This window comes from Coenobita brevimanus, chromosome 26, assembly GCF_032717465.1.
Source record: "Coenobita brevimanus isolate Jiangsu-jjx chromosome 26, ASM3271746v2, whole genome shotgun sequence".
Classification (NCBI taxonomy): Eukaryota; Metazoa; Arthropoda; class Malacostraca; order Decapoda; family Coenobitidae; genus Coenobita; species Coenobita brevimanus.
Genome location: NC_136979.1, coordinates 5,573,432 through 5,645,520, shown reverse-complemented (window position 1 = coordinate 5,645,520; position 72,089 = coordinate 5,573,432). Strand labels below are relative to the sequence as shown.

Below are 72,089 nucleotides of genomic sequence, written 5' to 3'. Positions count from 1 at the left end.
AAATCCATACACCAGATTACTGGTGTCCTCTGTTCATAAAATATCTGTAACAGTTAGACTTCAACAGTTGTAGGTTGAAATTTGGAGGAAAACAACTCTGGGGAAGCGAGTTCCAGAGAGATGCAGTTCGGGGAATGAAAGAATTCTGATAGGCAGAAGTTCTGCAATATGACTGAGTGACATTCCAGTCATGAGCGCTACCAGATGCCCGTGTAGCACGAGGGAAGGCATGGAGAGGTGGCGCCATGGACGCAACTTCGTCTGAGCATTTGCCAAAAAAATATCTGTAAAATAATGCAAGGTGTGTGTGTTTATGTGTATGTATGTATGTGTGTGTGTTTATGTGTATGTATGTATGTACTCGTATTTGTATGTATGTGTATCACCCACAGGCGTCACTGGACTCAAAAGGTCAACGCGACAAATCAGAGTCGGGTGAATGAGGTGGTAATGAATAGCGGCAAGTGTTGTGAATAATTCCTGGACTACAACACAACGAAAGGTCAGTGAAGAAATATACGTAGCCCTGTATTTATGAAGGGAGTGGCAGTCTACAGATGTGAAGTCATTATACAAGCCATAAAAAAGTACTACACTGTGGGCTTGTTAATGAGAGAATCTACAGACCGCATTTCAATTATGAGCATCTGTAGAAAACTGCACCAACAACAATAGACGTATCGATCTTTGCAAGGCTGTTTGTTTGCAAGGTTAGCAACAACAGTGGTAACTATGACAACAGCAAAGGAAGTCAAGGTTACAAGGGTTAACGGTAGTCGAAAAATGAGTAAGGAAAATGTGTAAACGAAGCACTGAAGGAAAGTGCACAGAAAAAATGATAAAGATTGAAGCAAAAATGGACCAGGACAAGTATAATAACAGGAAAAGGCAAATACGCACCCCTCCCATACGCCTGGTGTTTTGTTGCACAGGTAAAAAAATATAAGTTTAACCCTTTCACAACTATGACATCTTGCCGTAGTGTATTCCTGATTCCTCATACTATTCATATTTTCATCTCTGAGAAATCTATTGTGGTGATGGTGACTGATAAAAACCTCATCTAATCCCTCTACTTCGAAAGCTTCTACTCCCATACTTAATAAAATGCTCTTGAGATAGAGAGAAGTGAATGCAAAAGAAGTAACATGCGCAAGAGGCTAACCACTTCAGTCCAATAGCGTCGTTGCTGTTGTGTTACTGCTTTTTCTGAACGATTTTTATTTAACCTAGGAAAGATCGCATGTAGATGTGTGGTTGATAAGGGACAAAGTTAACCCGTCTGGAGATTTTAAAAAGGCCATCATACTAAACGAGCTAGAGTATGAAAGCCAAGAACAACACAAGTGAGTTAATACTCGATGGCACAGGGGTCTTCGCAGCAACTTATCCCTAGCGATTTGTTTTGCATATGACGCTATATTCTCATGGGTTATACCTTTTCGGCATCGACATAGCCTGCAAAAGTTTATTAAGTGTATCAGGCAAAATAAATCGCTAAGGAGGGGGTGCTACTGAGTCTCCTGTGGCATCTAGGTCACGAACATTCATACTTATTCAGGAAAGACAGAGAGAGAAATATAATCCATCATAACAAGACTTATCAGGAGAGACAGACGTGCGTGACATGAAGTTGGGAGATTGGCCTGTGAGTACGAGTGGTATTCTCGCTGCATAGAATACTTCGTAACACAACTTACTTAGTGATATAGTTAGCATGTACACATTATTCTCTAGCTTGTTATTTCTCTCGTTTAAATATCGACATAGTTTTCATTAATAACATTTTAGATGATATTGGGGTTTAAAGTGCAAAATACAGGGTCGTCCGTAAATAGCACGCCAATAAAAACTCAACTGGGGACATGCTATATGTTGCGAGGACGGCTTATTCTGCTGGTGTGGGCGTAGGTGAGGCAAGGGGAGCAGGAGGTGAATAGATGATGTTCACTGAGCCGTCCCCACAACACAAGAAATCGTCCAGCGGAGTGGCAGAGGAGCGTTATATGTGGACCACCCTGTATATCGCCGAGAATGAAGAGGTACAAATTCTCCCAAGGCAACGTAAACATGGTGCCGAGGTTGATTACATAGCCGAGATCACTATGTGGCGCGATGTTGAATTATCTTTATTTTTATCAATTTAGAATCAAAGATTTTTTCTTCTGATGTTCTAGATAGTAAGTGCGATTATTTAAAGAACTTGTAAAAATGATTATATAAAATACTAGGATTCTTTTGGCTATTCTGATATATAGTAATTATGAGCATGATTCTTCCACAGTTTTTTTTTTTTTTTTTTTGTTATATTTAAGTACAACTTCTCACAAAATTTACAGCGAGAAAAACCAAGAACTGTCAACTTTTTCAAATCAATCAACTACCACACTAATAAATATAAAGGTATCGACATGGCACAGAGAGGTAGTTAGGTGTAAACATCAAGTCCGTCGCTTAGTTACCGAATCGATTCATGACGGTTTCTCCTGCTACTTTATGCTATCGTCCTTCATTCTCCCTTCTTGCACAACATCCTCTCTCTCTCTCTCTCTCTCTCTCTTCAACTCTTTCTCCTCCCCTCCCCCCTCTCTCCCCTCCCCTTTCCTCTCTCTTTTCCCCCCTTCCCATCTCTTTCTCCTTCCCTCCCCCCTCTCTCTCTCGTCTCCCCTCCCTTTTTCTCTTCTCCCCTCCCCCTCATTCTCCTTCATACCTTCCTTTGCGCTTACTTTCTTACCATCCTTCTCTCCCTGTTTCATACCCTATTTCACCTTTTCCTTTTCTTTCTCTGTTACTTCCCGTTCCTAATCGTCCCTCCAAGCTTTCATTCCTCCCTCATTCTCTCCCTATCTCTCATATTTTCACTTTAATTTCTCGTTTCATTCTCTCTCTCTCTCTCTCTCTCTCTCTCTCTCTCTCTCTCTCTCTCTCTCTCTCGTTTTATTATTCCATTGTCCAGTACTTCATTCCAATCTTTTCCGTTTTCTTTCATTTCTTCCTTAGCATTTATCCTTTTATCCTCTTCTGCTTCTCCCTCAGTCTCTCTGTCTCTGTCAGTCAGTCTGTCTGTCTGTCTATCTGTTTGTTTGTCTGTCTGTCTGTTTGTCTGTCTGTCTGTCTGTCTGTCTGTCCCTGTCTCTCTCTCCCCCCCTCTCTCTCTCTTTCTCTCTCCTTTGCTTTCTTCACTTCTTCCTGTCCTTCTTCCACTCTTCTTCCTCCACATCTCCCCTTCTCTCTCTTCCATATTTTCCCCCTCTTCTATATTTACCCACTTTTCCTTCCTTGTCTGATTTCTCTCTTGCCTCCTTTTCTCCCTTCTGTTTCCTGCCTTTTTATCCTCTGTCCTTGCTTTTCATTCCCTCCCTCCCTTCCTCCCTTTCCCCCCGTCTCTCTCTCTCTCTCTAACCTTCCGTTCACCAAGTAGTCACGTACATCAAAAACAAATGTACAACAAACGCTTATGTACACCAAACACTTCCTGTATGTGCACCAAACATGAACACACAAACACTGAACATTGAAGCACCACGTACACATAACACGATGTACACCAAAAATTATGTACACCTCTGGCTACGTGTCGGAAAATGAAATGAATTATTTATTAAGAGACAGGTATTCAGTCTCTCTCTCTCTCTCTCTCTCTCTCTCTCTCAGTGGAGTAGGCACATCCATCATTTAGTAGGCACACAGTACCTACATTCCTACCAATTATCCCCCACCAAGTTGACTTACCTACTTGCCAACTTTCCTATCTACATAGTTACCTAATTATCACTCATATAACCTGTCTATCATGTACCTAACTACCCAATGTACCTACAGTACTTACGTATGCCCAACTCACCTACCTGTCTCCCTGCTTAACCCCCACCTACCTACCCACCTACTTACCTACTTTTCCCTCACTTAAACTACCTGTCTACCTATAGCCCACCTAACCTACTTACCTACCTGCCTGCATATTGATCCCCTAACCTACCCACCTGCCTTCGTATCTAATTCATACCTACTTATCTCACACCTAACGTACCCACTTACATACTTATTTATCCACCCAAAGCAGCGTACTAAAACATCACACAACATACTCAGAGACTTAATACACAACATACAGTATGTATACACACATACATACACACGAACAAACGAAGACAAGTAACTAAGAAACTGGCCACATCCACATCCACCATCCAATCCCACCCTGCCCCATGAGGAGCGTAAGAGCCCGGGGCTAAGCATGTTGGTCCTGACATTTAAGATGAGAGTGACTAGCCTCACTCATCCCTGAGTGGCATTACGTGGGGTTTAACCCTAACCACCCCTTGGATATAAACCTTCACCGGCTCAATTCGATTGGAGAGCCGCAGTTACCCACTAAACCACCAGGCGCCATAATTTGGTTATATTGTTATCACCCAGCGTAGTAAATGGTTTCCTGGTGTACAGGAAACCATTTGGCATGTCACTCAGTGTAGAGTCACCCATGGGCAGAAAAAGGAAAGAATGAAGGAAGGAGAGACAAAAGAGGGAGTGTAATGTCATCCGCAGGCAGAAGTACGAGGAAAGAATGAAGTAAAGAAGGACAGAAGAGGAAGGAAGGAAAGGATGGAGGAGAGGAAAGGGCAGACACCCAGGGGCAGCACTACATCAAGTGAATGGGTGGTGAGCGCCCCCACCTACCACTAGATTGGCCTCTTCAGAAAAAAGACTTCTTTTATTAGTTTATTTTTTTTTTATTTTTATTTTTTTCTTGTCAGACGATTTTATCACACTTAGATCCATCATAGTGGGAAAAGTATGAAAGACTCACTAAACTGAATCAACCCGTCTAGCTGTAGCAAGAATATAATAAAAATGACCACCCCAATAAGAGGGCTAATCGAAAAAAAGAAAGAAAGAAAGAAAACCTGAGCACAAAATTCTAATAAGGGCATCGCAGTCATCTTTTGTTTTGACGTTGGAGGTTTTGTTTACGTGTGCTTCACAGTCGTCTTTTCTTTCATGACGTCACATTGTTTACATTTTGCTCGTGTATGTATCTGTCCATCACTTTCTCATCGCGGCTTGCTCTACGTTCCCTCCGTGCTGTGAGTATTAATGAGCCGTATACATATTTAAACAGACATGAAGAAGTGTTGGAGGGAGGGGGGAGCTTCCTAGGTAATGACAATACGACCAGTAGGGCCTTAAAAGTTATACGCCATAGTCCAGTAGGATTGTGGTATTCTCTGGAAATTTTGCAACATCTTTTTCGACGCTACCACAAGACAATTTTGTTATGCAGAGAGAAAATCTGTTAGTTAAAAGACTGAAAGTTGTCTCGATTAACTGTTCCAGTGTTTGATCTTCACTCCCATGAATGAAACAGCCTGAATGACAACCGCTGATATTCAGTAGGTGAAAACTGTGTGGACATTCAAAAAAGAAATATAATTTTTTTTTTAAGTATCGTAGAATAATATAAAAGGAGTATATTAACACTCCCTCTCAAAACTTGCTTATGTCCAAAGAATATTAACAAATGAGCTCTATGGACGCAGTAACTTAAAAAAAGATCATGCTACCACAAGACAAGTATGTTAGAGAAAATGTGTTAGTTATCAGATTGAAAACTATCTCGATTAACTCTTGCAGTGCTTGATCTTCACTCACATGGGTCAAATAGCCTGAATAAAATACCAAATGCATCCACGGCCGCGAAGGGGTAAAGTTAAGGTATGCAATATAAATCAGTGAAGACGAGGTACCGTGAAGGCTCCTACGGCAACGAGATAAACAGACCCAAGGCAGAAGAGCAAACCGCATGTTTCTGTCGGTCTGTCTATCTCTCGATCTATTCTTACGCTCGCAAGAGTGGGTATTAGGTTTGCCCGCGTGTTTGTTTATTTGAACAGAACTAAAAAAATAAATAAACAAATAAATAAATAATCAGATTTCATGTAAAGGAAAACTTCAGGGTTGGACACTGGGAAGACCTATTTTTTTTTTTTTTTTTTAAATAGAAAATGATGTCAAAGTTCAAGCTCATAGAACTACGACAAACGTTAACCTAACAAAGTCACCTTACACAGTTTTTGTTTTATATACACCAAACTTAGTGAAATGGTTCAAGCTAACGTAAAAAGGAAGTGAGTCAGTCTTGAAAACAGTTAGTCAGAGGTCAGCGTCGCAGGGAAAGGTCAGAGTTCAACCGCGTGAGTGGTTTAACAAAATAACTCATGTTTTGATCTGGTTTTAGTCAGACTTGTTGGAAGGGTTGAAGACATGGCAAGAATAAAATGATTCCAGTTTGGGTAAACTCAGGTCAAAGTCACTGGAAAAAGGTCAAGGTCACAGGGCAAGGCCAAATTTCGACCCGCAAGTCTGTGAACGATATAGTTAAAACACGTTTGAGCTGATTTGGACCGATGTTCCTGGAAGGGTTGAGGATCAACCAAAGGGTTGACTTATGTTTTTCAGAACAAAAGGTCAAACGTTAAGGTCATTTGGCAAGGTCGATATAAGTTTAGTTTATGTCCGATTTAAACCAAACTTAGTAGAAGGGTTCGGGAAAGGCGAGAATAAACGATGTAAAATATTAAATCAGTCTATTAAATGTGAGAGGGTCACACGGCAAGGTCAGCATTAACAGATGAAGTCGCCACCATTTCACTAACCCTTCGCTACGATGACGCATTTTGGCTTTATTCTAGCCACCAAACACGATTTTATGCAACCTGGGATAGACCCCTCCAATACCAAATAGGTTAACGAAAGCTATACTTAATACTTTCCCTTTGTGCTGAATTAAGTAAAATCGTCTGGAATGGTTAGAAGATATCAAGAACAGAAAACGCCATTGCAGTAAAATGGTTAAGTAGCCAGACAAACAATAAATTAATAAATAAAAACTCGAGTGACAACCCTGTGAGTCTGGTGAGCTTTAATTTTATTTTCGCAACCCCCTGACGACTTTAGTGATCTTAGGACAAACTTCGAACTGGACGGGTTAGATATATATAGCCTTCATTAACTCCTTTATTGGAGATGGAATGAATTAAACTAGAAATACGCCATCGGATTCAGTAGGTTAATTCCAATACATGCTTAAAACCTGGAACGTATTTCAGTGAACAGTGAACTGCAGCTCTTTTGCAGGTGAAGTTTGTATTGTATATGAATAATTTCGCAATTCTTGTAAAGGAGCTAACGTGTCTCGTGCAATAGTGAATTTCTTTGGATGAATTACAGCTTCTGAGAAACAAAAGGTTATTATTATTATTATTATTATTATTATTATTATTATTATTATTATTATTATTACCACCGGTATTATTATTATTATTATTATTATTATTTTTATTATTACGGTATTATTATTATTATTATTATTATTGCTGTTGTTGTTGTTGTTGTTGTTATTATCAATTGTGAAGCAGGATTGTATCATTTTCGGCACCTCACCCGACACCATTGAGCGAGATTCAGCGTGTGTGTGTGTGTGTGTGTGTGTGTGTGTGTGTGTGTGTAACTCCTAGGCAATTTGATGGATTTGAATAAGGTTCCCAGGTGAGTTCGTCAGATTTCTGGGAAGGTCTTCCATTATATCACGGTTTTCCCTCACCCAATAAAAACGTTTCAGAAATAGTGAAACGAGGCCAGATGTGACTTTGATATCTTAGAACATATTATACAGTGGACTTTCCTCTCTAATGCGATATTTGGGGAGAATGATCCCCCATTGGTTCCTGAGTAGTCTACTCCCTCCAAAACAAAGAAAAGAAAAAAGATTAGAGATAGGGGAGACTGAGCTCATGGATTTCAACGAAACTTCTCAGGCCAGGTCGTCTGTTTCTTTATAAAATCATTCACTATACTGTATAAAAATGCCCATTATTTTTAATGGGGACAACTCTCCCTCAGTAAACTATAAAGGATACGAAAAAGGGTAAGGAGGATAGATACCGGTATCTCTGATATCTTAGTACATGTACAGTGACCAATCCTTTGCAGAGTGTGACTCCTCGATTCCTGGGGGGTCAACCCCCCTTGCAAAAATAAAAACGACGAGAAACAGGAGACAGATTTGAATGATACTAAGATTTTCAACTATGTACAGGTTTCCAAAAAATATTTTTAGGGGGTCAGCCTCCTTACTAAATAAAAAAAATTTCAGAAATAGTGAAAATATGGTAGGTAATGTATTTTACATCTTAGTAAATGTTGTACAATGGACTTTCATACATAATCCGATGTTTGGGGGGCGTGACCCCCCCTCCAGTGATTCATGGGGGTGGGAAATTTAGCTCCCCTCCGAAAATTAAAAACGATAAGAAATAAGGGATAGTGGGAACATGGATTTTTTACGAAGTCAGCATATCACAGCATTTGGTATGCAGTGTCCATATTTTTTCGAATGTACATGAAGAAACTGGACCACTTTATTATTATTATTATTATTATTGTTGTTGTTGTTGTTGTTGTTGTTGTTTATAATACTAGGTAATATTATTGCAGTGTTGTTTATAAGGTGCAGCCACACATTTTTTTTTCTGTCAGTTTTCCCTGGCAACTTATCTTGGTGACACTGTCCTGCAGTTTATACCTAAATACTGTCACACGTGCCTACACTGTCGCAGTTGCCAGTAAAGGTCCCCAGCAACCCCAATTTGTCGCCACCAAAATCGAGTTGCCTGTGAAAAGTTGCCAGAAAACCGCTCGAGTGACGCTGCCTCTTTGTTACAGCACTAAGAATAATAACAGTTCCTTATTTACGTAGCAATTTGTCCATTTGTCCTAGTAGGAGAGACCAAGTGGTTACGGTAATGGGAAATAAACATCATTGGCGGTCTGACATTCCCGCAGTGACAAACTACGTACACACATGCTCATATTACATTCTTACTGCCTTCTGCGTCACTGTTTTATGCTATAATGACAGGCACGTATATTAGGAACGAAGTAAACTGTTACACAATATCTAACTTTAACAAAGCAAAGTGTTTAGTTTCTTTTTTGCAAACATTGCTGAAGATGAATTTCCTAGATTTTTTTTTTTTTTTTTTTTATTGTCAACATATCGAAGTATTTTTATGTGCTGTGCCACAAGACAAATATCATTATTCATATGGAAGCAGCCTACGGCGAGGCGACGGCCATACCAGTGATATGAAATATGTAAGTACAGTAAATACGCAAAGACGTGTTCACGTTCCAGCAAGTCGATATATACCGCCAGTTGGTAGGCTACTCACACAAAACCTAGCTTATTCAATACTTTGCCTTACCTATTTACCAAAAGATTAACTAGAAACTCAAAATTTCCAGTGTGATAGATAGGTTTTAAGCTGAAGGGCACAAATATCCGGATAAAGGCTTAAAAATGGGTCAAACTCACCTCTTCTAGTTAGAGAAAGGGTAAGGTTCCTGCACTCTCGGCACCCGTGCTGGAATGATGTCGTGGTCGCTCAGTTGCCGATTTGTTCTTTATTTTTCCCCTCACTTTTTTCGTGTTCTGAGAAGGTGTAGAGGATAAAAGTGGCACAAAATATATAACGATTCGGTTAAGTTACTTGTAAATTGGATTGTTTGGTTGGTAAATTGGTTTGGGGCGAGACAGAACGGTTTTCGCTGTGAATCTGTGTGGTGTTGCTTCTGACCCGTGCGTATTAATCAAGTCTCGCAACATGATTACTCGACAACCCCCGCCAGCCGAGCGCTCGCCTCCCTCCTTCCCTCCCACCTCTCTCCCCTCACTCCCCTCTTCCTCCTCCCCTACCCTTCCTTACCTCACCTCTTCCTTGAAATCTTGGTGAACATTCCGACAAAACTTCTTGTTGCGTTATTTTGCCCAGTATTAGAAAAACATACTGCAAGAAAATTGTTTTTAGAGTTCAGAAATTAATAATGGTATCGATCAAAGTTCACGAATTCCTCAAGTCGACAGTAAGACTTTAGTTGTGACACTGAATTTAGATGCACCTGGAGTTTAATGTTAGTGAAGACTTTTAATATGAGCGTAGTTAAGAATATGTTTATGCCTATTTTTATTCGTATTTTAATTCTCGAAATGGAAAACGGAACCAAAATTCTTTTAGTGGACAATCCATTAACCTGTTTTCTCTGATAAAGCAGAGATAGAAAACGGATTTTTGTGGATGTCTAAAACATTAATTAAGGGCTGTCGCGTCGAGAAACTTAGCTAAAAATTACAGATCCCACTTCATTTGCAACTCATTTAGGACAGTTGTCAGATATAAAATGAGGAGAATCTGAAAATATAGACGTAAGGGAAAATAATTTTGTTAGTGCACTGGAGAGCTTTCAGTACCTATAGGAGGCTAGCGTTCAGTGACTGGGAAGGAGGGTCAATAGAGTTTTAATAATCCAGCAAGTGTGGTGATGGGTTGTTATTACTCACGCAGTCCCCACGAGCCACTTACACACTTTATACCTACTTTGTCCTCTCTTCCTCTCTCTCTCTCTCTCTCTCACACACACACACACACACACACACACACACACACACACACACACTGTCCCTCACATACTACGCACTTCAGTGACGAATCAAGAAAGGGGTCCAGCCCCCCCCTCCTTTTTTTTTTTTTTTTAATGTGCCGACAGCCTACTTTCTCAAACGGCCAGGGAAAAAAAAAACTTTGCTTTTGATAGAAGGCTTTAGAGAGCTAGCCCACAATAAGTAGGCAGAAGATGCTGAATGGAGAAGAGCATCGAATGTTTTCCAGCTCTTTTTGTATTAACCATTTCACTCCGAATGTTATATCCCATTCTTGCTACCTACAGACGATTTTATTTGGCTTAGGGCAGACTGAAAAACACCCATGGACCCCCTTCACTTTCCCCCATAGAACTTACTCGTGAAAATGAAACATACGAACATCAATCCTGCTTTCACAATGTTGTTATCACTGTGACTGACAATTACTGGCCGTGGTAACATTGAGTTTTTTTTTTTTTTTTTTTCTCACCAAATCAGAGGATATTACTTGTTCTTGAGTTACATTGCCAGGATCCAGTTTCAACTTCTGGTGTTCAGGAGGAAAGACTGACAACCAATGTATTATTCAGTGTTAATGGTCACTAAGATATCGAAGTATATTATAAATTCATGTTTTTTTACCTTGGTTTTCACGCTAACCTGATTTTTTCATCCAGCAGTATTCCGTCGAGAATCCCTGAATTTTTCTCCATGCATTTCTGACACGTCCACGGACCCATGATAAAAAAAAAAAGATCATAAGTCAAGGCTGTACTCAAAATCAGTGTGTGTGTGTGTGTGTGTGTGTGTGTGTGTGTGTGTGTGTGTGTGTGTGTGTGTGTGTGTTTATAGCTGTATGTTTGGATGAGTTCGACTGTGCCTCATTATGCTGCATATGACTGATCCAGTGCAATAACTAATGAGCATTAACGATCAGTGGGTGGTTAATTCATGGCAGCGAGTGTGGCAGACCAGTGGCAGTGACCGTGAACAGGAGAGAGCTCACCTTTCTCACCTATTAAGGACGCACCAACCAGGCACCTTAACCCCTGCACTCCATTGACATCTAACTAGTACTTCCAGACGCCTTTATTAAGCCTAGGAGTTAGATTCAGGCTTTATTAACTCCTTTACTATTATGGCCTATCATAAATTAAGTAAAATCGTCCAATACTATACTCCGTTCCCTTATTTTGGCCTCAGGTTGCCATCCCACGTACTTAAAAGCTGAGTCATAGCAATGGAATAACACTAGAATTTGATGCTAGTCACGAGGGAGTGCTGCAGAGAAGATGTAGGGCCACACTGCTGTCCTTTCGTGCCACTGAACTACATGAAATATGCTGCTAGAGGATGAAAATTTGGGCCAAGTTTTAGTAATAATAATTAAAATGTGAAATACGTCATTGAAGTGAAGGGGTTAATATGCCCAAGCTCACACTCTGCCAACTTACCGTAGTCATAGTGTAGATTCGTGTGTGTGTGTGTGTGTGTGTGTGTGTGTGTGTGTGTGTGTGTGTGTGTGTGTGTGTGTGTGTGTTTTACGGAGTGGGGATTTCGCCCACAAATGCATGTTTTAATCACGGACATCACGCACACTCAAGTCACGTCCACATGATTTTACACACACACACACACACACACACACACACACACACACACACACACACACACACACACACACACACACACACACACACACACACACACACACAAGAATATCCACACCCATTCCAGTACCCTCCTGGACATACTGACAAATCTATCTTCTCTTATATACACTCATAATAAGCACACACCGGTATCAGTTCCTTAATTCCTCCCTCACACACAAATCTTAGAACACACATACACACATTGTACACGCACCTACACCTCCGTCCATCCACTACAGTATGGTATGCATGATTTACCAGCACAGTACCTTCATGTGTGTACAGTACTCTACTGTACATACCACGTTTGTGTACTCTGACGGCCTGACTTCCTCCTTTCTTTTGTTTCCATTATTTCTTTTCAGATGTTCAGCACAATGCTTAACCTTTTTTTAATTATTATTTTTATTAGAGCAAATAGGGGAAGTTTACTCGAAAAACGCAATTCTTCTTTCTTTACACAGGACGATGTGATAATATACAATCTATCTATCTATCTATAGCCCGACGCCCTAATCCCGCAAAGGGTGGCCGCAGACAAAACGCCTCCAAGTCACTCTGTCACCCACCATTTGACTCCCCTCCCCCCAACTCACCCCCCCCTCCCTCATATACCTCTCAACTCCATCCCTCCACCTCATCCTCGGTCTACCCCTCCCTCTCCCTCCCTCCACCTCACCTACATACACCCTCTTAGTCAGTCTTTCATTCTCCATTCTCTCCACATGTCCAAACCACCTCAGTGTATTTCTCCTAATCTTTTCAACCACATCCACATCTACACACAAGAATTATACATATACTGTATATATATATATATATATATATATATATATATATATATGAACTCTAAAATTTTGTACAAAACGGTCAAAGTTCTGACAAGAGAATAAAGAGGGCATGACCACTTTCAAAAATTTTCACTTGGGAAAAGGAAGTGTCATCGCAAAATGAATTCCTCAGTTGACAAGAGCGTCACACACAACTGGAAACACGTTAAATACTATTATCTGATATTAGAAAGCAACTCTACATCAAAGATAAGAAAGGAGGCTGGCAGGATGGGGTTACAAAGGCGTTACTGCTGACAGGAGGAAAGGGTGGTGGAATGGACGTGAAATTTACCCACCGAATGCTAGACACAAGAGAGCAGCCAGAGTCGTTTATGATTGCTTCGCGGCACATTTTCTTTAGCTATTAAATTTTCGTTATTACACTATCATTATCTTACTAATTAGTGGACAGGGCGGGGTCGGGTGGTGGTGGGTGTTTGTAGGTGATGGAATGAGTATACATTGCAGATCGATCAGTATTAAGTCAAGGTTAGCTTCTCATAATTTAATAGGGGAGGGAGTAAGGCATTAGGTAGATTGGAAGGAGGGGAGATATTGAGGCAGTCCTGAATGGTAATGGGCAGAGCGGGAGAAGATGGTAATTATTTCTTCTGGGAAATCAAAGAGGAAAGGGGCAGAAATGGTAAGGTGTGGGAAGGGAGGGGAGCAAGAGGAGGAAAGAGGGAGATGAGAGGGGGAGAGGGAGAAATAAGAAAGGGGAGACAAAAGGAAAAGAAAGAGAGAAGAAAGAGGGAAGCGAGGGGTAAGAGAGAGAGGAGAGAAGAGGGGGAAGAGAGAGGGAAGAAGAAGGGGATGAGGAGGAGGGAAGAAATGGGAGAAATGGAATTCCCCCGAGCTAAGCCCTGTATTGGACTATATAGCCCCGCTAGGGTTACAGGAGGGAGCTACCCCTCCCGGCACGGCAGCCCGGACGAGGCTCGAACTTGCAATCCCCCGATCACAAGTCCAGCGCGCTACCACTGTGCTACCGCGCCCCCAGGAGGAGAGAAGAGAGGGTCAAAAATAGGAGGGGTGGAAGGAACTGGCTGGAATGATGGTGTGTGGGCAGCAGATGAGGGCAGGATACATTGAAACATGGACGTTTTTGGTTCGCTTGTAAGGGTATAAATGAAGTAGTTCCGTGGAGGCAAGAAAGAAAAATCATACAGCCAGTCAAACAAATAAATCACCACCACCATCACCACCACCACCACCACCACCACCACCACCATCATCATCATTGTCATCACTATCATAAACATTTTTTCCATTCTAATGATGGAGTGAAGAACTTTATGAGATCAATCTAGCGCATCGCCTTTGTGACTTTAGGCACCTCACACCACACCCTTCTAGCAAACACTAACATAAACAGACTAAAAGAGAGGAGTGGGCGGGGTGGGCGTGAAGGGTGACTAGGGTTGGGCAGGGTGGAAGCACACCCTGGGGTCGTATTCTCGTCGGGTAAGAAGACTCCTTAACACCTCTTCCTTCGAGATTTATTTTTGCAAATGGCTGGTTAATATCCTTTTGTACGATATTTTTGCAGAGTATGGCAATGTTAGAAGGATGTATATAACACAGAATAGGACAGAAAGATGTAATAAACAAAATAAATCGCCTAGGAAAAGGTGTTAGGGAGCTTCCTTAACTGACGAGAATACGAGCCCCTGTTATAACCTCTTTAATACTGAGACGTCTTGATTTATGCATTATTCTTGTTATAATTGGCTTCCGGGAGACGTTTCGAACTGGAAATGAAAAATATATCCTTCATTCACCCCTCTACTACAAGACCTCCCCAAGATCAAGTAAATATGTCATTGGATTAAAGCAGTAAAGTCAAAAATTTCTCCCCCAAAATCGATGTGGGTGTTAGAAAAAATGCGATATGGGTGGTGACTAGGAGGGACGGTTTGGTGTGTGGTGGGGAGGCAAAGCGGAGTAACGCGCCTGTTAAAGTTGGGTGTTGTAAGCTGGCGAGTATATGCTTGGGGAGAGTTTAAATCAATACACTCCCTTGAGGAAGAAAAATGAAAAAGTAAACGCAGACACTCCCTAAACCGTCTGCTAGGGTAATAACCATAACTGCATTAAGTATCCTACACATACACATACACCCAGCCACAAATGCACATATATCACACACACACACACACACACACACACACACACATACACACACACACACACGCACGCACGCACGCACGCACACGCACGCACGCACGCACGCACGCACGCACGCACGCACGCACGCACGCACACACACACACACACACACACACACACACACACACACACACACACACACACACACACACACACACCACCCAGACACTTCCTCACAAACACAGACACGCAGTCCCTCTACCCCCTTCCTCCCCACCCCTTCAGGAAGTAACAGTCTGGCATGTGACCCAGTAAACACCTTTTTCCCCACTCGTACCCCTCCCCTTCCCCCTCTCCCTCCTCTTTCCCCCTCCCCCTCTCCCTCCTCTTCCCCCTTCCCCTTCCCCTCCCCCTCCTCTTCCCCCTTCCCCTTTCCCTACCCCCTACAGATGGCCGCGTTCCTTTCATCGCGTCACATTCCCCCTACCAACATTCAGGGTTGTGTTCTTGAGGGCTAAGGAGGCTCCCTGTCTCTCATGCCGGAACAACTCTAGTGCTTTGTTCCCTTCACTCCGATGACACAGTTCAGTTTGCTCTTGCTACTGTCAGGTTATTTCATTCAGCTTTGGAAACATCTGGAACATAGCCTTAAGTAACCCATTCGCTTCAAGAATTTTATGTTTACCACAAGAGGTCTCCCCAGAGCTGAGTAAAGGCGTTCGGAGTAAACAAGAAAAAAACATTAAATACATCACCGGATAAGGGCAAGTCCGGTTAATGCCAGACGATTTTATTTAGCTGAGAGAGAGTCATAAGAAGCTAAGTGTTCAAACTGTCAAGATTAACTCTCTCATGGTTGAAACAACCGTATCAGGCGATTTCAGGTATCGCCGGACGATTTTACTAACCTAATCAGCCTGACTGATCACCTCTAACATAATTAACCTAACAAACGGAAAATTTCCCAACCTGACATCCAGTACTATATTCAGTCATACGATCATAAGATGTATCCTGACCTACCTACTCCCAACAGTCGTAATCTAAACACCATCTACCCTACATACCAGTACATTATATATACCCGCCCTACATCATTTCCAAGTATAATCTGCTCTAGTAGCATGCCACACCTCACGAATACATTCCTTGTCAGGTTAAAGCATGATATGAACATGAACAAGGGTGCAGCGCTGCAGGAGCGCACGGGAGCGACGCTCCCCGTCTCCCTCCATCTCAGATAGCTTCATGACAGTCACGAACATGAACAACAGCCGTCAGAGCTTTGATATGTCACTGTGCTGTGGTCGACAATTTTCTAATCAGAAACGCTATATGCCTGTACATGAGAATAATATTTTATGTAGACGAAAAGGTGCTGTAATGAATATGTATATTTGCTGAAGAAAAATCATTTAGTATTTGAGATAAGTTCAGTTCGTAATAACTTTAACGAGCGGCACACACGTCTCGCTTAAGCCCTTTGAAATACTGGGCAAATTATTGTTCAGATGCGACGCCTGTGTACGTTCATAAAGCAGCCAATACGCTTATCATGTGTATTTCTCTTGGCACTCAGTGTTTGGGTTCCGATTGTTAATACACTTCAAAGTAATCTGATAGTAGATTAAAAATGAATTTGGCTAACAATTTCGTCGGAGCTACAGCACCTTAAAATTTGCCATTGTATTCTTGGAATAAGAGAGAGAGAGAGAGAGAGAGAGAGAGAGAGAGAGAGAGAGACCGAGCAGTATATAGGTGCCACCACGTGAATATGGTTAAACAAGCGTCCCTCATCTCCCTGCGTATCCCTCAGAAGGAGGATGGTGGGCTGCAGGAGGGGTAACCTCGACATGCAGTCCACTTTGTTCACAAGATGACTCTGAGGCTACAGCCACTTTTGCTAGTACTCGGTGACTGTACAAACCTGAATAATTTCGTCTGAAGGTAGCAAGAGTGAACGAAAAAAAAAAAGGCCTCGTCTTACTAAAAGGTTAGAAATGAATCAACGATTTAACCATGCCTCCTCCAGACGGTTAAATTCTGCTCATGGGAAACTGTTGGAATTGGTGGGGGTTAGTTGATGTCTTCGTTAACTCTATCACTACCGGGTGGCTCTGCAAAGGTGGAAAAAATACAGTAGTCTGGTAGCGGCATGAGTAACACACAAAAATGGCGTCTTGGGGCTGAAGGGATTAAACATAGTCATATGATTCAATTCTGTGGAACGGGTTTAGCCTGCATCATCATCACCATCATCATCATCATCATCATCATCATCATCATCATCATCATTATCCTGATCTTTCTTCCTACTTCCATATGGATGTACGAGTGTATAAAATGGATCCAATTAGAGGGTAATGAAACTCGAGGATTCATTAATATCTTTCTCTATATATTTCAGCATTAGTAACGAGATATACACTATGTACAGCAATAGTATAGTGCCCCTATAAGACTATACAGCATGTGGCGAGGTCTGTACGACTATAAAGAGCGTGCTGACAGGAGATTAAGGAGGGTAATTATTAAGTTGCACAGGCTTATTTATGGGTATTACAAAAGCCACCGACTCTGATGAGGAGCTTATTGGTGGTTGTGTTGTGCGCCTTGGGTGGAGCAGCTGCGGCGTCCACCCTGGGGCCAAACCTCCTCATATTTTCCCCTACACATCGCTGTGTTAAGGACTCCGATGAGGCGTTGTCTACCAGAAGGGTGCCCCGGTTCTCTGCACTGTGAACATGCTGTACTGCACCTGTAGAACGGCCCCACAGAAGCAGTTGCCTACCTGTGGTCGACGGGTCTGCGCCGCCAGACAGACCAGAATCAAGCAACAACAACAGCAGCAACAATAGAAATATAAGCCATCACCCTTTCATGCTAAATTTCCAGTACAAAAGACAGCTCACGAACAGATCATTAAACTCCATAGTGCAGTCCCTCTCACCACAGCATATTTATTCATTTCATGCACCTCACATTCACAGCGCAGACAGTACTTTAGTACAACGTTAACAACAAGACCTCCAGGAGCACCCGACTGAAGTGGCCGCCTTCCTAAGTTCGCCGAGTTTAAGTCCAGATGACTCAGAACCATAACAACAACAACACATACCAAACCTAACAAGACATAACCCAACCGCGAAAGACACCTACCCCTGACCTAGGCATCCCTCGGTAGTAACCTTGGCAAAAAAGGAAAGAAGAAAGTATGTGGGTTTCACGGTCAGGTTATGTCGTCTTTGGTTTGATTTCTGTAATGTCCATCAATAAAGCTGCGCGACCAGATTTCATAATTACCGAGAGGTGTTAAGTACGGCAGTGTAAATATGTTCAGGTGGACGAAACAAAATTCAACTCAGTTTAATATGGTGGTCAGACAGTACTTGAACTTCACAAGGAAGCCGTTTACAAATTTTTAAATTTTATTGGTACTGTTTGCTGTTTAGAAGCATCATAGAAAAGGGCGGTAATGTCCTACTTTACTGTTAAATAGGCTTGGCTTGTTTAGCTGCTGACCTCATAATTTCACTCGAACCGAAAGCCCTCTTCTCGTTTATCATGTTTGGCCCGCAACTCTAAACCCGCCCTCTCTATCTTGAGTTTATCTAGAGGAAAAGATGTGGTAAAATGTTTCTAGTGCATTTGCCTAAGAACCTGTTTAGCGTGAGAAAGTCATATAATTCCGAAGAAACGAAACTCAGCTTTTGTCTGATGAGGCTAAGCATTACCATTATCATGAACTGTGAGGAGTTGTGCCTTGCCTAAGTCATTTGTTATTTTACATATTATATTTCATTGAAGCAACTATGGACAACTATATACAAGCAGGTTTATGATGTCGTCTTATATAATACTAGAATATCCTTTCTCATAGAACCTCATACACTACATGTGAACTAAATGAAAGCTGACTGACAGGTTAATATCTATGGTAAGGATGAACAGAAGAGTAATTATAACACTCACAGAGTGTAAAATCTATTCACGTTAACACGGAATTTGACCGAATCGTACAAGAAGTATGAATAGCATTATGTTCTAAGAGTTGTTTTGTTGTCGGGTAAAGAGGAACCCTAGCACCTCTTCCTTACCGGTTTATTGCCGGATCCTGCAAGCCACAGGGGTCAGCTCAAAAAATGCAATAGTCTAACGCACGCATAATACACAGGAGAGAACTGAGTCAGGCCAGAGCTCCCAGGGCTGCTCCAGCAATCTTCTCTGTGTCTAACTGGATGTTAGGCGATGTTTCCTGATCATGCCAGCTGAAATCTGACAAGAGTACTTTCGAGGGACTTTTCTAGGCCCTTTTTAATGCCTTTTTCTCATGTCTCGTACGGCAGCCTATCCGGAGTCCGTCAGCCAGACCGTGCCCCGGCACCACCTTTGCGGTCTACAGTGTCATACTACAATATTAGATCTCTAACGTCAGCATAGTGTTTACAGTCCCCCCACCCCACACACATATTTATGCGAATAATTAAATGAACGCAAACAAATGCGAATAATTTTTCAGGCTGTTGACCTCTAATCCCACAGCAGGCCATCTCTCTCTCCCTCTCTCTCTCTCTCTCTCTCTCTCTCAGTGTGGCTCTTGGACTGGATAGGGAGATGAGGAGACAGTTACTGTTCCTCGCCCTCCCTCTCTCCTTTCCTTAATCCCTCCAAATGATTGACAAACAAGTATACGACATAAATAATTAGCTTCGTCGTGTCCTTTGTAGAGTCCGACACATACAGCAAACGCTGTTCTGATTTCTGTATATGGCACGTTAGTCTTTTCATGCTATTTAGGAAGTATATATATATATATATATATATATAACAACTGAAACAAAGGCCTCAATTTACAACTCGAAGGTTGCGTGTAGAAGTTTGGGGGAATTGGTTTTTTGGGTACTTTCCTAGTCAGCAAGGAGTGCAAAGAAATAATGTGTAATACGGTACGTAAAATTAATGTTTATGGGTAAAGTGTTAGAAGCCATTCTTAATGGACGAGAATATGGGTCCTGGTGACTGAGGGTCGTAAGCTCATTAGTTATGGAGGATTTCTGGCGTCTTTTTATGAGTGACTTGTTTCTCATATTGTCTTTCAACGTTGTCATGTGTTTTGTTTAGATCTTTTCATTGATGACACAGTTTGCATAAATGTTAAAGAATATTGTGTTGATATGCCGTATACTGAACTAAGCCGGTAAGGAATTGCGCCTGGGGAGTATACGGCCAAAAGACAGCAATGCTGTAAGCAAGCGCGTCGGTATAGCAGTGTCGCTGATGTGTGTGACGCTGGCTAGGGTATATTCGCAGGCACGATAGGACAAAGCCTGCCGTGGCGGATGGGTCAGAGGTCCGCCACGAGTCTATTGATGCTGTCGCTGCTGGAGAAACTGGCGGCGAAGTCCTGCAGTGTGTGGATGGTGTAGAGGCCTGTGTACCCGCTCCACCTCTCCACCCTGAGCCTGTGTGTGGCGGCCCTCAGTTGCTGTTCCTGCCCCTCCCCCGCCGTCACCACCTCCACCATCACCACGTACTTGAAGCTCTCCCGGGGTTTCTTTCGCCGACTGCCACTGCCACTGCCATCACTACCCTCTGCCGCCTCACGCACATACCTGTCGCCGCCACACATATGTCACATTACTGTCACATCATCATTATATTCTTTGTACTGTAACTTGGCCTATGGCCCTCTCTCTACCTTCAATGAGTTGCAAGAGAAGTTTAACGCTTGAATATGATGCTGGTTACGAAGAACTGGTGTAGAAAGGATTGTGTTTTATTTTGCCAATGAACTAAGGGAAATAAGCTACTGAAGGACGAGAATCTAGGTCAAGTTAAGGTAAAAGAACTATAGTTACATCATTTAAGGCATAACAATATAGTATTCAAATTCAATAATGTGCTAATAATCCGCATTTAGATTTAAGCCTCTCTTGCTCAGTATAACTTTACCTTATTATTCCAGTTGACAGACATACAGATGACGAGGCATAGAATCAGGAAGTTACTTTACTCCATTTACTCTGAATTGGCGTAAAATTGATCTCTCAATCTTGATTATTGAGCTGTAACAATAGATTAACACTCGAATATGATGCTAGTCACGAAGAATTGGTGTAGAAAGGATGTACAGCCATTGTATCGTCTTTCTCTGCTAATAAGCTACGTGAAATGGGCTGCATAAAGACGAAACTTTGGGCATGTTAACGTAAAAAACTGTAGTACTGTATATCAAAAACACTTATATTATTAAATTCATCTGTACACTACTGAACTGCATGTACGTTTACGGAGACGAAGCATTTAATGTTCTACTATGCGTCAGGTGCTGGAGAGGGTCGCCTTCATATGGTGGCACTGATATAACTGGGCGGCCTACCTTTCTAGTTACACAATCGTCTCTCAGCTACCTCCCTATCCCCGAAAGGAAGATGGTGGACTGCAAGAGAAGAGGAGCTTAAGCCTGCAGACCACCAGGTTCACATTTCAGATAAACCTGCGAGTAAAACTTCTGCTCCCACTATTGCCACTACTTCTTACTTTCACTTCTGCTACTACTACTACTACTACAATATTCGTCAAATAACAATCTACAAAAGTTGCTATGAACAAAAATTATTGTACAGAGGAGCATTTCCTGTCATCGAAGCCAGCGCCCCCAGCATCACCAACTAAAACATCTCCTGCCGTCCTGGTGCTGAGTTAACCTACAGCACTGGGCAGACTAACTGGTTTATTACGTCTCTCTCTCTCTCTCTCTCTCTCTCTCTCTCTCTGTGCACTGTTAGAGATATAAATAGGCTACCTTGAATATTTTTCTAAGCCTGCTTCTCACCCCTCTCATCCTGTTTATCAGTCTGTGAACCGTATGCTTTAACTTTGAACTGAGATGAGGAAGGCAGACCTTTCACTTTTACGATCATCCCTCTCAGTACCGTTGCGAATTGCACTCAGCAATGTGGTATGCGAGGCAGTAGTAGTAGTAGTAGTAGTAGTAGTAGTAGTAGTAGTAGTAGTAGTAGTAGTAGCCTCTTGTTTATCTGAAGTGCGAATGTGGTGGACTACAGGGTGCAGTTGCCCTTTTCCTGCAGTCCATCATCCTCCTTTCAGTGGACAGGGAAAGAGATGTGGTACGTTTATATAACTGGACGGTGGATCTGCCCAGTTATATCGTTGCCACCACGTGAAGGCGCCTCTCTCCAGCACGGGGATGCAGAGTGATTGAATCCAATAATTACAAGCGTTCCTAAAATAACCGTAAAAATCTGGAGCGTGCATTTTTATTTTTATTTATTTTTTATCATACGGTCGTCCATTGCACAAGGTGGTCCGAAAATAGCGCTCCACTAGAAATTCACCTGGATGTACCTTGTGTGTTGCGGGGACGGCTCATTATGCTGGTGTGGGCGTGAGTATTACAATGGAAGCTTGAAATGAATAGTGCAGGATAATATTGAAAACGCTGACTGAGCCGCTCCCGCAACACACGAGAAATCGCCCGGCAGAGTGGAACAGGAGCGTAATATATGGCTCATCCTATCTATTAAAGAACTGCTTACTGTGTGAGTACTGTATTGTAAGGCAAGGGGGGAGTGATGATATATGGTGACGCTGCGGTCTTTCCCAAGTGTGGACTGTAACTGAGGTGGCGTGAGAGACTTCGTAGCACTCTCCTTCTTTTTAGCTATTTGCTATGGATATTTCACGTTATTATTCTCGTTTATGTTCTGTATATGTTTCCATTATCGACAGAGTAATGTACAGGAAGTTAAGTGAGCGTAATATGTAAAATGTCACTGACGAAGAAGTGTTTCGAATTCTCTTATGACAACAAAATTACGGCGTATGACTAACAGTGTGATGGTTGCCACGGGTAGGTGTCTCTCCTGCAACAGTGTGTACGCCTCCCAAGCTCCGGACCACCGCACCCAGCCCTCCAGCAGACCAGGCTCCACTACCTCCTCCAGACTCTTGTACGCCAGCACCAGCAGGCTACGACTTCGCCCATCACCAGTACCACCCTTGTCCATCAGGAGCGTCAGTTTGGTGTGCTCGTAGTAGCTGTCTGTTGGAAAGGAGATAGGAGTATATTACGCTAGTGAACCATTACCCGCTTCTGCCCAAGGGGTCTCTCCTCAGCCGAATAAAGACGTCTGGCGTTAATCAGAATAACCTGCAGATGGATTCTTTTTCAGTTTTGACTTGACGTTTGGCAGTGAAACAGTGAATGGTTATGCTGTATTTAACTCCCACACATGGTCTGCAGTTTGAAAAATCTCTTGTAACTAGACAGCGGCGATAGAATAACAACGACACACTCGAGTTGAAGTGATTAACAATGTACTTTCGGAAGTAAAAATAATTTCATTCTATAAAGTCAGTAAATTTACCATCCCTAGTAACACATAAAACTAGGAATAATTTAAGTCTCTATAATAACAGCACTTTTCTGCCTGTCAAAAAGCTACCCCCTGTCGTGATAATAAGTTAAGGGTTAACGATGGATATTTGGACGCATTCTAAATCTTACATTCAGAGAGAAATAACATAGTGTGTGCAGTGTGTTGGAAAGAGGCATTGACGCTGGTGCGTATATTTTTGTAATGTTGATCATGAAAGCGAAAATGGGGATGGTGTAATGTGTCAGAGGCTGGGAGAGTGACGGTAATATGTATATTTTCATGTAGTGTGTTTATGATGAGGGAAACGGTATGTCATGTGTTAGAGGTAGGGGGAAGTGACGATGGTGTGCATATTCCTTGCTGTGTGTAGGATAATGCTTTGTCTATAATCTGAGTAATAGTCGAGCTGTGTGTGTGTGTGTGTGTGTGTGTGTGTGTGTGTGTGTGTGTGTGTGTGTGTGTTGTTCGTTTCTTTCCCGAGAACGGTAACAGATATCGAACTAATTCTTTGCATTAGGTCGGGGTAAGTCCAGGGAGTGTCAGAAGAATACCAAACAAAAATTTTGGCGATTGTTGCGACGCTCCGTTGCGAAATTGTCGGAAATAGCGACACTCAGAAATATGCGAAAAACATTTTTAGGACTTTTTGGTCAGAATTGGTCATTGTGGGCTCAATAACAGTATGGAAACAAAGATGATGGTATTTGCAATCATTTTGTGATGGAAAGACTATTAGTTACTCCCGCAAATTTTTGCGGGTAAGCACTAGTTGATTGCTAACTTTGCTTATTTCTTATATCACTGTTATTGATGCGTGCCGGGAGACAGATGTTTAGAAAAGCGAAGAGAGTGAAGGATGAAAACTGAAAAACTGCTGGTGTAAATGAAAGGGTAGAGTTCCAAGAGATAGACTTAAATAGTCTAATGATGAAGTCCCACAAAATGGTCTCAGGGCTAAGAGAATGCAGAAAGATGCTGCCAGAGATGGTGCAGCGTGAAAAGCATCCATAGGGGTGAACAAACTTGATATAAGCAAACATGTATTCAGGGCCTTCCAAACGAAAGCTCCCTCATTCAGCAGTAGTTTGATGTGCCTGCTCCAGTAGGTCGCCACAAATGAGGGGGCCAAGGTAGGGCTAAATCTTAAGGCCATATGTTTGAGCCTTAAATCGCAAAGTGGAATGCTAACCCCTAAATCATTATTGTCATTTTTGGAACGCCTGCATCCCACATTACAGAGTGCAGTCAGCAGCAATATAGGAAGGCTGAACACGTTTCATCTGACTCACTTGCTTCAGAAATTATTGTAAAAACTAAGAACCTTGCATTCCACTTAGCGTTTTAATGTATAACCATACGACCATTTATTTCGGCGGTTGGGTGGGTGGCAGCGTTGCACATCTTTCACGCATTCAGGAGTACGAAATTTTAAGTGAGGGGTCAGTAAGGGGCTAAGGGTCTGAATTTGAGGACTAGGACCCCTACCCCCTCAGCCCCCCATAGCTTCGATGCTCGCCCAACACCTTCCTGTCCTACCTGGTGGCGTCACGGGCATACAAATCCAGTCTTGCACCTCTTTTTTTCGCTCTGTATATTCTCTAGCTGTATATGTGTATGTTCGGCTTATCAGATGTTTCCCTCTATATTCTCTGTGTGTAATCTCTGTTATATTCTTCATGTATGTTCTTTGTGGACGCGTGGTATACCCTTACACTATTAACATGATATACTGTTTTTACTCTAACTCCTAAAATTGCCATGTCTCCATCTTGAATGCTGAGCTGTAACAGTAGATTAGCCTAGAACATGATGATAGTCACGAAAAACAGCCGTGGAAAATATGTAGTGCCACAGCATAGACTAATTGTGTCGTCGAGTTACGTCATATAAGCTGCAAAACGACGAATATCTGAGCCAAATTAAGGTCAAAGGACTATGGCATCCCCCACCTTGTAGCAGCGTGAAGTGTCCGGCCAGCACCTTCTTTTCCTTGTTTGCGTCACGGGGGTACATGGCAGCACCCAACCTCGTACCTCTCAGGTGGGCCACAGGGTACCACGGCGCTGGACCTACGGGAGGGAAAACAAATGAATAATTACTCTGATTAAATAAATAGATAACTAAATAAATAAATAAACAATCATCATCGTCATCGTCATCATCATCATCATCATCATCATCATCATCATCATCATCTTTATCTTGAAGTATTTTTCCCAGTTAAGTATGGTGTGAGGAAGGATACGGAAACGAGGAAAGAGAAAGTACGAAGAGGGATACCGAACAACATCGTACTTAGTAAAAGGAGCTACACAATCATTCACTCACTATTTAATCCCTCAGAATCCTAGCTCCGATAGATAATGAATGAATATTCGAAGTAATAAAAAAGACGAACACAGAAAAAAATAAAGTGAAGAAAAAATGAGTAAAATTTGCTTGAAAAATGATGAGAAGTAAAATAAGTTCGTTATTATCTACGTATGTATTTTAATAGTATGATATAAATAAGCAAACATAGCTGCATATAGAAATACAATAACAAATAAACATAACAAAATTAATATATAAGAACATTAACCCTTCTGTGGAGAAAACAAATCTCATGCTTTATTGCTGTAAACCCCAGACGATTTTATTCAGCTCAGTAAAACCCACCACAGGAAGAGACAGAAATCTTGAGTAACGTAGGTCGATAATTAAGAAACTTGTATTATATTCCAGTAATGCCGGACGACTTTATTCAGTACATAGACAGTAGACGTGGGTATATGACTGAAACACAAAACATGGACACAAAAAGCATTTATAGAGACAGAACGTACACAGACTTAAATGTACACAGGCACAAATCATACACAGACTCAAAGCATACACAGACTTAAAACATGGACAGAAATCATACACACCTATCACACACAGACACAAAACATATACAAAAAATAGACACAAAACGTACAGAAACAAAACGTACACACAAATTACACACAAACAAAGCATCCAGCATACAATGTAGACAAAAATCAAATCCATACACAAAACATACACACTAATACACACAGACAGAAAACATACATGGATACTACACATACACTGACGGAGGCCAAGAAACAGACACAGACACAAAACGTACTCAGACACAAAACATACACGGGCACAAAACATACACACACATAAAACATACACAGACACAAACCATACACACACACTACTAAAAGGATGAGTGTGATAAAAGAAGAGATGCATACATAAACAAACGCGGGACTGCATGATGATAATACGCACATTGGTTACATAGCACACACACACACACACACACACACACACACACACACACACACACACACACACACACACACACACACACACACACACACACACACACACACACACACGAAAATATCTCAGCGGCAATAGGTCACTGAATGAAATAAAACACACACTCGCAGGGAGCAAATAAGTGACTGCCTGACAAACACACATATACACATACACACAAACACATACGCACGCGAGATAGTACAGTGGTTAAACACACACACACACACACACACACACACACACACACACACACACACACACACACACACACAAACTACAGGGTGCATGGTGATAATGTTGGTGGAAGTGCAATGCAGCCGTGAATTATTAAGTGGTGGGGCGCCTGCAAAAGGACAAGGGTCACTACTCCGACCAATCTGCATGTAACACGAAGAGATAAGGAAAGGTTATGATGATGATGATGATGATGAACATTGAGAACGCAACATTCTGTGGAGTTTTTATTGATATTGTTGATATTATTATTTTTTGGAGGGGGGTATCTAGAAGACTGGCATTACAAGATCATTCGAGATAGAGACTTGAAATTTTCGGAAGTGATGCATCTTGGCTGTATTTTTTTTTTTTTTTTTTTTTTTAGCATATTTCCTAGCGCTAGCGTCGCATTAGCGCACCCTATGTTATTTCTTCAGTTTTTGCTCCTGCACAGCAAAAACTACTGAATTGATTACTTTGCAACTATTCCAGTGTGTAGTCAACATATACTAGTCCACCTGGGTATTGATACTGAGATCCAACAAATACTTTTTGAGATATTGAAGAAAATCAAAATGGCCACCTCATGCCTGAAAGTGATAGATCGGAAAGTATTTGGCCGATTTTGACCAAACTGGATGGAAATGTTGTGGGTCATGAGTTAATATGATTCGCATAGTATGAATGACCTTGACCTTGATCTCAAGGTCACAGGTAATAATACGTATAAACTTTTGAGTCATACCAAAAGTCCCGTAATGTTAGGTCTACAATGATAAAATAATTTTCATCTTGAATGTGGAGTTCTTTGAATATTACTTCAGCAGTTTCAGAATTATAGTTATTATTATTATTATTATTATTATTATTATTATTATTATTATCATCATCAGCAGCAGCAGCAACAGCAACAACAGCCATAATTAGTAGTAGTAGTAGTAGTAGTTGCAGCATAAGTATTAGCATAAGTATTGGTACGGTATTAGTAATAATAGTAATAGTAGTAAGAGTGATGGTAATTCACATGTAATTATTCTCGTGTATGATATGGTAAGCCAGGCGACATACGAAGCCGCTGCCACTACGCAACACAGTTATCAGTATTTTCCCAGAACCTTTCAACACCTAGCGCGAATAGCGAAATGGATCTCACTGTTGACACGGCGATTTTTTTTTTTCTCCTTATAACTCTCACGGTATATTTCTTTTCCTCTAACTTGGATTAAAAATGTCGTCTCCCGATCCTCAATACTGACTTGTAAGAACAGATTACCGCTAGAAGATGATGCTAGTCATGAAGAAGTGCTAAGGAAAGAATGCAGAGCAACAGTATTTTCTCTGTCACTGAGGTTGGTAGGCTGCAAAAGGACGAAAAAATCTGGGCCAAGTTAATGTGAAAAGGGTATAGTGTTCTAGATGGTTAGAGACAAACGACATTCACCTTTTCAGCACAAGATGTCTCCCTTGAGTTGCATAAAATAGTCCACAAACAGCAAGACAAAAAATTATTTCATCGTACTGAATGGGCTGAAAAAAGAGATGATGGGCCTTTTGGAAGTGGGGTAAATATAGTTTTAAGAAAATGCGGTTTTTATATTATTTTCTGCAAAGTTTAGAATAGAAATTGGAGACCGTGAGCGCGGGAATCCTAAATGACAAAATTCTCGACTGTCCAGTGGGTGAGTAGCTGTGTCTTCTTTCATTCTCGTAACAGACTTTGTGGCCACCTTGCAGATTCGCCAGGTTGTGATAATGAATTTCTTGGTCTTGAATGATGAGTCCATGGATTTGTGGCCCATTATTTGCTGGGCATTCTGTTGATAGTTCTCATACTTTCTTCTCTTCCGTTCTTATTCCTAGATCCCTCCCACCTCATGCAAGTTTGAAAGAGGGTAGGAGTGTTGATGATGAGGATGATTAAAAAGAAACTACCAGATACCATTTTACCCGCGTCAGAGCGTAGGGTACCGAGGCTAGGCTGTCGTTAGTCCATAACATTTAAGGGAAGGAGACCGACCTACACCCGTGGAAGCGTCAACGTGATAGAAAAACCTCTTGAACCATGATGTGCCACCAGACGTCTTTGATGATGATGATGATGATGATGGTGATGATTAAAAAAATAGAATAAAAATTATGGGTCTTTCCAATAACCTTCCACCACTCCATTTCAGAAATAAACCTAAGAGCCAAGGAGCAACATTGTCCTCAGTCATTAACTTAAAAACAATGACCTCAGTTTTTGTACACAGGGGCACAAAGACCTTTTACCACATATCATGCTACGTATAGAATTAAACTATTTACTTCCTTTCATTATCGGGAAAATAACGCTACAGGTGTAATAACTGAGTACAGGGAAGACCGTCAATTATTACAGAAATATTGGGGTCGGAAGTGGAATAAATTGGGAGAGAGAGAGAGAAATAGGTGTAAAGTATAACCTAGAACAGCAAAACAAAAACGGGGTGTAAAGTATAGCCTAGCAAATCACAGACTGGTTGTACGGTGTTATCTGGAACAGTGAAACATAAATTGGGTGTGAAGTATAGTCAAGAACAAGAAAACATAAAGTGATCAACGGAAATGCTGTTACAAGATGAACATTACGAATAAGAAGGCTAAGGATAATGCCTATCGATTAGGCAAAGGTTGTGATGGTAGGTAATTAATGCTAAGTTCTGATCTTCTAGGATATGGCGCTCAGCAATCAAATTTACAACCAAGTCCCCGACTGTACTGCTGCGTGAACAAAGAACAGGAGGGAAAAACAGACTTTATTCAATAGTCTGACCGGCCAGCAACTCGAACTCAAGATTTTTCACATGTGAGCTGGATATATTACCCTGCACCACTGGTATCCCCTAACCCCCCTGCGACCAAGGGACGTCTTTTGTTTGTACAGTATTTTGTTTTTGCTACGAACGAGTCAGATTACTCCAACAGACTCATACATACTCAAGTTAAATTTTATACTACAAACGCATGAATTAGTCCACATTCAGACATACTTAAGTTCAATTTTATACCGCAAAACATACGAGTTCGTCCACCCAAGCAGATTCAGTCGTGCCTTGGTTCAGTTTTATCCTGCAGAACACAGCCATTTCGCCCTTACAGATTCAGACACACCCACGTTCAATTTTAAACCGCATAACGCAAGAATAAATGACTCAGACATACCCAGTATCAATTTTAAACCGTAAATGTACGAATTAATCCACCCAAACAAATTCGAACACACTTAGGTTTAATTTATACCTCAGAACGTACGCTCAATCATTCAAACAGATTTACACATACCCGATTTAAGTTTTATGCTGCAAAACATACGAATCAATCTACCTAGACAGACTAAAACTTACCCAAGCTCGATTGCCTACCGTGAAGCCAGAACATCAGCAAAGCATAATTCATTCCACCCAAATCCACCCAAGCAGACTCAGGCGCACCCAAGATCAATTCCATCCACTCCCACTCAAGCTTGTTCGATCCGTCACTCACATTTCACCCCAAGAGCGCGCACAAGGAACGACAAATAAGCGACCTATCGACGCAAGTTTGGAGTGTTCTTTGTGTTCAACCTCCACTTCCTCAGATGGTCAGCTCCTTAATGGACTAAAAAAAAATGAATAAATAAATAACTAAAAGCCTTTCCATTAACATTTTTTCTTGCCGATACGGGTTTTCGTGTGAGCCATGGGAGGTGATGCAGTTGGGGAAAAAAATGGGTATTTGTGTTTGTGAAGAGAATGATTTGTGGATTGTTTGTCTTTTTTGGGGGCTATGAAGGTGTTTGGAGAGAGAGAGAGAGAGAGAGAGAGAGAGAGAGAGAGAGAGAGAGAGAGAGACTAATGGAAAGACTGGCTGAAAGAAGATTGGTGGAGAGAAAAACCAAAGATAGAAAAATTGGTGGAGAGAAAGACCGAGAAAGAAAAATTAACGGAGAGAAAGACTGAGAAAGAATAATGAATGATGGGAGAAACTCACGGAGAGAAAAAATGGTTGAAAGATTGAGGGAAAACCTGGTGATGAGGGAGATTGGCGAAAGCGTTTGAGAGAAGTATTGCTAATGGGAAAGACTGGCAGAGAGAAAGACTGGTGGAGAGAGACTGGCGGAGAGAAAGACTGATAGAAAGGCCAACAGAAAGACTGGTGTAAAGAGAGAGAGAGAGAGACTGGTGGGGAGATAGCCTGACAGAGTTGGATTGTTATAGATTAACGAAGAGAAAGATTGTTGGAGAGAGAGAGAGAGAGAGAGAGAGAGAGACTGGCGGGGAGATAGCCTGACGGAGTTGGATTGTTATAGATTAACGAAGAGAAAGATTGTTGGAGAGAGAGAGAGAGAGAGAGAGAGACTGGCGGGGAGATAGCCTGACGGAGTGGGATTGTTATAGATTAACGAAGAGAAAGATTGTTGGAGAGAGAGAGAGAGAGAGAGAGAGAGAGAGAGAGAGAGAGAGAGGACAGATACTGGAATCTAAAGAAAAGAGAGTTAGAAATGAGAAGCTGACAAAAAAATAAAAAGCAGGAAAATGGAGACAGTGATGAATAACAGAAGATGCTAAAGAAGAGACAAGAGGGACAAATAAAGAACAATATAAACGAGAATAAAGGAAAATGAATAACGAAATAAAAAAAGGAAGGTGGAAAGAAAATGAAAAACCAACAAAGCAGGGAAAAGAAGAAAGTAAAGGAAGGAAGGAAGGAATAAAGGAAAGAAATCTAAGAAGTCATGAAGTAGAGAGGAGAGAAAAGGCATAATTAGTGCATAATGAGAGATTTGAAAGAATATGAAAAAAAAAATACACTACTGCCGGAATAAAAGAAAAAACCTGGAACAACAATAAACATGAAAGAGAATATATAAAAAGGAAGAGAAAATGGGGAATGATTAAGTATTTGGAAGGAGAGGAGGAAGGAAGAAAGAGGGTAAACAGGGAGAGAAAGAACGAGTTTGATTATAACATGAATAAGAAATTGGTAAAGGAAGGAAGGAAGGAAAGAAGGAAGAACAGGGGATGAAAGGCAGGAGGGAAGTAAGTAAGGAAGCAGGGAGGGAAGGAAGAAATGTAAGAAAGAAGGAAGGAAAGAGGGGAGCAAATAAGTAAGTAAGGAAGGAAGGAAGGAGAGGAATGTGAAGATAGCACTAAGAGCTGGATAAAAGGGGGAAAGAGGGAAGGGAGGAATGGAGAAAGGAGGGAAGAAAGGAAGGAAAGGGAGAAGGAAGGAAGGAGGAAAGAAAGGAAGGAAAGAGGGAAAGAGGGAAGAAAGGAAGGAAAGGGGGAAGGGAGGAAGGAAGGAAGGAGGGAAAAAAAGAAAAAAATATGAAGGGAGCATGAACAAAGAACTGACAAAGAGGGGAAGGAGGGAAGGAAGAAGGAAGGGTATGAAGAAAAGAGGGAGAGAAAGATGGAGGGAGGGAACGAGGGAAGGGAGGAGTGAGAGGAGGTAAGATAGGGGAAAAGGAGGAAGGCAGGAAGAGAAGGAAGGGAGAATGAGAGGAATGGAGGAAGGAAAGAATGTGAAGGTAAAAAGAGGTGTTATATAGACCGACGCAGCTGACACTCGTGTTTGTTCCTAGTATTGACTAAACACACACACACACACACACGCACACACGCACGCACGCACGCACGCACGCACACACACACACACACACACACACACACACACACACACACACACACACACACACACACACACACACACACACACACACACACACACACACACACACACACACACAATTCCTTATACGTACCTGCTCAGCACTAGGAAGGATCATTTCTTGCTTTCACTCAACTTCCACTGAGTAAGTCCGGTCGTACAGTATTTCAGTGTTATAATTTTCGGATACATTTGTGACTAGGATATAAGCATTAATACCATCATTTAACGCAGGCCAGGTCCATGGGGCCGTAAAGTCTGTGTATCTGTGTACCTGTATGAATCTTCACCTACTGTGTAATTGTATGTAACTCCTCATCTTACATCACCGCTAAACCGCCTTGCTGGGAGTGTAAGGTGTGTAGTGTGTATCCATCATCGTGATTGTAAGGTATGTGTAGTTTATGTACCGGTGTATGTCCTCACTTTACATCTCCCCAGCCACATCAGTATCCCCAGCATTGAAAGGTAAGTATAGTCTGTGTATCCATGTAACTCCTCACCTCCCATCTCCTCGGCCACATCGGTCTCCATGGCATTGAGCACCTGTCCCTCCGAGAAGTGTGAGTCCCCTCGTAGCACCTGAGCCAGCACGCCCCTCATGTCCCTGTCTCTCTGCTCCCACGTCAGGAAGGACAGCACTACCCTGGGCCTCTGCTGGCGGGGTTGCGAGAGGCGAGACGACGTGGACGAGCTGGACATGAGGGCGGGCAGGTGGGGCTGAGACACTACCAGGGCCACGGATGAGTTTCTGGGGGAGGAGAGGGTGATTGTCAGACTGAGGGACGGGTAGACAGACAGACAGATAAATGGACAGATAGACAAATAGATAGACATATAAATAAACAGGTAGGTAGATAGATGGATAGAAAGATAGACAGAAAGATAGATAATGCATGTAAATACTCGTACAGTATTTCCGATTCTTGTCCATATTTGATTGAGGACCGTGATGTATGTAAAGTTATATTCATGATTTTTCTTTTCACTTTGTCGTTATTACTGCATACGGAGGAAAGAGATAAAAAGGTACCCCAAACTACTCTCACTACGATTCCTTCTTGTGGGAGGCTTGGTCTGGTGTGTGAAGCGATGTGAGAGAAAAAAGATTCTGTGTGTGTGTGTGTGTGTGTGTGTGTGTGTGTGTGTGTGTGTGTGTGTGTGTGTGTGTGTGTGTGTGTGTGTGTGTGTGTGTGTGTATCTATCTCTGTGGTATAGAGATCGAGAGAAATTTATTATAAAGCTGTAACAGAGATACAAATAGCTTCATTATTTCGCCTCTCCATTCTGCTACTTCCCGCAGTAGTGTTACATCACAGGGCGCGGCTGTGTGTGTGGAGTAATGCCCGCCAGGTACCGTGAGACAACAGGTGATAATTAATTGGATGTAGATGTCGCTATTGATTCTGTTACCTGTGTGTGTGTGTGTGTGTGTGTGTGTGTGTGTGTGTGTGTGTGTGTGTGTGTTCTTGGAATGTGTACTAGTTTGACTGTGAGTGCGTGTGTGTGAATTGGTGTCTGTGCGTGGGTATGTGTGAGTATTGTAAGTATGGATGTCAGTGTATACTTATCCGTAGGTTTGTATGATAGTGTGTGTGTGTGTGTGTGTGTGTGTGTGTGTGTGTGTGTGTGTGTGTGTGTGTGTGTGTGTGTGATATCATCTCCGTTTTTTTGTGGGAAATATGATGGTAACGATGATGATGATGGTGATGATTTTCGTTGTCCTTATCGCTCTGATCACACCCAGCACCCCCAGTACTGTACTGCCCAATACTCTTGCTATAATGCAGATATTAGGGATACCATAACGTCTTCCATCATCATCATCATTATCTTAATACCACCACCATTACCATTAATATATCTTGGCAAAGCGAGGTAATTCCCCATTCGACATTTGTCATTTTTGCATATTTTATCGCGCCTCACTGCTAAGAGGCGCCTTCTTCTAGTGATGCAGGGGACTAAGTCAAGCCTCTACATGGACTGAAAGGTGGATAGAAATATAGGCAGAAAAACCTTCCATCACCGGAATCGAACCCGTGCTGATTGAATCCCACTCAAGACAGCAATTATTATCACTGTGTTGGGTAAAAGAGAGGAACATATAATCACTGTTAAAAGTCCACCTACTATTCCGCCACTTTATTCGTCACTTTCCTCATTAGCGCGTTGTATCAAAGGGAATCATGTACAAACAGAAAAACATGCCAAGCTTCTCTCAGCTTTGGAGTATTAGCCAGTGAAGGTAAGTGACAACTAGGAGAGGTGGGATATTAGGTGAATATTTGTCTCCAATATGCCAAAGATCTTTTGACTTGGGAATATTAGCCTGGAGAAGAAGTGAGAAGTACAGTAGAAGAGGTGAAACACTGGTTGAATTTTTGTCTTCAGCATGCCAAGTCTCTCTAAATAAGTGAGAAAGAGAAGAGGTGGAATATCTGGTGAACTTTTGTCTCCAACATCCCAAGCCTTTCTCACCTTAAGAGTATTAGCCAGCAGAATAAAGTGAGAAGCAGATACGGGGGAATTTTAGGTGTAACTTTTGTCCCTGATTCCGAGTATATACTTTTATCAGGCCCAGATTTTCGTCATTTAGCGGGTTATTTCACGCAGCTCAGTGGCAGGCAAAGGTAATTCTATGTCTCTACATCCTTTTCATTCCTTCGTTCACTTCTTCATCATTAGCATTACATTCTAGTGTTCAGCTATCGTTACAGCTCAGCACTGAGACACACAGATGGCAGTTATCGGCGAAGTTAAAGTAAGGAAGTACAGTAATAAAATCATTATTTCATGACGTAAGGAGAACGCCTTGCTTGTCATTTTCCACGTCAGTGTTGTGTCCGTAGGAGTAATACATAAAGAAGAACCGAGTGAGATGAAGGAGAATAAGTGAACTCGTCTTGCTCAACTGTACAACTCTGAGCAAAAGTTCGCCGACTTTCCTCTACCAAGACTGAGTTCTGCCTACAATATTTTCCATTCCTTCCAAGACGACATGGATTATCTTTCCTGCTCATACACTTCTGTTGAGTGCTTCATATTGCTATGACATAAAAACATCTTTTATTGCCACAAATGACACAGAAGTGTTTGCGAAATTTTGCTAATGGCTGCATATTACTGCAACGTCAGAACTCACGTCGTCTCGAAACTGTGCTGGGACCTGCCGAGATCTTGCCCAACAAAGCCGTGATAACTAGGCGAGTTGGGTGGCGTGGAACTCGCCTCATCAGTTCGAACCTGTTGCGTAGTGGCACCGTACCTAAGCTTGGGGTCGCTCAGCATTTTTGTTGGGGTCGGCAAACCTTCAAAATATCAACGTGTTATACAGTTCCCGAATCCATAATGTTGCCATTTCATATTTTGCACGTTTATATTAACAGTCATTATTTGTTAGATTCTCAGCCACCTAAGAACACAACCAACCACTGCGTAAGGTGATTTAAAAGTACAATGAAATACTCTTGGTACGCTGGCGAAATTCGTACTTGGTTATTATTTTAATGAAGTTATTAAGAGTTTAAGTAAACTGCCAGCCTGACTCATACGGGTCTCGGTTAACAGCCAGTCGGCCATCTCGAGCAGTTTCCCGTGCAGCGGTTGGAAACATATCTCACTTGTTTATCCTCTTTTGGTAAGTTTTCGTATGTTTCCCATTTAGTACATTGAGATTATGCTGTTGTAAGTTGTAGTATAAGTTGCAGCGCTTTTTTTTTTTTTTTTTCGAATGAGAAAAGATGTGTAGCGTCACCAGAAATATCCATTTCGCATGCCTACGGAACAAAGTACTGTATCACAATATGTGAGATAGCGAAGCTTACTCAAAGACTTGCTTATAATCGTGTGTGTGTGTGTGTGTGTGTGTGTGTGTGTGTGTGTGTGTGTGTGAATAAACTAAAAAAGATTTATCTGATTTTAGTCAAACTTGGTGGAAATGTTGAGAATCAGCCAAGGAGGCAGTGATAGGTCGCAGTCTGACCAAGGAAGGCCAACTTTAATAATTTTCATCCAATTTATATCAGACTTAATGAGAGTATTGAGGGTAAGGGAAGACTGAAGGGATTTAGTTTTGAGATCAGTCAAAGGTCATGGTCACAGGGCGAGATTAAAGTTCGATATGTGTGTGTCTGTGTCTAGCAACATAACTAAAACTATTTTGATCAGATCTGGACTAAATTGCTGGAGCTGAGAATCACCAAGGGGTTAACCCGTTGTTTTTAAGAAGAGTAGGTCACGTCCACAGGGCAAGGTCAACTTGAGCAGTTTTTATCCGATGTATATCAGATTTTGTGGATGGGGTCAGGGTTTGATTTTGAGAACAGCCAAATGTAAAGGTCACAAGGAAAGGTCAAATTTCAAGGTCACACAGGAAGGTCAGCTCAGTTTTGATCCTCTGTGGACTAAGCCTTGGTGAAGGATGAAGTAAGAATGAAGGGATTTGATATTCGGATTCTGTCGAAGGTCAGTATCACCGGGCAAGATCAAATGCTTCACCGTCAGACCAGCAGGAGGGCGAGGGTATAGCACTCTCTATGTAAGCTGGTAAACTTGAATGTTGTTACTTTTATCAATTTAAAATGATGTTAACCTAGCTGCTGGGTCATTGATGTTAGCTCTGTCTCGACAAAATACACTGAATAAATTAATAGATAAACATGGGAGCTCTAAAGACATAAAATCTCTCTCTCTCTCTCTCTCTCTCTCTCTCTCTCTCTCTCTCTCTCTCTCTCTCTCTCTCTCTCTCTCTCTTTATGTGTGTGTGTGTGCGTTGTGTGTGTGTGTGCGTGGAGATGCAAGACACGAGTAGGCCTATACACTCTTGTCCAGGAACTGTGTTTAATGGTGCTGAAGTAGTTAAATATGTAGGCAGTTTTTTACATGGATGCGGGTTTGGTCCTAGCTGTGGCACAAGAAAACAATCTATCTGGCTCTTTCATTAGCTCCACAGGTCATTAAAACATCCCCTTTATATACCGTTGTTCTATCCTGACAGAGTTTCCTAACCCCTTTTTCAGCTCAGTTGTTGGCCAAGCGTAGTCAGATTGGAGAGCTAACTGTCTAATAACCAAGGAGACTCACTCCCAGTTTATTAAAAAAGGCTCATCGAATTTCACGCGACTACAATTTAGTATTCAAATTGTGAGTGGCTCAGTTCCGTCAAAAGAAAACAACCCGTATATTATAAATGAATGGGACAGCCCTAACATATCTCACTACGGACGGTCTGGAGTTGAACCAAAGTGGTGACGTAAAAAAGGCGCGCGGTGTTTATCTGTTGGTGTGTGGGAAGTCTATGGGGCCGAGTCGAATGCACTTAGATACTAAAAATAAGGACTGCAATATTACCAGTTACGATACTCCTCAAATACACGAAAACAAACGTAATAATGAATGTAGTAATGCCAGTTACGACACAAGATACACGAAAAAAGAACCACAATGAATATAGTCAAGCTTGTTACAATATCAGATACACTAAAACAAAAGTAATAAGGAGTACAGGAAAGCCAGTTACATTACCAAATGCAATAAAACAAAGGCAATAAAGAATGCAGTAAAGCCAGTCATGATAGTACACTAAAACAGAAGTAACAAGAAATACAGTAAAGCCAGTTACGATACCAAATACAGTAAAACAAAAGCAATAAAGAATGTAGTAATAACAGTGACGATAACCCTTGAAGACAGTGAAACAAAAGCAGCACAGAATGAAGAAATGTCAGTTATCGTACACCCTCTCTGTTGTTATGCCCGAGAATATTGACTACGTGTTACTGTGATATTCCTTCATTCGAATCTAAACATTATTGCCAATATATAGTTCTTCATCGATGCAGGACCTGTGAAAATACCTCTGCCTTACATAACAGCATTTTTCTTGGCTTTTCATCTCACGCAAACTCTCGCTTTCCCTTCTCTCTCTCTCTCTCTCTCTCTCTCTCTCTCTCTCTCTCAGTCTGCTCAATTCCCTCTCGAAAAATCATAAATGTTGACTGAGGGTATCAGCTATCAAACTTGCTGACGGGTATTGAGTATTGAGGCTAGAGAGAGAGAGAGAGAGAGAGAGAGAGAGAGAGAGAGAGAGAGAATACGTTACCATTATAGCCTCCTCTCGTGCTGGAATAGCTATCGTACATTACCTGAAATATTGACGAACCGGGGAGAGAGAGAGAGAGAGGGAAAGTATGTGTGTGTGTGTGTGTGTGTGTGTGTGTGTGTGTGTGTGTGTGTGTTAGAGAGAGAGAGAGAGAGAGAGAGAGAGAGAGTGTGTGTGTGTGTGTGTGTGTGTGTGTGTGTGTGTGTGTTCGTCATGAATGCATAAGGGCATCAGGAATGGTTCAACAGCTCAATATAGGGAATCGAACGCTCGACCAACGCTCCATCCACTCTCAAACGTCACGCATTATTAATCCATAGGACTCATGAAACACGCTAGCCCATAATATTAGTAAAGAAGGACGCTATACCGATCACGAACGAAGCACTACGAACCACGAAAGAATACGAACAATAAATCATTTTAATTCGAATCACGTACGATGAAGTCTGAACCTCAAGCGAAACAATGCGAACTAAGAAAGAACGAGAAACATCCACATACGGAGTATACGTGAACAATACAAATAAGGAACGAATTAATACGAAAGAAGCAAAAAGAATAACGAACGAACCAATACCGGTAACAAACGAATCAGTACGAGTCACGAACGAATCAATCTGAACCACAAAATAAAGTATTGTGATTCAAAGGCGTCAAAGAATCGCTAATGAAACAATAGAAGTCACGAACGAAACATTGAGAACCACAAAGGAAGCAAAGTAGAATATTAAAAGAAAAACAAGAATCACGGACTAGGCATGCAGGAATCACGAACGATGCGAAAAGAATCACAAACGAAGCAATACGTACCACGAACGGAGCAGTACGAATCACGAACGAAGCAAAATGGATCACGAACGAGGCAGTGCTAATCCCCGGCGGAACTGGAGGCAAGGCACTGAATATTTGATACAAAGAGAGACGGTGACAGTCAAGCAACCTGAATGACGTGAGTGCATGAAGGAGCGAGTTTGAGTGCGTGAAGGAGCGAGTTAAGTGAGTGAAGGAGTGAATCAGAGTGTGGAAGGGGCGGGTTTGAGAGCGTGATGGATCGAGTTAAAGTGCGTAAAGGAAAGAATTTGAGTGCGTGACAGGGGCGAGTTGAGTGAGTGAGGAGCGAGTTTGAGTGCGTGAAGGAGAGAGTTTGAGTGCGTGAAGGAGCGAGTTTGAGTATGTGAAGGAGCGAGTTTGAGTGCGTGAAAGAACGAGTTAGAAAGCGTTTTGGGTGCACGAAAGAGTAAGTTTGAGTGCGTGAAGGAACACATTTGAGTGCGTGACGGATCGAGTTATAGTGCATGAAGGAGCGAGTTTGGGTGCGTGAAGGAGCGAATCTGAGTGCGTGAAGGAGCGAGTCTGGGTGCGTGAAGGAGCGAATATGAGTGCTTGACTGGCTGAATTTGGGTGCACTTTAGGAGCGACAGACAGTGCATGAAGGAGCGAGTCTGGGTGCATGATAGCACGAATGGAAGTAAATGGCACGATTTTGAGGGCATGGCCGAGCAAATCTACATGCATGACAGCAAATTTGGGTCCGTGAATGTACGAATTTGAGTGCACGATGGTTGAATTTGAGTGTATATCAACGATTCTGGGTGCATGACGGAACGAATGGAAATGGATGCCAGCGTAATTAGGAGAATCACGGTAAAGAAGGCGGAGCTGAGTGTATGAAGTAGCGACCCAGCGTGCATGATGAGTAAGGATGGAAGTTTAGAGGATGAAGTGCTTGGAAGGGTACAACTGGGAAGAAATGTTGTTGGTTCTTTGAAAGCAGTGATAAGAAACAAGGAAGTGAGCATGGAAGTTAAAAAAGTCGGTGCATGACAGTATTGTGATACCAACTCTAACGTATGGAAGTGAAGCTTGGACTTTGTTGGAGGGACCCAGATCAAATGCGAGAGCAGTAGAAATGAGTTATTTGAGCGGAGCATGTGGAGTCACATGGAGAGGCAGACTGACAAATGAGGAAGTGAAGGAGCGTTGTGGTGTGGATGTGATATAAAGCGTTAGGAGAAATATATTGAGGTGGTTTGGCCATATGGAGAGGATGGAGAGCAAGAGACTGACGAAGAGAGTGTATGTGAGTGAGGTGAAGGAGGGGAGAGGGAGCGGGAGGCCAAGGATGAAATGGAGGGACAGAGTAGAGAGGTGTATGAGAGAGGGGGGTGTGAGTTGGGAACAGGGCAGTGAAATGGCGGAGGACAGGGCGACATGGAGGGGAATTGTGTGTGGCCACCCCTTACGCGACTTAGGCATCTGGCAGTAGATAGTTAGATGGATAGATAGAGTGCATGGTAGATAAGAGTGGCTGGTGGAGTGGATGACTTTGCGTGCGTTGGGGTAGAGAGAGTGAGTGAGTGAGTGAATATGAGGACAAGAAGGGATTTTGAGACACAGGAGTATGTAAGTGAGAAAGGAGCTGTAAGCGCGTGAGTAAATCTAAGGCATCAGTGCGTTAGTGAGTGGGTGAGTTTCATGCACAAGTGAGTACGTGAGTGAGTGGGCTTGATGCATGAATGAGCGAGAGAGTGAGTGATTGAGAGAGATTGCTGCCTGAGGAAGGAGTGAGAGTGTGAGCTAGTGTAGTGAGTGAGTGATTCTGATTAATGAGGGAGGGAATGAATGAATACGATGGCTAAAGGGAATGAGAAACAACAGTGCTTGAGAGAGAGAGAGAGAGAGAGAGAGAGAGAGAGAGAGAGAGAGAGAGAGGCTGAATAAGTATGAGAGTGTATGCTAAGCTAATTATACCAGAATGAGTGTAATGCTTAACTACTTCACCCCGAGTACGTTATTAATATCATGCTTGCTGCTGCCCGTGATTTTATTCAGGTTAGGAAAGCACACTCGTCCTGTTGAGGTTAATGAAGGTTGTTTCTAAGGGTTCTAGGAGTGACTTGGGCGTATCTTAGGTCACAGATTAAGCAAAGGGGAAATCCTCTGTGAACTGGGATTTTGGGCTGATCAAAGAGCGAGCGTTGAGGGAGAAAATTCGGTGAAGCTTGCTAACCTAACGTAGCATAAACCTAATTTAGTCTAACCTACTAATCTAACCCAAAACCTAACCTACCTAATCTAACCTACCTTAACCTAATCCTACATGGCCTAACCCAGTCTGACCGAAGCTGACCTAATCTACCCTAACTTAACCTAGCCGTGGACCCGTGAATCCCAGTGACTTGGTGCTCCGTACATTAGAGCGGAACAAACGTCGCCAGGGTGTGAGGGGAAACGAGCGTCACACGGATCGTAGGTCACGGGCGCACCGGGTGACGTCAGGCCCGGAACCTGGAATTCTTGCGACATGGGATCCAAACACCTTTCTAATCCCAGCAGTTCAAAATTTGTGCCCGAATCTGCATAAAGTCATCTGGGAATGGGAGAAAAGCCGAAAAATACATCATGGGATTCAAGGGGTTATGAAGGTAACTTGACCGCAATGAATCACGGTGGGTTAGGAGTTACTGCGTTCGTCTCTCGACCTTTGCGTGTTCTGAGTCTGAGTTCAGCGTTGGGGAAAATAACAGAGTGGAAAGTATTAATGCTATCACATGTTCGCACCCTGTCACCCTGCCACCTCACACCAATGCCATATACACACGAACACGTAGTCACTACACCTGTTCCATTTCCCTTACTTCCGCCCATGCTTTGTACTTGGTTAATATGTGGAAGGGTAAATAAATCTCTCTCCTTCGGCGCTGAGGTCCGTTCCCACAACAGACCCCATGCGATCCAACACAAAATGCATGTTGGGATAATCAAAACAACCTGAGTACATAACAGATGAGTGCAGACCGTCAGTGTGAGCCAGAGTACGTTGGAATTACATATGAGAGGATGGAACACTGGAATATATTGGAGAATACACAGAATAAAGTCTGAATAGTAGTAGTAATAGTAGATCAACCTCGCTGTGGTTGAGCAGACCCATCATCTGCAGGCAAGCAGTTACCCCCTGCAGGGCTGGTCCGTACAGTGAACCAATGTTCCCTTATGGTGGACAGTGCCTCGCTGTGGCGAGGCGTCGTGAAATATGTGGAAGTTTGGTTCCTGGATGGACGCCGCGTTTGCATCTCTGCCCATTTTAACAGGGGCACCTTAGTAGGCTCCGCATCGTCCCGTTATTTGGTTGTATGATTACGTCCAACGTTATAAACAGTTCCTGCGTTACGGGGTTCATTAGGCTTGTCTCTTAGCGTTAACTCACCTGAAGAAAAAACAAACAGCACTACATCAAATGAATGGATGACGGTGGCCATCACCTACCACTGGAGCTCAAATTTAATCCAGCAACGAGTTCTTGCCTAATTACTACTAACTGTTACAACTACCGCAATTAAGTATCATAAAGTTGTGGTCCATATCTTTTCTTGCTGCCATTACCACAGTCACCAGGAAGTACAAACAATTATAATCATTCATACAACCTTAATCTCCACTCACTGCCACGACTGCAACCACCACAACTACCCACCAACATCACTACAGCTGCAACCACTACTTTAATCTTAAATCCTCTCTACATCAGAAGCACCATGAGCACCACAACCATTACTACCACACAACCTCCACCACAACAACCACACAACTTTCACCGCAACAACTACACAAACTTTATCCCAATTCGCCACAAAGTCCTCAACAAAACAACCACAGCAGAGCACATATCTCGCCGAATTTCGCCACAGCTACCACAACAGTGTCTCTACCACAATAACCACAGCCACAACAACACCCACACAGACATCATCTCACTTCACCACAACTACCACAGCGCTCATATAATTTCATTACAGCTACCACAACTACCACACATTCCTTATTTGCCGTCACCACCGTCACCACCTCTACTACGAGTGCCGCAGTTGACACACATTCCTTTATCATCATCATCACTACCAACACCACCACCACCACTTACCTGTCCCCACCCCCAGCACTTGTCACCACCAAAGCCACCACCACAACTATTACAACTACCATCACTTACCGTTCACCACTACCACACATTCCTTACCTGACATCACCATCATCACCACTAATGCCAGTCACCACCACCACCACCACTGTCACCACTACCTCCACCACCACCACTACCACCACACATTACCTGTCCTCACCACCACCACCACCACCACCACCACAACCACCACCACCACCATACAGTCCTCACCTAACCTCACTACCAGCATCTGTCACCACCACCACCACCACCACACATTCCTTACCTGTCCTCACCACCACCACCTGTCACCACCACCACCGCCACCACAACTACCACTATCGACAAGTCTAGGTTGCACAATGGATTCAGTTCTCATGGCTTCACAGTCACACATGCCGATAAAGGCAAGTGTGTGCATGGATCATTGTAAAGCACACACACACACACACACACACACACACACACACACACACACACACACACACACACACACACACATAAAAACGCATATAGTCATACAAACACACATACAAACGCGCACACAGGCGTACAGACACACACATTCCGTCTGCCTGTCTGTCTGTCTCTGTCTCTGTCTCTGTCTGTCTGTCTGTCTGTCTGTCTCTCTCTCTCTCTCTCTCTCTCTCTCTCTCTCTCTCTCTCTCTCTCTCTCTCTCTCTCTCTCGATACAGTGTACAGTATCAAGAAGACTCTGACTATGCTCATTTTACCTTAACTTGGCCCAGATTTTCGTCCTTCTCAGCTTATTTCATGTAGCTCAGTGGCTCGAAAAGACTGTGCTTCGAAGGTATATTCTTTCCATAGCACTTCTTCGTGGCTAGCATCATATTCTAGTGTTAATATATTGTTGCAACTCAGCATTAAAGGTGGACAGGTGGCAATTTTAGGTTGTTAGGGTATACTGGGGAGAGAGAGAGAAAGAGAGAGAGAGATAAGGGGGCAGGCAAGTGGTAGTGCATGATGTTATTAAAGATTCGTTCAAGGTGAAGGTTTGGAAGAAGATAAATGACTTCAGGTACGATAACTCTCTCTCTCTCTCTCTCTCTCTCTCTCTCTCTCTCTCTCTCCAGCACACAATACTAACACAAAGCACAATTCACCAAAGTAAAGACCCCTTCATTCCTTACTACAATAACAATTTATATTTCATTAACACATGTATACATACTACCAGCCACGCTACCCAGTCATTATTCACTCCAATTCAGCCACCATTACTACTCATATCAGCCTTCACCACTACCATTACCATCATTACTTAGTAGTTACTCTCGCCATAACTACCATAATTACCACTACAACCACACAGTGTTGAAAGCATAGAAGTGGCTTAAAAGTGGTGCACATAAAAAGACCGAGTTCGTATAGTTTTTTTATATGTTGCGATATTGATGCTTAGGTTGATAAAAAATGAAACGCCGAAAACTCAGGCTCGAGCTGTTGACGCAAAGTGTTTCTCGATATGTCTCCGCCAAGTCTTGCACACGGACTGGCTATACAACCTCTATGGCAGGATTCTTTGTGGGTTGAAATGAAACTAAAGAGAAATTAATTGGCCCCCATATGACTCTTACCTTTGACCCATTGACCTGGTTGACCTAATCAGTACATCGTCCCTTCATACTGTATCACTGACAAAAGTTTAGTCGAAATCTGTCTAGGGGTTCAGGAGATATCGCGCCCACACCCATATGGCCTTGACCTTCGACCCTTGACCTCGCTAACCTAATCAGTTCATCGTCTCTTCACTCTGTATCACTGACAAAAGTTTGGTCGAAATCCGTCGAGGGGTCAGGAGATATCGCGCCCACAAAGATTAACTAAGTCGAATTACCCTGACTTTTAACCTCTTGACCTTTCTGACCCATTCAGTTCATTGTCTCTTCATACTGTAGTACTTACGAAAGCTTGATGGAAATCCGCCTAGGGTTCAGGAGATATCGTGCCCACAGAGGCAAACTAAGTCGACCCCATATGACCTGGACCTAACTCCTTGACCTAGCTGACCTAATCAGTTCATAATCTCCTCATACTGCATTGATGACAAAAGTTTGGTGGAAATCCGTCGATGGGTTCAGGAGATATTGCACCCACAATAGAGTTACGGACCCACGGACCCACCAACGGACAGACCAATCACTTAATGCCTCCTCCTCCATAGATGGGAGGAGGCATAATTAAATACAAACCTAGCCATGCCTTTATAAAAACACTCCCACAACAACATCATTAAAATACAATACATCCCCAAGATCATCCTAGCCAACATCAACGCAAGGAACTCACATCATCCAAGCATTTATGATATTCTGCAACATTCTTAAATATATCAAGAACATACGTATTGATAACTTACTTAAGACAACATAACATCAGTCTCTATTTTAATCTTAAACTTTGTAATCCTTTCATGTCCCTCTAATCTTAGTTTCTTGGGTAGAATTCTTGGCCACTTATTACCACTTACTCCTCCTCTAACTTCCTCTAACTTCCTTCAGGGCATCTAATCTTATATCTTTTCTCCGAAGTGTTCCGCCTATCATTCCCTCCCAGACATGCACCTATCACATTACATCTCTCGGATACACACAGCACATCACGCCATACCACGCAACCCTGTACCACCCACACCACACCACACCACACCACGAAACATCTGCACACCACACCACACCACACCACACCAAACCAAACCACACCACACCACACCACACCACATTGTACCACACCACATCTCCCACATACCCACACACTATCCAGACACCGATACACCCTACCACTCCACCCATTTACACACCACACCACATCTCACAGAAATACTACATAGAACTCTCTCTCTCTCTCTCTCTCTCTCCCTCTCTCTCTCCGCCACCAAAACATCATCCACCACATGGTTTATTCAGAGAGGCCATCGTGACGCAAGAAAAAGTCATAGAGAAAAAAAAGAAAAAAAAGGAAAAAAAAAGTTCTCTCTCCCTCATACCCTTCCCCCCTCTGCACGACCCCACGACACGCCACATCGATTACCCATAGCAAAGAACGATCACTTTTTAAACGACTATCGCTGCTATTCGGTCGTTTTTTGGGATCCGGATATGCTCGCAGAAGAACGACTACTTTTTATGCCTTTCGATTGGGTGATGTACGTATTCTCTCTCTCTCTCTCTCTAAATTTTTCGCGCCACCATACTTTCCCTCAACATCATCCTGCACAAGAAGATACTTACGAGTAATGCACAGAATAAATCGCCATTAAACAAGTGCTAAGGCATCCCCAAAGCCACTCACAACACTACCCCATTCAGGAAGGTAGAAGATAATAACAAAGTGAGGTTCGCTGGACGTGTATTTCCTCGTATCTCTCAGTATGTGTAATTCTTTTTAAATTTCTCGGTATATCAGTGTCGTCTACGTGTTGACTTATTACTATCCTCATTTTCACTATCATTTTTACTATCTCATTATACTATCCTCATTTTTATTATCCTCATTTTTGCGCTCTCGTTGTACTATCTTCATTTTTACTATCCTCATTTTTGCTCTTCTCCTTTTTTCTGTCCCTATTTTCCTGTGCTCATTTTACCTTTAACTGGTCCTGATTTTTAGCAGTTTGCGTTTTATTTCACGTTGGTCATTGGAGGAAACACGACAGCATCACGGCTCTACATCCTTTCCTTAGCACTTCTTCGTGACTAACATCATGTCTTTTATTATTATTACCCCTCCGGGCAGAGTCCGGCGAGGTATTGTTTTTGATCGAGTTTGTTTGTTTGCTGACTTGTTTGTTTGTTTGTTTGTTAGCAACATTATGGGAGAACGGCGGCATGAAGTTACATGAAACTTTTAGGTTATATGGGCACTGGTCCCAAAAGGAAGTGATTAAATTTCGGAGGTAGCTAGTCGAGTGACCCTGAAAGATAAAACTCAAGGTCACGGATTTTCAGAGGGCTAGAACTTGAAACTGGTTGAAGGTAGAGCTATTTACTGTTGCCAGCATATAGAAAGTCCCATGTGGGCTTTTAAGTGGCACCATGACCTTTGACCTTAAGTGACCTTGAAAGGTCAAACTCGTCACGAATATTCATGGGGCTATAACTCGAAACTGGTTGAAGGTAGAAGTATTTACTATTATCAGGTTATAGGACGTCTCATGTGGTCTTTCATTTGACACCATGACCTTTGGCCTTGAGTGACCTTGAAAGGTCAAATGCAAGATTACGGATTTTCAGAGGGCGATACTTGAAAACATTTGCGCCATTACCTTAGACTTTAATTGTGTGGTGACACTACATGGCAGGACCGATTCAGTATTTAACAGCAATAAAATAACTGCTGTCAGGCGAGGTTTGTTGTGCCTGACACCACTTGTTATTAATATTTATTTTCATTATTATTATTATTATTATTATTATTATTATTATTATTATTATTACTACTACTACTATTACTACTACTACTACTACTACTACTACTACTACTACTATTATTATTATTATTATTATTATTGTTATCCGTCCCCTCCCCAGAGGGGGCTGAAATGTTAACTGCATTTGATATATTGATTTCTTTAATGTATTTTGACTGGATCTATTCTCTCAGTAAACAGGGATATTGGCATGGTGTGTGTGTGTGTGTGTGTGTGTGTGTGTGTGTGTGTGTGTGTGTGTGTGTGTGTCACAGAGGCTTCGTAGCACCTCTTCCTTTGCGATTTATTTAGCATAGTATCTATCCATCTATCTATCTATTGCCAGACGCCTCAATCCCGTTTGGGGTGGCAACAAACAAATCGCCTCCAAGTCACCCTGTCCCCCGCCATTTCACTGCCCTGCTCCCAACTCACACCCCCCTCTCTCATATACTTCTCTACCCCATCCCTCCATCTCATCCTCGGCCTCCCCCTCCCTCTTCCCCCCTCCACCTCACTCACATACACTCTCTTCGTCAGTCTTTCACCCTCCATTCTCTCCACATGGCCAAACCACCTCAGTGTGTTCCTCATAACGCTTCCTATCACATCCACATCAACACCACAACGCTCCTTTATATCCTCATTCGTCAGCCTGTCTCTCCATGTGACTCCACAGGCTCCTCTTAAATAACTCATTTCCACTGCTCTCACTCTTGACTTGTGTCCTTCCAACAACGTCCAAGCTTCACTTCCATACGTTAGAGTTGGTATCACAATACTGTCATGTAGTAACTTTTTCACTTCCATGCTCACTTCTCTGTTTCTTATCACTGCTTTCAAGGAACCAGCAACCTTTCTTCCTTGCTGTACCCTTTCAAGCACATCACCCTCCAAATCTCCATCCTTACTCATCACACTACCCAAGTACTTAAACTTACTCACATTTTCCAATTCCTCACCATCCAACGTCGCTGTACATTCACTGACTTCACCCCTCTCAAAGACCATCACTTTACTTTTCCCTACATTCACCTTTAGATTATGTTTCTTACACACTCTCCCAAACTCATCCACCAATCCTTGCAGCTCCCCTTTGTCTTCACTCAACAACACAGTATCATCTGCAAACAACAGTACAGGGAGTTTCCAAACACTATCCTCTCTCATCAGGGCCACTCCAACATCCACTACCCTACATTGTACCTCTTTTATTACCCCATCCATGTAAAGATTGAACAACCATGGAGACATGACACATCCCTGTTTCAACCCAACTTTCAAAGAGAAAAATTCAATTAGTTCACCATCCACACGCACTGCAGCCTTCGCACCATCGTACATACTCTTCACAGCATTCAACAATTTCCCATCTACTCCATATATTCTTAACACTTTCCACAATCCTTGTCTATCCACCCTGTCATATGCTTTCTCCAAATCCATGAAAGCAGCATACAACTTCTTTCCCTTCTCTAGAAACTTTTCCACTAAAGATCTAAGAATGAATATCTGATCTACACAACCTCTTCCCTTCCTAAAGCCTCCCTGCTCTTCTCCAACTAATTTCTCTGTTCTTTCTCTAACTCTGTCAATAAGTATCCTACCATACACTTTTCCTGTTATACTAAGAAGACAGATGCCCCTATGATTACCACACACTTCTTTTTCCCCTTTTCCTTTGTACAAGGGAATAATTATACCTGACTTCCAATCCTCCGGGACTCTACCTTCCTCCCAGGCCAATCTGCACATATTCCATATCCATTCTACTACTATCTCTCCCCCATGCTTCAGCATTTCACCACACACTCCATCAATTCCTGGGGCTTTCCCCGATTTAACTTTCTTCATTGCTTCCACAACTTCTATCCTACAGATTTCTTCCTGTCTTCTCACCTCCCTCCTTCTCCCAGCCATTCCCCAGCCACTTATACTCGCATTACTTCCATTCTGTATGTTCAACAATTCCTTAAAGTGTTCTCTCCATCTGCTCACTTTTTCTCCCTTCTCCACTAGTAATCTACCATTTTTATCTTTCACTCCCCTGCTAACTTCACTTCCACCCTGTCTTACTCTTTTCACCTCTCTTTCCAGAACATTTTCTTACAGTCCCTCCACTTTACACTCAAATTCCTTCCAAATTCCTCATCCACTCTCTTCTTACTCTCTCTTACTAATCTTTTCACCTCTCTCTTTCTACATATAACTCTCTCTTCCGCCTCTCAACTTCTTCCACGCCCCTATTTCTCATCCATTCATTGTATGCTTTCTTCTTTTGTGCCACAGCCTGTCTAACCTCTTCAGTCCACCACGCTGTTCCTTGCACCCCCCTCCGTCTTCTCTTCCTTCCACACACCACATCACATGCTGCACAGTATTTTCTTCTTTGTTTTGGTGGTGAAAAGGGGAGTAGTTGTTTGTGGTAGTAATGGTGGTAGGTGTCGATAATGGTAGATAGCGGTGGTAATGATGGTGGTAGGTGGTGGTGGTGGTTGTAATGGGGGGAGTTGGTCGTGGTTATAATGTTGGCAGACTGTGGTGGAAATGGTGGTTGTCAGTGGCTGTAAAGGTGGTAGTTGGTGGTGGTGGTAGTAATGGTGGTGATAAGGTAGTAGTAATGGTGGTAAATTGTGGTAATGGTAGTAGGTAGTGGAGATAATAGTGGTAGCTGGTGGTGGTAAGTGTTCTTTCTATTGGTAATTCTCGCTGAAAGAGCAATAGCAGAATAATTTGTGAAAGTATCCGATATTGGTAAGAACTGTGGTAGTTGTTATTACTGGAGGTTATTCGTGGTTGGTGGGGGTGCTAACCAACCACTCACTTGATGTAGTGCTGCGATGCCTGCCCTATCCTCTCTTCCCTCCTTCTTTCCATCCTTCCTTTTCTGTCTTTCTTTCCTTCATTTTTTCCACTTCCATTCGTCTACGGGTAGCTTTACACTGAGCAACAAGCCAAATGGTTTCCTGGACACCAGGACACCATTTACCACGCTGGGTGGTAACCATATAACCAAATTATGGCACCTGGTGGTATAGTGGGCAGTTAAGGCTCTCCAATCGGATTGAGCCGATGCAGGTTTATATCAAAGGGATGGTTGGGGTTTATTGCCCACGTAATGCAACTCAGGGATGAGTGAGGCTAGCCACTCATCTTAAATGTCAGGACCAACTTGCGTAGCCCCAGGCTCCTATACACCTCATAGGGCAACACTGGATTAGATGATGAATGAAAGAAAGAAGTGATGGTGTGGATGTTTCTAACAGTTGCATCATTTGCGAGACACCCATACACAGCACCATAACCCAGCACGATTACCTCACAGACTGCAGGGAATAAGTAGGTGATATGCTGGTAACCTGACCTTCTTCACAGCTTTGGTATTGACAGGGTTGGGTGGTATTCTCGTTGGTTAAGGACGCTCCCTAACACCTTTTCCATAGCGATTTATTTTTGGATATGGATGGTTAATATCCTTTTGCAGATTATTTATGCAGAGTATGGCGATATTGGAAGGATTAATGTAACAGAATAGGACAGTAAGGTGTAATAAACAAAATAAATCGCTTAGGATAAGGTGTTTGGGAGCATACTTATCCGACGATGATACCGTACTTAGACTCACGTTCTCCATCAGGTGGGCAGACCAGGTAGGATTCTCTAGACCTTACCAAATGATGTTAAACTTTGGGGTGCGTGCCTGACAAACTGAAAAGTGGAATGCAAGCCTCAATTTGTTTACGGTAATTTTTAAAGAACCAGATGATGATGGGCTGAGTTTCGACTTGCCATAAAGTTGCTGATTGGAGTTTGTAATGTGGAATGGAGGCTAATTATACTTAAAAACCATGAGTGTTCCCTAAATGATCATGAAAAATTTTTGGTTGGCATTCCGCATTCCGAGTTAAGGACATTACGTCAATTAATCCCCCATCATCTCTCCCTCTAAACAACCCTTACCTCTTCACCGCACGTCTTTTTTTCTTTGCAACCTTCACACGATTGTCTTCAACTCAAGAAAGGTCACTCAGGCTAAAGAGGTTAATGAAGGTTGTAATTAAGCTTTCCAGTTTCAAGAGTCTCTCATAAGCTGAATAAAACTGTTTGATAATGACGATACTACTACTACTACTACTACTGCTACTGCTGCTACTACTACTACTGCTGCTACTACTACTACTACTACTACTAAGAACATTAATAATAATGATGATTGTGGCGGTGGTGGTAGTGTTAGGAATAGTAGGGATGGGAGTGATGATGGTGAGGGTGAAGTGGTGGTGATGATGGTGGTAGTGGATAATGAACCACATAATGGACTTGTGTTTATAATGATACAAGAATTCTGACCGACCAGGACCCCGTGATACCTGATGATGGACCAGATCGAGCCGAAAATTTTTTATCTTCAGAGTGTGCACAAAATTTAGTACCGATATGTGGGTATAATTTTTCCGTTTAGATCATTCTCAGGAGTGTGGTCATCAGGACAGAATGGTGGTGATGGCGATAATGATGATGATGATGATGATGATGGCGATGATTATGGTGTTGATGATGGCGATAATGATGGTGATGATGGCGATGATGATGGTGATGATGGCGATAATGATGGTAGTGATGATGATGGTGATGATGATGGCGATGAGGACGGGTACAACCAATGATCGCACGCAAACTGAAACTCGTAAAATATTCAAATAAAACACTCACAGATGCTATTATATCAAGTGCTTTCAACGACCTCATGACCTGCAGCGTGTCATGAAGCCGTCAAAGGGATGAAGGTAAAGAGATGAGAGTAATAAGCTTAGGAATGAGCAGGATGGGCTGGGAATCTGGTGGATGGTGGAGCTGGGGGAGAAAAATAAAGGCTGTGAAGATGGGCGTTGTAGGATTAGTGATCTGAGTGCAGTGAAGGTGTATTCAAAATATCCTCCAAGAATGAAAGTGTCTAGGGGGAAGGTGGGGGGAGAAAGAGGCGTTGGGAATAAAGAGATGGGTGTGATCAAGGTTGGGGTGGGGGTTGGGAGAGGCCTTGAAAGTCTAGCCTGTAAAATGGGTCCTGGAGAGTTGGTAGGATTGACCCCTCGACACTGGTGATGTAGTTTCTTGCCTTTTCTTGCTGCTGTCAGACGATTTTCTTCAGTTTAGGAGAGAACTCTAGTATTAAAGCTATGTCTGACCCCACCAGTTCAAAAGTCTACCCTTAGTTGAATAATCGTCTGGATATGGTAAGAATATAAAAAATCGTCTGGCTCAAAGGATTAATCATTTGCGTGCAGTGAAGGCGTATTTCAAAGTTTCCCTCAACAACAACAACAACAATAACAATATATACCTGTAGTTTAACGTATCAGGTAAAAATAGATTAAGCTAATGCAAGATTGTTTATAATATACGATTACACACACACACACACACACACACACACACACACACACACACACACACATCTATATCTGTCTATCTGTCCGTCTGTCCATAAAGAGATAGATAAGCTCAGACATATAGATACAGATGTGGGTATAGGCCAGACTTTTATCATAGGTCTTTCTGTCGTCATCTGACACAGGAAGTTGGGGTCGTTGCTCCAGCTTTCTCGAATTCCCAGAGTTAATCATATAATTGCAGGTAATCCTCTTGGCTGGGGCAGGTAATGTTTTTGTCCCAGTGAGTCGGAGTTAATCCTGCTAAGCTGTAGTAATGCTGGATGCCATCACCTACACTGACGCGTAGAAGGGGGACAACGGAAGCTTTACTGTCCTCATTCTAGTGTGTGTGTGTGTGTGTGTGTGTGTTCCTCATTCTAGTGTGTGTGTGTGTGTGTGTGTGTGTGTGTGTGTGTGTGTTTTAATCACCCTCGGTCGACATTTGCAGCAGGCATAATAGTCCTGCTGACGATGGTGGTGGTGGTGGTGGTGGTGAAATAATTGAGCGGTGGAGGTAGCTTAATGACTGTGATAGTGATGGTGGTGATGATGGCGATGTTGGGGTAGTGGTGGTGGTTTGAATGATAGCGATGGTGACGGTGGTTGTGGTACTGGTAATGACGAGGATGGTTATAACGCCATTAAGAACAAGTGACTGGTTAATCTCCGTAAATGTCTGGACTAATTAGCTTGGTCCCGGGTCCCTACGTTCTTGATGGGGTAATGAAAGATTGGATGGGAGATAGAGGATTCCAGTCTAGGGTTCTCAAACTGGGTTGCGCGAACCTTCCAGGGTACGCAACAAGGCCTTCGGTGGGTACTTTGGGAGGTGAAGAAATCAGTATTGAATATACTATTACAATAATATCATTCATGAGGTGATGTTGAGAACTGCGAAACTGGTTTTCATGAAGTATGTGCATCATTCACAATTAAATATAATATTGGCTGTCAATTAAAATACTGCACAAACACTGACATAGTGCTGTTACAATGTGTTCATGTTTATTTGATAATTACCATTCAATAATTTTACAACATCTAATGCATTATATTTCCATATTGGATTGGTGTTAATGGGGTATCATTATGCAGCATAAACTCAGTCATGGGGGTACGGATCGATGATCCAGCAATTCAGGGGAGTGTGGTAAGAGAAAGTTTGAGAACCACTGATTTAGTAGATCAAGAATGGATTACAGGAGACGTTATATACTCTGTCCATTTTTACTCGGGCTAAAATTGCCACTCTCCATCTTGAATGCTGAACTGTAGCTGGAGGTTAATGATACAACATGGTGCCATGGAAAGGATCTAAAACAGCAGTATTGTCTTGTCCTTTCACAGCCCTTCATATAACTAGAGGTGAAGGACGAAAACTTCGGACGAGTTAAGGAGGACGAAATATAGTAGTTTTGAAAATGGGTAGGCAGAGTAGAATTTGCAAACATTTAACGACAGCCATCAATCAAAGAGGAATTCCAGATGGTTTCCATAATAAAAAAAAAAAAAAAATAGCACATAAAGACATGATGTCCACATCCCTCCTAGCAAAAATAGATTAACCCTACGGATTCGTGGTGCCACGTTTCATCAGGCACAGGCTTGTATGACTTTACCTATGTCCTCATAAAATTCTTTAGAAGGCATAAATTCTACCCCCGCAAAACACACACACACACACACACACACACACACACACACACACACACACACACACACACACACACACACACGAGAAAGGTGTCTGGGAGTAGCCTATATGCTCAAGGAACAACTGTGCCAAGTCTGAGGTTAACTGGTGAAGGAATGAAGGAATGGCACCCAAATTAAAAGTGTTTGGAAGAAAGAAAGAAGAAAGAAACTGAACAAATGCAATCTGACCTTTGCCAGGGTGAAGAGACAATAATAGAACAATACCATTCAGGAGGGGGTAGGAAAGAAATGGTTTGTAAAGAGTAGCCTACTGGTTGAGTGAAACAAGCTATTGTGACGGAGATATTTCCTCCTTTTGTAGCATATTTCCAGTAGCTCAGTGGTAGAAGAAAATACTAAGGCACTACATCCTTTCCATAACATTTCCTCTGGACTAGCACCATATTCTAGTGTTTACCTCGTGTTACAACTCCGCATTCAATAAAAAGATATGGCTGTTGTAGGTCCATGTAAAGTGAAATGATTATACTGATAAAGCTGGTACTAGTGAGAGAAGCTTAATTTCTTCAGTCCGATGACGTACTTCATATTCGTGCCATCTCCAGACAAGTTTTTTTTTTTATTTCCATTTTTTTTCTTAACGTAGGAGAGGCTTGTCAAACTGGAGGTGTGAGATACAACCTTCATTAACCCCTTTACTACTCTGCTAAACTGAATAGAATAGTCAGGAGAAATATTAAATGTCATCAGTCACAAGAAATTTTGCAAATTGAAGCTTACATACAGTTTTCGTGAACCTCTCTCTGCTACGGTGCTCTCCTAAGCTGAATAAAATCATTTGGGGGATAAATAAAAATAAGATTTAAAAAAAAAACGACTTTGATCTGAAGGAGTTTGCTGAAGGGGTTAAGTATAAAACTCGACCAGGTCAGTAAAGTGCTGAGGACAGAACTTTATGCATCTAATTTCCAGGTTCCAGTATTGTTGAACGGGGGGGATCCAGTTACCTGTTTTTTTTTCTTTCTTACTGTACTTAGGGACTACAATCATGCATTTAAGTACTGTAGTAGCAGGAAAAAAAGTATGCAGTTCCTTTCACAACCACGAACAAGACTTCATCGTCAGTACTAGATTCATAAGATAAGGATTTTTTTTTTTTTTCAAATAAGTTTTGCTATTTTTTTTTTAAATCCGTATTCTTGTTGCAGGGAAAAAACTGCCACAGATGAAAAGGAGTGGCGAATCAGAACTCCCTGTGGACACTCCCCGTCTTCCTCCGCGCCTGGTGAGTAATATGTCTGGTCATGATAACAAATGGATAAACTGGATGAGACGGAAGACAAAGGAAGCAATTTTTGTTCCATGCTTCGCTAGTACTTCAGACTAAACACAGCCCAGCCTTAGCGGAAGTAGGGCTGTTGTAGTCGGAAACATTAGAGAAATAAAAAGAAAATAACGTCCTGTCTATTCCCTCACACTCATTTTATCCAGCATGGTGTGTTTTTCTTTCCCCCTTTTCTGTAGGTTTTCTGAGGTGGCTTTTCGAAACAGTATTGTGCTTTTTCTTTTTTCTCTTTCTTTTTTCTTTCTTTTTTTTTTTTCTTACTATCAGTTTCGGCTGGAAGGCTAGATGAAAGTGAGAGTCTTTTTCTTTGCTGCTCATATCTCATATCGTAGTCTAGTTATAGCTATTGTTATTATTATTATTATTATTATTATTATTGTTGTTGTTGTTGTTGTTGTTGCTGCTGCTGCTGTTGAGTAACCACGGACCCATAGTCACAGTATAATACCGTAGATAGGAACTGATTAAATGTTAGTACAGTCCCTTACGCAGCTAATTACAGGTTCGCTCGAAAGGTCAAGGAATAATTCGCTCATTGGCAGGATTTACTAGAAGGCTATGGGTATTCCTCATTTGCTGCTGGAAGGGTTTGCTTATAAATCGTTAGCTGCAAGACTTTGTGTATAATTCTTTGGAAGGTCCATTGAAATCCGTTCATGGCAAGGGTTCACACACACACACACACACACACACACACACACACACACACACACACACACACACACACAGGCAGGCTGAATCAAGCGCAACGATATAGGGCGAGTTCCCGAAAATGATACCATCCTACTTCACAGGATTAATACCACCACCACCACCACCACTACTGCTACTACTACTACTACTACTACTACTACTACTACTACTACTACCACTAACTAGAATTCTGAAACTGCTGAAGCAATATTCAAAGAACTCCACATTCCAGATGAAAATACTTTTATTATCATTATAGAATTAATATTAAGGGACTTTTGGTATGACAAAATTTTTTACGGATTTTGACCTGTGACCTTGAGACCAAGGTCAAGGTTATTCATGCTATGCAGATCATGTTCACTCATGACCTACTACATTTTGCACTGAGTTTGGTCAAAATCGGCCAAATACTTTCCGATTTATCATTTCCAGGCATGAGGCGGCCATTTTGATTTTCCTCAATATCTCGAAAAGCATTTATTGTATCTCAGTATCAATACCCAGGTGCACTAGTATATGTTGACGACTACATACTGGAACATTTGCAATACAATCGATATAGTAGTTTTTGCTGCGCAGAACAAAAATTGAAAAAAATAACATAGAGGGCGCTAGTGCGGCGCTGGTGTTAGGGAAAAAAATTTGTGCCAAAAGAAGCCTGCAACCAAGATACATCAACACTGCAAATTTTAACTCTCTATCTCGAACGGTCTTGGAATACCAGTCTTCTAGATCTCCCCTCCCCCTCCAAATAAATAAATAAAGAAATAATATCTACATCAATAAGAACTCTACAAAATGTGGAGTTTTCAATGGCGCCCATGGTGAAAGAGTTATAGGTATTCTGACTTACGTAGCAACCTTTCTCCTTAATGAGTGTATTGATGCCGCGGCCAAGATGAATTACGCAAAAAGCAACGTGGAATTTTTCACTATTTCTTGGTTGCGTAGTGGCTAAACTAAATTGCAGGTTAACTGCACTATTACTGATAATGATAATACAAATAATGATGATAATGATGATGATAATGATGATACAGCAACAACAACAACAACAACAACAACAACTAGATATGATATTGCTGCTGCTGCTGCTGCTGTGCTGCTGCTGAAGAAGAAAAAAAGAAAAGGAGAAGAAAAGAAGAAGAAGAAGAAGACGAGGAGGAAGTGGAGAGGATGTAAAAGTATGAGTGATATGGGAATGTTTCTTATTTATAGATGCAGGAGCACATCCAGAAGCGGCCCTGTTCGTTTGTCACTCGCTAACAATTTTCGGATACTTGATGTTTCACTCCCGTAGGTTTTTAGCAGTTTTAGTCATGAAAATCCCTCAGCTATTTAGCATTTTTCCACTTATTTTATATTTTACAACCAACAGAAAATGGGGAAGGTTTGACATAAAAAACGAGGATCACAAAAATGAGAGATCGCTGAGGTATGACTGTATGAGAGAGAGAGAGAGAGAGAGAGAGAGAGAGAGTACATATATGGTATGTTTTTCTTACCAGTGTTTGGTACATACACGAAACAGTTACGCGCGCGCGCACGCACACACACACACACACACACACACACACACACACACACACACACACACACACACACACACACACACACACACACATTCACCACCACCACCATCACCACCACAACTACTACTACTACTACTACTACTACTACTGCTACTACTACTACTACAACTACTACTACTCCCCACTTTACCTACCTTTTCCCATTATACTTAGACGTACGGTATTCGGACCTCTTCTCGATCGAACACACATAACGTAAACAGTCAGCCCAGTAGGAGTCAATGGTAGGGGACACTATTAGGTTGAAACAGGCGTCCCACACCCCCGTATGGTAGGTAACAGCCGCCCCCCTGCCCCTGCCGTTGCTGTCTGCGCCCCCTCCCCCTCCTCCGGTCACTCCTGTTGGTCTAGGGCGCCTCTGGATCTTGTTCATGATGCTAGTGCTCTTCAGGAAAAGTTTGTGGTCATTCTCTCTCCTGGCAAGCACTGCGTCCCCAAACATGGCCGCGACGTGGAAGGGAGCGCTGGCCCTTAGCTTTCAAGTCTGCGCTACATTTTCTTGATTTCGTGAGAGTTTCATTTTGTTTTTATTTTCCTCTCTTTTCTTAATTTCGGTATGCATATATTTATTTATTTTGGGTAGCCAGAATCTAGATGCTTCTCGGCCATTACACTAGGTTTCAAGTCTGAGCTATTTTTTTTCTAGTTACTTCTTTTTTCTTTTCTTCAACAGCCAAGAGTCTGATCCTCCTCGGCCGTTAGTTTTCAGGTCTGCGCTTTTTTTTTTCTGTTCGTCTAGACAGCTACATTTTCCTTTTCTTCATTTTTCTCCTTTTTTCTTTACCTGTCAGAATATTGGTACTTCTTTGCCAGTAGGTTTCAAGTCTGCTCCTTTTTTTTCTTCTGTTCTTTTAGGGTTGCAATTCTTTCTCCATTTTTCAGCCTCCAAAATCCAGACACTTCTCGGCCTTTCGCTTGTGAGTCTGAGTTCTTCTTCTGTTTTTCGTGGGAACTACATTTTTATTCGTTTTAACAGAGAAAATCTACACACTTCAACAAATTTCGCCTCATCCGGGATCCTGAGGGGGAGGGGTCGGTGAGGGGTGCATGGGGGCGAGCTGAGGGGTGAGCGTGAGGGGTGAAGGTGAGAGCGAGGTGTGACAGGTAGCCAAGCAAGGTATGACTGTACTGAGCAATGTAAGACAGGTGGAGCAAGGTGTGTCCCCCTCCCCTCTCTCCCTCCCTCCCCTCCAATTTTCTCCCTGTCCCATCCCTCCCTTTCCCCTCTCCTTCCGCCTTTCCCTCCTTCCTCCTCCTACCCTTCGTTCTCATCATTCGTTCTCCCATCCTACTCTCTCCTCCTTCCTTTCCCTCCCCCTCGATCTCCTCTTTCTCCCTATACCATCCTTCTCTCTCCTCCTTCCTTTCCCGTTTTTCTCCCTCCCACTCTTCCTTCCCTCTCTCTCCTCCCTCCCTCCTGTCACCTTCCTTTTCTCTCCCCATCTCCCCTCTCTCTCCCCACACCAATTCCTCCCACTCCAGCACCGAGCTTATATTTATAATCAGTCTTAATCAGTTATTACGATCAACAAATCTCCTACACATATCACATATCGCATTGTATCGTATTTTGTCACTTTAATATTCACTTTGATTTGATTGTTCAGTGCATGATGGCTGTGTGACTGATTGATTGATTGGCGGAAATGTTATATGAGAGAAACAAAGTGGCTGTATGATTGACTGATTGATTGATTGACTGAAATGTTACATGAGAGAAGTAAACATAAATACACACAATCTTATGAACAACTTAATCTTAGGAGATTTTATAGATACGACTCAAGAACTCTACGCTTCCTGAATCTCCCTCTCCTTGACATTGACTGTTGGGGGTCGTATTCTAGGAGAACATTAAGACCTGGTAAAGATTTATTGTTTGCCTTTAATGTCTCTCGTGCAGTCGATAGGCACAAATCCTTGACCTTCCTTTTTTGCCGCGTGTCCTTCCCTGTTCTCTCCAATATTTTGCATTCTCTCTCGCCCCCACATTAAGAGAGTCTATCCTTAGCTTCTCCGTTTTCTCTCGACCTCTCCCTCCCTCTCCCTTCCCTCTCCCTCTCCGGTATCTCTCCCTCCCAACTCCTCTCCTCATTGTCGTACATTCCCCTCCACAGTATCTTTCTCTCCCCTCCCTCCTACTCCCCTCTCCAGTATCACTCTCCTCCATCCTCAGTATTTCTCTCCATCCTTCTCCTTTCCCATAGTTCTTTCTCTTTCTTCCCCAGTACCTCTTTCTTCCTTCCCCAGTATCTTCCTCTTCCCTCCTCAGTACCTCTCTCTCCCTCCCTCATCTCTCCCCATCCCTTTCTTTTTCTCTCTCTCTGCATCTTTAGTCTCTCCTAATCTCCCATATCCTCACGCATTTTTCCTATCTCTCCAAACCTACGTTCCTCCCCACCTTCTCCCCTTCCCAGTCACTCCTTCCTTCACCTCTCTCTCTAATCCTTCTCCTCACTCCTCCCTCACTTTTCCTCAAGATCTCTTTTCCTCCCACCTCTCCCTCTTTCCTCACACCCTCCCTCTCTCTCCACTCCCTTCCTCCCCATCCATACCATCCACTCACTGCTTCCCCATCCATACCTTCCACTCACTTCCTCCCCATCCATACCTTCCACTCCCTTCCTCCCCATCCATACCTTCCACTCCCTTCCTCCCCATCCATACCTTCCACTCCCTTCCTCCCCATCCATACCTTCCACTCTCTTCCTCCCCATCCATACCTTCCACTCCCTTCCTCCCCATCCATACCTTCCACTCACTCCCTCCCCATCCATAACTTCCACTCACTCCCTCCCCATCCATACCTTCCACTCCCTCCCTCCCCATCCATACCTTCCACTCACTCCCTCCCCATCCATACCTTCCACTCACTTCCTCTCCATTCATACCTTCCGCTCCCTTCCTCCCCATCCATACCTTCCACTCACTCCCTCCCCATCCGTACCTTCCACTCACTCACTCCCCATCCATACCTTCCACTCACTTCCTCTCCATTCATACCTTCCGCTCCCTTCCTCCTCATCCATACCTTCCACTCCCTTCCTCCCCATCCATACCTTCCACTCATTCTCAGTCCATACCTTCGACTCACTCCCCATCCATAACTTCCACTCCCTCCCTCCTCCCCCCATTTCTTAACCCTCCAGGCTCCCTCCTACCCTCTCCCTCCCCTCCCTAATGCTTACTCCCCTCTCCTGTTCTCCCTATCTCCCCACCTCGACCCCATTCCTACCTCCCCCTGCCACTCTCCCACGCACCCACTTTTACCCCAAGTTTCACCTCCCTTCCACCCTTTCCTCATCACTCACCATTCACTCCTCGGCCCGTATTCAAAAACGTTCCTAGGAAAGTCCTAAGAACTGCTCTCAGCTGGGACTCATCTGTCTGTCTGTCTGTCTGTCTGTCTCTCTCTCTCTCTCTGTCTCTCTCTTTCTCTCTCTCTTTCTTTCTTTCTTTCTCCTTCTTTTTCTTGTCTTTCATGCACACGTTTTATATATATATATATATATATATATATATATATATATATATATATATAATGTATGTATATACGCACACGCGTGCACATTTTCAGTTGCATTGAAGTGTCTGCAATCAAGTCTCTCCATACTGACACACACAGATACACACACGTACTGTAAATCAATCAGTTAGTCAGTGAGTTTGTTTGCTTGTCTCTGAATATCCGCCAATATTTCGCCAGATGATTGACGTGCGTTGCTTAAGCTCACGAACCCGGGCATTCGGAAACACGGTACGGAAGGGGAAGCGAGGGTGATGCAGTGAGAGAGTACCTACCCTCCTAGAAAAGACTGAAGAGTATATAACATTACCGGAGCATAATGAAAGTCTTAACTAGGCTAAATCATGTCTCTGTTGGTTTGAATATTCCGGGGTATACACAACGTTCCCCAAATCTATGGAAGATATTTATTTTCCTCATTGTAGAGTTGGCTGCAAAAGTGGTGTCACGTTTCCTGTTTTTCTCTCCATGCACTCTGAAAATCATTTTGGTGAATTCGAATTAACTGACACTTACGACTGTTATTTGTGATCGAATATAGTCATCAGAATCTGTTGCTGTGTTGAAGGAGGAGGAGGAGGACGAGGAGGAGGAGAAGAAAAGAAGACGAAGAAGGAGAGGGAAAAAAGAAATCGAAAACGAAGAAGAAAATGAAGACGAAGAAACGACAGGACTTTTAATGCCAATAGTACAGTGGGAGGACAAAGGTGGCCCAATATTTCACCACTTCTTCCCACTCTCCTTTGGTGGCAAACATTCCTACGCTGAGAGAGGCTTGGTTCATTTCTCTGGCCACAGGTGAGTCTCCCCTCGTGTGGTACGTCAGAGGGGGAAGGTGACGGAGGTGCATGAAGTGTGAAGTATACGAAAGGTAATGATGGCGATTTCTGTCCCGGATAGTACATAAGATCTGTGTAAGTGCTGTGTTATAAGTGACATAAGAGGCTTCGTAGCATTTGTTCTTTAGCGATTTATTCCTCACATTATATATCAGTATCCTCTTGAATAATGAATCATCATCATCATCATCATCATCATCTGGACTTCCTCTCCCAGCCTAGGGCAGGGTGAGGAGTAGCAATGTCCAGACAGCCCAAATTTGCCCAGTCCAATGGGCCACGCTTCCATTCACTCATCATTCAAACCCCCGGAATCCTGTCTCTATCGGATACGCCAAAAACATTCACCACGTTCTGTAGCTTCACATAAACGTTTCCGATTTAGTTAGTCCGGGCGCTGCCACGTTAAAAAGGGGTGCCAAATTCCTGATCAAGCACTTCTTACAACATTAATCCAGCCAACTCGATCTCTTGTCAGTTCCCTAGCCTCACCGACTTCCAAACCTCTCTTCCTTACACACTCATCCACCAAATCTCTCCACCTTCTCCTTGGCCTTGTGTGTTTGTGTGTGTGTGTGTGTGTGTGTGAATAATGAAAAAAAGTATAAAAAAATAAATCCCTTGGGAAGAGGTGCTACGGGGCCTCCAATGGCATTAATAATACGGGCCTAATGTGGCAGGCTTCTTCGCACCATTTACTCACCGATTTATTTTGCATGATTCACCTTGATATTTCGTTTTATATCCTTTACATATTTCTACTATCGATTTAGTTTGCCTCAGTAAAGTAGTAGTAGTTGCAATCTCAGGCTCATCTGAAACGTGAACCCGGTGGACTGCAGGCTTAAAGTGCCCTTCTTCTGCAGTTCACCATCTTCCTTTTAGGAGATATGGAAGTAATTGAGGGACGTTTGTGTAGCCAGGTAGTTGAGTCGCCTAGTTATATTGGTCCCTCTCCAGCACCTCTCAACGTACAGGAGGATTAAAAAGTAACACGCAATAAATAAATAAATAAATAAATCGCTGAGGAGGTGGTGTTACGGTGTCCTGTGCCACTTAGAATACAGCTAACAAAATGATGTAACTGGGACGCCCACGGTGCTGTGACATCATGCCCTCGTGTTTACCGCAGCGGATGTCGTGTGGGTTTAAACGTTTGTACAGCCAGCAGCACAAACCGCCCTGCCAGCTGCGTGTCTTGCATTCAATATTTCCCAGTCTCTCCCAAACGTCAGACGGTATCCTCCTTTCCCATAATTTCCATTCTGCGTGTCACATTACTGTCTCATAAACTCGAATCATATAAAACCTTCCTTCCATAGGCACAGATACAAGGGAAATGTCGACCTACTTTTACTCCTGGCTGTACCTGATGCCCGGTGGAAATGGAAGTTTTCCTATTTGTTTACGGAAAAGTGCCCAGTGCTCGATACAAGTGGAAATTTTACTACAGGGACTCACTGTTGGTTAAGTGGTGCGTAGGGACCTGGGGCTAGGCTGTAGGTCCAGATATTTAAGGCAAGAATGATCGCTATTCTCGTTTTATTTTAACTTGTCCAAAAATTGCGCTCTCTCCATCTTGAATACGGGATTATGTAAAGAGATTAACACTGGAATGTGATACTTTAACCTTTTTCCTCTAACTTGGCCTAGAACTGCAGTCTCTCCATCTTGAATACTGAGTTGTAACTCGAGATTAACACTAGAAATATGATGCTAGTTTCGAAGAAGTGCTATGAAAAGGATGTAGAGCAGTAGCAATGTCTTTTTCTGTCACTGAGCTACATGAAACAAGCAGAAGGATAGAAATCTGGGCCAAGTTAAGGTGAAAAGAGTATAGTCATGAGAAAACGTTATAGAAAAGATGTAGAGTCATGTCATTGTGTTATTCTGCCATTGAGCTATGTGAAATAAGCAACAAAAGGTTAAAAATTTGGACCAGCTTAGTGTAAAGAACTATAGTCGCTCACCCCAGAGAAGTATTATGTGAGAAATAGAACCCAACCACCACTTCCATTTAACCCTCCTCAGGTAATGTGGGGTCTGTGGGACCCCACGCTATTTTTCTTAGTGTTTTTCATATATTACTATAAGATCTTGGGATCTGGTTTTCCCTCTACCTTCCTGACTAGTGGACTAGTTTAGGGAGGTGATGGGGTCAGTTCGGGATTTGGCTCTGTTTTCGCGGTAAAGGGCCTTTGGGGTCCAGTGGACCCCACTTTACCTAACCTGTGATTATTTTCCCATATATATATCTTCCATACAAATTTTTTTTTTTTTTTTATGACGTGCTTCTCTTACTGCTTACAGAAACATTGGCCATTACTGTACAGCACGCAATTATAGAACACTGGTGGAACATATCAGTGTTGTTATGGCAGCCACTAATTTCAGATGGTATAAAATTTGTCAATGTTTTTTCATTTAATTTTCCATAAAATATTTCGTCACTTATATTTCCATACATTTTGCACTAAATTGAAGGAAAAGGCCTACAGAAGCTGTGTACAAGCGATTGTTTCAATAAAGTTGTAAGTATTTTTAACGATTTTTTAAAGATTGGGGTCTGACAGACCCCACATTACCTAAGTAAGGATAAAATTATAGGTTTACCTGAGAAGGGTTAAACCCTTTATGGTTCACATCCGGTTGAAGCATCTTAATAGATCACTAAGCACCTCTTTATTGGTTATATGGTTACCACCCAACGGAGTAAATAGTTCACGAGTTACAGAATACCACCAAAAACCAATCACTCACTTTTCGAATACGAGATAAGACCTGCTCACCAATGTGTTGTTTTCCAGAGTCAGGCTGTACGCACTCCAAAAAAAAAAAAAAAGTTTGGGGGGTATATTTGACACGGTTTTGGATGCATTTTTTTTTTTTTTTTTTTTTTTGGGGGGGGTATATATGACACGGTTTTGGCTGGATTTTTGGGGGTATATTTGACACGGTTTTGGATGCAGTTTTTTTGGGGGCATTTTTGGCACGGTTTTGATTGCAGCCTTTTTTTTTGGGGGGGGGGTACATGACACGGTTTTGGTTGCAGGTGCTGATAAACTTCCATTTTATCCATTTGCTGTTGCAGGCTACCCTCACCATTTATGTTCAGTGTAATAATATATAATGTGTGTAGAACCTGAGTGGAAAATATTGCTCTCATTATTATCGCTTTAATCAGAGGTCAGCAACCCTTAAAGCCAGAAGAGCCATTTATTTTAAAGTTTCACAAAAATGTAGTACTCTCGGAGCCGCAAAACAAAAAACTGTTTCATAAACCGAAATCTACAATACTTCTAAATCTAAACAAAACATTACGGTGATATTGTTCGATCTGCATAATAGTATAGATCCTTTCAAAGTTGAATTAAAAATCTAATGTTGCCTTGCATGTTTTATGCGATGCCTTCGTTCTGAAAGAATAAATAATTATTCATGAAACTCCTGGAGTCGCAAAAGTGTCCTAAAAGAGCCGCATGCGGCTCCTGAGCCGCAGGTTACCGACGTCTGACTTAAGTCTTTTGTCGCTGGCTAGGCAAAAGAGGGGCTTATCTCGCCTCCGAATAGTGAATAAAGAGCAGATAAGAGAGGAAATATTACTTGAATGACTATCCATCGGCAGAATATAATCACATAACATACTTCTACAACAGTCACCCAACTGTCACACCTGTACAACAGGCACACACCAGTCACCTCTCTTCAGCAGTGACGTTGGCTGTATAACTCGTAAATCCCCTTCGGCATCTTTATATTTATGGATAACACATCTGCGTGTCTCATTTCACCGTCAGATTCAAACTTACCCCTGCTTGTTAGTTGCTCCTAAATGTGTAGCAGATGCACCACCGGTTAATTCTCATCGTCTTGCCATGATTATTTTCGTACATACAGTTCCATAGGAGTACATGGGAAGTCCAGCTAACAAGTGTTTCATTAGCTCATAAGACAAACGGCGTGTGTTAGAAAAGGATAGAAAAAGAGGAAGGCTCTTGGTTGCTGGTTGTTGCGTCATGTGGCACGACACGAGGCACTGTTTAAAGAATTTTTAGTTACAACGTTTATCTGACGAAGACAGTGACAAGCACAAAAATAAAATCCACACCATTGTTAGATATCTAGCAAGACAGGTCCTTCACTATGATGACGTCTTGTTCATTTGAATGAGGCTGATAGCAGATGATTTTTTTATTCTGTACTTATAACTTGAACCGATCTCTGGAAGTAAAAAGGTTTATCAAAGGTACAATATATTCAACACATCCAGTGCGAAGTTTCTCCCTTAAGGTTAAAATAGCACAGACATAGTAAAGATACAATAACCAAAACGTAGCCTACCGCAGAAGGTAATTACTGAATCCCGGATGACGCCTTATCTATTTTACTCAGTCAATCGAAGGACGATTTAATTTGCAATTGGGGGAACCTTCCGAGATCTAAAGTTTAGGTAAACAAACTCCTCACCTTGACACACAGCTCCTGGTCTGGTACGACACCAAGGGGGTGGGACGGAAGGTAGAGGGTAGAGATGATGAGCTAGGGAGGCAGGGAATTCCACGTGCCTTCCAACCTGCCTCCCTCCTGTCGTCTTGAGCTCAAAACCCCGCCACCCACATCCTACAGGTGTCACTTTAGTGCTGGAGGGCAACAGGACACCCTCCCTCCACACCAGCGGTTTTCTCCATCGTGCTTGCTATCTTTCCATCACACAGCGCCAGTCGCCCTCCACACTAGCGGTTTTCTCCATCACGCTAGCAGTCTCACCATCACACATCGTCACTCTTCCTCCACACCAGCAGTTTTCTTCACCGTGCTTGCTGTTTCTCCATGACACAGTGCCACCCTTCATACTAGCTGCATCCTCCACACAGCCACCCTTCACACGCACCAAAGTAAGCAACACACCACACAAGCACCCTCCAACAGCAAGGGTACCAAGGCTCGATATTTTCTGCAGTTACAACGCCTTTGCCATCACTGTCCATATCGAGATCCTACAAACCAAGACCTTTCAGTGATATAAGGAAAATACATCGCGTCTCGCCATTCCAACCAGCTTCAGTTGTAACCCTGTATGAATATGTTTAGTGCGCTGATCTTTGCCGCTGTTGTAGGCTTCGTGGCAGGGGATGCGACACGGAACAGCGCCCCTCAGCAGTGTTACTGTGCCGAGGGAGGGGGAGGGAGAGAAGGAGGGGTAGGGGTAGGGGTAGAGGAAGGGGAAGGAGCACCACGGGCACCCGCAGCCTCGTCCATCATAGAGGCACCGTTGCTGGAGTGTCCCAAGCCCTGTGAGGTGCTGCTGCGAGATGGACGATGTAGGGTGGATCTGACTTGCCTTCTCTCCACAACGCCGGAACTTCCCTTCCTCCACTCCTCCGCTGTGGCTGTAGAGGATGAAATAACCCTGGAAAAGGAAATGCTGCCAGATGAGGAGCCAAGATCAAGGGTAAGAAGGTCATCAAGAGGAATGAAGCCAAACGAAGACCCGAGAGTAGCCAGTCGTTCTTGTCGTGGCCACTGTGTCTTTAGTGATGTGTCTGGTAACTGTCGCCTGGACCTGGTGTGCCTGATGGGCTGTGATGCTGACTGCACCCTCGCCTTCTTCAGTGACTTCCCCTCTTATAGACTGGCCGCTGGGGCACTGTCTCACTCAGCATCTCTCAGTGCACCCCTTCCAGACTCAGCACCCCCTGACTCATTGGAAAAGACGGACAAAAGGACAACGGAAGCACACACGGACGCACAAGCAGGCACACACACGCTCCCCAAACGAGAGATATCATCCACAGACACGCTCCAGCCTCGTTCACGTGCAGAATCCATTGTGGTGTCTCCGGTCAGGGACTGTTCCGGGAAGTGCGAAGTGAGGAACGACAGGGGCGAGTGTGTCACTGATTACACCTGTCCCGACCTTCACGTGTAACCCCATTCAATACGATGACGACTTATTTTTTGTAATCTGGGCCCGTCCTTAGAAGATGTATTTTGTAATTTAGGTGTATTTTGTAATTTAGGACACTCTTGCAAAACGTATTTGTGATTACGGGCTTCCTCAATAGAAGTATTTCTAATTCAAGGCTTCCTCACGACATAGTTTGTAATTTAGGGCCTCCTCACAGGATTCACAGACGTATTTTGTAATTAAGGGGTTATTTTGTAGTTTAGGGCATATTTTGTAATTTCCTCACAAGACATTTTTGGGAATTTAAGACTTCCTCACAAGACTTATTTTGTAATTTACGGCTTGCTAACACTAGCAGTCAGACATTATCTGAGTGGCAATGAAACCTTTGTAGCACGTTTATCTTAATAATTGATAATTAGGATTACCTTTCATCATACGCTGTTTGTATCGGTTTAACACACACACACACACACACACAAAAGAGGGGATACTGAGGTTCTACATGCAGACTTTCAGACACTATCCGATCTTTTAGGTCGGGTTAAAAGTTGGAAGGAGAACACCTCATTTCATCAGACCACCCTCTAGACAGTCCGTTTTCCTGAGCCAGAACGGATGAAAATATGCACAGTACGTGACGTAGAGAAACGGTGTGGTCTAATTTTGTACCCCAGCACTTTGCGAGAGTTGCGTTTAATCATGCAACTTGCAAGAAATATACCCGATCAGGCAATTGCAACAGATTATGCCCGATTCCCGATATACCAGAACATTATATTCAGATTAGGAGAGTTTTCGAACTGGAGGAATTAGACAGACTTAATTAAACCCCTTCATTCTAAGAGGCCCCCTCCCCCCCAAAAAAAAAAAATTATTATTATAAAATAAAATAAAAGGAAAAATATGGACTGGAGATCAAACAGATGAAATTAATGACTTCCTATAACCCCTTTTTGTCTTAACGTGGTCCAGAATTATGGTCTTTTTCAACATCTTCCAGGTAGCTCAGTGACAGAATAATTCCGTACTGTGGCTCTACATCCCTTCCCACAGCACCTCTTCATAACTATACCCTTTTTACTCTAACTTAGTCTAAAAGTGTCGTCTCTCCATCTTCAGTGCTCAGTTCTAGCATTAGGTTAGCGCTAGAATATGCTGCAAGTCATGAAGAAGTTTGATCGAGAGGATGTAGAGCTATAGTATTTTCATATTCTGCCATTAAGCTAAAAATATAAGGTATAAAAGGCAAAACTCTAGGCCAATTGAGGTAAAAAGAACTTACGCTTGAAATCTAGACTTACTCAATGCTACAGCTCCGTACTCAAGATGGAGAGACAGCAATTTTAGGTCAAGTTAGAGTAAAAAAAGTATAGTAGCGAAGACGTTAGGGGGAAAGCCAGTTAACATTTTGGTGCGGAATTTCTGTATAGTTTGGTGTGAAGAAGAAAAAGGGTTATATTTACACCTATTGATTCCGCGTTTGACATTAATACAAACTGATTATACTTTGCCATATTTTGTCATACCCTAGTCACTGCTTTGACTAATAAAGTAGTTAATAATGATAACTGTTGCTTTATTGTCATATAGTTAGTTAGATTATCCCACTTGCAAAATAAAAACACAGTTATTCACATCCACCACTTCTTCTTCATCATCATCATCATCATCATCATCCGGTGTCTTATGTCTGTCTGGAATCTTAGCACATTCTGCTCGTTCTACCATCATCATCATCATCATCATCATCATCATCATCATCATCAAATGTCCATATTCTATTCACAGTGATCATCATCATCATCATCACCATCATCATCATCATCATCATCATTATCATCATCATCATCATCATCATCATCATCATCATCATCATCATCATCATCAAATGTCCACATTCTATTCATAGTGATCATCATCATCATGACCATCATCATCGTCATCGTCTGTTATCTATAATCTACCCACTTTCATCATCATCATCATCATCATCATCATCGTGTCAGTAATCTATTCACAGTACTCATCTCATCGTCATCGCCTGTTGTCTATAATATACTCACATTCTTTCCATAGTCTATTCAATCTGTCACCATCTGCCAGCACTCTGGTTAGCACTCTTTCTCCGGCCTAGTAGGTTTCCTGACTCCGTCTCAGCGATTGCTCTTGTCTGTTGCACCTTCATATCTTCCTGTATATTACTGATAGTGTGTCGATATTAAGAAAAATAAATAAATAAATAAAAGAGGAGGAGGAGAAGGAAGCTGAGAATCTTTTCAATCCGTTGGCGTCATTTCCTCCTGCTGTCATTCAGTCAAATGACGTCATATTCATTTCCCTGCCTTAACCAAGTCCTTATGTATCTTTGTCTGTCATTAGGATAAGAAAACATTACCTCCTAGCCTTGTGGAGTCCGCATTTTTTTCGTTTTGTTTCAGCTGATTATGCATATGTCAGTGTCACTGATGTAAATAATAAATATTAGCAAATCTGGAACTGAACCCTGGGGCACTCTGCCTATACACTCTTATCACAAAACATCCAAACTCCGTCATCACCATAAAACACTAACTCTAATCAGTCATACCAACTATTCCGAGGCAAGCTACGTTCTTATCATTATCACCTCCATCGTACTCAGGTGTTCAGGTACTTCATGGTGAGGGTGTACCTGATGCCCAACCCGAAGTTTCCTCATTGACTACTACTCCCTGGCGCGAGTCGGTCACCCAGTCCTTAGCTCAGGTAGCTAGCTCACTATGAATTTACAGTGTGCCAGTTTTTGCTATCAGTCTTCGTTAAGGTACTATACCAAATGCCTTTTGGAAGTCAGGATACAGAATGACATTTACTCTGCACCGGTCAAACTGAAAGAGCAAACAGTGGAAAATTTAAATCAAACTGGCCATACACGAACTATGCCACG

The 72,089-nt window shown here is 42.5% G+C and overlaps 1 protein-coding gene across 1 annotated transcript; it reads right to left on the bottom strand.

The window, feature by feature from the left end:
* Positions 1 to 20,421: 20,421 nt before the first annotated feature.
* LOC145394140 (uncharacterized) lies at positions 20,422 to 59,260 on the bottom strand. The gene is made up of 5 exons (XM_080268120.1): positions 59,022 to 59,260; positions 33,190 to 33,437; positions 25,429 to 25,548; positions 22,932 to 23,142; positions 20,422 to 20,689 (listed from the first exon to the last, which is right to left on the bottom strand). The coding sequence occupies exons 1-5, from the start codon at positions 59,258 to 59,260 to the stop codon at positions 20,422 to 20,424; spliced, it is 1,086 nt and encodes a 361-aa protein (XP_080124246.1).
* Between the last annotated feature and the right edge of the window lie 12,829 nt (positions 59,261 to 72,089).

Bases quoted from the DNA above. Each gene is read 5' to 3' on its own strand.
- LOC145394140 (XM_080268120.1), bottom strand. From the start codon at position 59,260: ATGAACAAGATCCAGAGGCGCCCTAGACCAACAGGAGTGACCGGAGGA. The intron at 33,438-59,021 runs GTAGGTAAAGTG...CTCCTCCCCCAG, and splicing joins TCTAAGTATAATGGGAAAAG to AAACTCATCCGTGGCCCTGG. The intron at 20,690-22,931 runs GTTAGTCATACG...TGGCGGCGACAG, and splicing joins CCCGTGGCAACCATCACACT to GTATGTGCGTGAGGCGGCAG.